Consider the following 72,089-nt stretch of genomic DNA (forward strand, 5'->3'; position numbering starts at 1 on the left):
GATGTTTCCCATGCACCCAAAGACTTATATGGGTTTGTGATCTGAATTTCGCTTTGTTTCCATACATTTCTTGGTGCTTCTTGAAGTATGTTTGGGGTCGTTGTTCTGCTGGAAGACCCATGACCAAGGACGCAAACGCAGTTTTCTGACACTGGGCACTACATTATGTCCCAAAATACTTTGGTAATCTTCAATTTTCATGATGCCTTGAACACAGTCAAGGCACCCAGTGCCAGAGGCAGCAAAACAACCACAAACACCTTTGAACCTCCAACATATTTGACTGTAGGTACTGTGATTTTTTCTTTGTAGACCTCATTCCATTTTTGGTAAACAATAGAATTATGTGATTTACCAAATAGCTGTATCTTGGTCTCACCTGTCCACAAGTTTTCCCAGAAGGCTTTTGGCTTGCTCACATACATTTTGACAAACTGCAGCCTAGCTTTTTTATGTCAGCAGTTGGGTACTCCTGAGTCTCTTGCTATAGCGATTAATTTAATTAAAATGTCAACAGATATTTTGCACTGACACTGATGCTCCCTGAGCCTACAGGACAGCTTGAATTTCTTTGAAACTTGATTATCCACCATCCGGACTATCCTGCCATGCAACCTTTCATCAATTTTTCTTTGACGTCCACATCCTGGAGGATTAGCTACAGCGTCACCGGTTGTAAACTTCTTGATTATGTTGCGCCTCATGGACAAAGGAACATCAACATCTCTGGAGATGGACTCGTTACTTTGAGATTTTTAATATTTTTAAACAGTTTTAGTTCTCAAGTCCTCAGACAGTTCACTTCTCATTGTGTTATTCATGCTTAGTGTGGCAGAAATCAAACATTGGGTGAATGTCTCTCCTTTTTATCTGGTTTCAGGTGTGAATTTAATATTGCCCACACCTGTTGCTTGCCACAGGTGAGTTTGAAGGATCATCACATGCTGGAAAAAAAGTTGTTTACCTGGTATTCACAGAATAAGAGAGGAAGAAGTTTAGGATCATATTGCAGGGACATTTTTCTGGTGAGTGCAAAGTGATTCTGAAATATGGAGACTGTCTTCAAGGATGGCTAGCATTGCCCATTTTATTAGTTGGTGCAGTTTGCTGTATCATGCATTGGTGTTAGATATGTGGACTGTATCACATAATGGGATTAGTTATATGGTTCAGTGAAGTCTATCAGGCTCTTGGATTAGATATACGGATTGTATCACGCTCTTTCATTAGATAAGTAGACTCTAACGTGCAGGGAGTAAATCCGAAACTGTATCACAGCCAATGGTTAGATATGAGGACTGATTCACACACTGTTAGGGCTAGCGGAACGCACCAAATAATAAGACAGATAGAGTATGGTGCATTCGCAGCCCAGGGTCCACCGTGCAGAGATGGAACCTGCTGCCAAGTAATGACGGACTATATGGCGGTGCAAAGTGAAAACACATGGGCTAACCTCACCCTGTGTGAAGGAAGCGAACCCTGTTATGTCACAGGGCCGTGGTACCGCACCAAGAGCGCAAGCAACGAGTCTCAGAACTCAATCCCAAGACACAGGATTTGAGTACATAGACCTCATGCGCTCGACACCGCTACTGAGGTGTCAGAGTGACAGCAATAGAAGCACGAGAGTGCATGCAGTGCCGCACTGGCGAACGCCACTAACCACCCAGGCTTGGGTCAGGAAAGCGCTGTGAAAGCACAAGGCGCCGCACTGGCGGTCACAGCAATAAGACGCTGTATTGTGTGTTTACGTGCTGATGGCTAAGTCGGGCGCTAGATAGCAAACATACACCTTCCGCGAACAGTCATCCAATAGGGAGGGTTATTTAAAGAGCGACTTTCACTCACAACACACACACATTTACAAATGTACACTAGTGCATGGCCGTGCGGTCATGCGCAGCTTATATAGTTGCAGCACGTTCAGGACCTTCCAATAAAGGACCAATGGAAAGCTGCTACCAAAGTTTTGCCCTTTCAGGACCTTCCTGGAGGACCAATGGGATGTGCTGCAGTACCTGAGCATGTGACCCTCGATCTCCAACGGGAGATCTTGCCCTGGGCATGCTCAGAAAGAGAATAGCAGGACTTAGCCCCAAAAGCATCTGCTCGCCGCTGCCCAACACTGACTTCAATGGCAGAAGCAGGAAAAGCAGCAGTAACTCTTTGTACAGAGTGAGACTGAGCAAGACGCTGGGACCGACGTCTCTGCTGAGCAGACTCCACTGCGGCTGGATAAGAATGGGAGACCGCAGCGGAGATGGCTCAAGATTCCCCTTGTGCAGAAGCGGGAACTCGACACCTAACACACACAGAGATTAAATACATGGACAGTATCTCTGGCCAGAATTAGATACATGAGATGTCTCATGTGCTGGGATCTGTATTTTTCAGATTATAAGCATTTTTTCATCCCAAAATTTGGCAGGAAATGGGGGAGCATCTTATAGTCCGGATGTACCTGCTGTGGCTGTTGATGGTGAGGTGGGGAAGTTGCAGCGGCTAAGCAGCAGTTCACAGGAAGAAGGAGCTAACAGCTGCGGCTAACCCTGTGCCCGCTGCTAAAGAGAAATGAATATTCACTGTTCCCCACTCCCATAGTCCTAACTACCTCTATGCACTGAAGCCTGCCCCCAAGAATGGGAGATACTATAGGATAAGGGTGCAGTGAAAATTAATTTCCCTTTAATAGTGGGCAGAATAGAAGCAGCCGTCAGCTTCTTGCAGCTGGAAGATCACGTGTGCCCGCTATTAAAGGGAATGAATATTTACTGCTCTCCACTCCCATGGGTGTGTAGAGAAGTGAATATTCATTCTCCTTAATAGCAGGCAGTGTTAGCCACAGCCGCCGGTTCCTGCGGCGGCTGTTAGATCATGCGTGTTCCACGAGGATTCCAGCAGCTGTCCTTGGCTTGGAAGCAGTGCATAACATTAATGTCATGCACTGCTTACAAACTGAAATCAGCTGCTGGAATCAGAACAGGATGCTGCGAGGGATTGCAGGGAAGGTAAGTAGTATGGTTTATGTTTTTTTTAAATGTTTTTCTGATGGGGACCATGCATAACAGGTTCATGTATACCAGAATGGGTATGAGGGTGCCATGCATACAAGGATAGGGATAAGGGTGCCGTGCATACATGGATATGGATGAGTGGGCAATAACCAGGATAGTGATGAGCAGGTCATACCAGGTTAGGGATGAGGGGACCATTCAAAGATATAACGATGGTGAAGAGGGGGCTATTTATGCCTAGATTGAGGACATATACAGCTCTGGCAAAAATTAAGAGACCACCACATCAAACCCTTGTCATGGCCAGCCCAATCTCCAGACCTGAACCCCATTGAAAACCTCTGGAATGTAATCAAGAGGATGATGAATAGTCACAAGCCAACAAACAAAGAAGAACTGCTGACATTACTGCTCCAAAAGGAGTGTGAAAGACTGGTGGAAAGCATGCCAAGGCGCATGAAAGCTGTGATTAACAATCATGGTTATTCCACAAAATACAGTATTGATTACTGAACTCTTCCTGCGTTCAAACATTAGTATTGTTGTTTCTAAATGATTATGAACTTGTTTTCTTTGCACTATTTGAGGTCTGAAAGAACTGTTTTTTTTTTTTGTTTTTTTTTTAACCATCTCTTCTTTTCAGGAAAAAAATAAAAATGTATTGCTTGAAAATTTGGAAACATGTTATCAGAAGTTTATAGAATGAAAGAACAATTTACGTTTTACTAAAAAATATACCTATAAAGAGAAAAATCAGACAAACTGAACATTTTGCAGTGGTCTCTTAATTTTTGCCAGAGCTGTATATATATAGCAGGATGGGGGATATTAGTACAGAATTGACCACATTTTGTACTTCAATTTGTTTTTATATTTTATAATTAGATCCATCATATGGTTGGTTGATTCTTATAGTTACCCTAAATTGGCTAGTCCCTGGTTACTCTTAGCTATCTATCTATCTATCTATCTATCTATCTATCTATCTATCTATCTATCTATCTATCTATCTATCTATCATCTATCTATCTATAATCTACTATCTGTCTATCTATCTATCTATCATCTATCTATTATCTATCATCTATTATGTATCATCTATTATCTATCTATCTATCTATCTATCTATCTATCTATCTATCTATCTATCTATCTATCTATCTATCTCGTTCAGGAAACAGTGGTCATTAATCCCAAAAGTATCTGTTAGTAAAATAAAAAACCAGTAACTAACACCGGAAAAAAAACAAAAACCATACCCCTAGGCTAAAAAAAGAACTGTAAAAACACCTAGAAAACAAACACCCCCTAAAATGGCCTTCTATTTCGCAAGGCTGCTATATTTGTACAATTTAAAAGCCTAGCTCAATAATTTAGTCATTTGTTTTTTTTAATAAAAAGCAATCGCCGCACAATAGTTCCTGTTCCTGTTAATAGTAAATAAGAAGCAGCACACGTCCCCCCAAAAAAGCAGAAAAGGTCTCGTAAAAAAAAAAATGAAATAAATACTTTTAATCAACACATGCTAAAATCATCTAAATGGAACTGGTCCAAAAAGTCCTAAACTAGAGAAAATATAGAAATTAAAAATAAGCAGTTCATCCACCCTCTTATTAAACTGCCAACAGAATAAAAGCTCCAAACTGATTTTACTCTCACCCTCTTCACGAAACAGAATGTCAAACATCCAAAATAAATTGGCCGCAGCGCATCGGGATTGGAATCGGACCCATCTATTCAATCATTTGTGATAAAAGTGAATACATAGCAAATGTAAATGCGTAGCAGGGTGCTTTTAATAAATATTGCATGAAGGCGCATATATCATAGAATACACATTTATTCTGATGTGAAAGTCAATAAAATGTCATGTTGATAAATCTAGTTTAGTAGCCGAAAGTCTCCCTAAGATGAAAAGAACGGGATGTTCCATATGTACGTGGCCCCGAGATATACGGAATACGATTATTTACTGTAGCCGGTCCTATTTAGGCTTCCGAATAGGATTATTACATGCTTACATTTCTGGAGTAAGGTGACATGATAGCTACTCTACAGGCCATTAGACTGGAAATAAGGTGTGATGGGTAGACGAGGATTGATGGCCCTTCATCAAATCATAGTCCCGGTAGAGTTATTTGTATCCCTTCCACTGCCCATCTATTAGATTGCGGCAACACAATATATAGAAACTTGCAGTGTCAGTAACTAATGCAGTTTGCTTGCAGAAAGTAAATGCCTTATAAATCTCGCTTCTGTCAATGTGATCGTTTGGATAAGCCGTTTACCCAGAAGAGTCAAGCTTGTCGCATGGACGTCAGTTCCTCTGTCTCTGTATTTATCAAATTTATAGCAAAGCCAATAATCACACGTAACACCGGCAGTTTTCAAGGTTTTTACCCTACATGGTAAAATACAGAGATAGCAAAACTCAGTTTTACAAAGTAAAAGAAGGTAAAGAACAGGTTTGATATTGGATTGATGAGGGTCTAAGCTCTGGACCTTGGTTCTCACAGTATTAGATGTTGGGGTACAGTTTGGGGACAACTAGTATAAAAACTGCCGCCGATTATATTATGTGGGAGCGATCCTTAGATCACACCATATGGTGATTATAAAAGATGGGGGGAATTAAATTGCAAAACAAACATTGGCCAATATCAGTTGACTAAAGGTACCTTCACACTAAACGACGCTGTAGCGATCCAGACAACGATCCGGATCGCTGCAGCGTCGCTGTTTGGTCGCTGGAGAGCTGTCACACAGACAGCTCTCCAGCGACCAACGATGCCGGTAACCAGGGTAAACATCGGGTTACTAAGCGCAGGGCCGCGCTTAGTAACCCGATGTTTATCCTGGTTACCATCCTAAAAGTAAAAAAAACAAACCCTTCATACTTACCTTCGGCTGTCTGTCCCCGGCGCTCTGCTTCTCTGTACTGGCTGTGAGCACAGCGGCCGGAAAGCAGAGCGGTGATGTCACCGCTCTGCTTTCCGGCCGCTGTGCTCACAGTGAGTGCAGGAAAGCACAGCGCCGAGGGACAGACAGCGGAAGGTAAGTATGAAGCGTTTGTTTTTTTTACTTTTAGGATGGTATCCAGGGTAAACATCGGGTTACTAAGCGCGGCCCTGCGCTTAGTAACCCGATGTTTACACTGGTTACCAGCGAAGACATCGCTGAATCGGTGTCACACACGCCGATTCAGCGATGTCAGCGGGAGAGCCAGCGACCAAAGAAAGTGCTGGCCCTCTAGCCCCGACCAACGACATCACAGCAGGATTCTGATCGCTGCTGCGTGTCAAACTAAATGATATCGCTAGCCAGGACGCTGCAACGTCACAGATCGCTAGCGATATCATTTAGTGTGAAGGTACCTTTAGGCTACTTTCACAATAGCGTCGGTACGGGGCCATCGCCATGCGTCGGCCCGACGTACCGATGCAAACTGCGAAAAAAAAGAACAACGTGGGCAATGGATGCAGTTTTACAACGCATCCGCTGCCCCATTGTAAGCTCCGGGGAGGAGGGGATGGAGTTCCGGCCGCGCATGCGCTGTCTGAAATGGCGGACTTGACGCACCAAAAAATGTTACATAGAACGTTTTTTTGTGCCGACGGTCCATCAAAGCACGACGCATCCGTCTCACGACGGATGCCACGTGTGGCGATACGTCGCAAGCAATGCGTCGCTAATGAAAGTTTATGGAGAAAAAACGCATCCTGTAGGCAACTTTGCAGGATGCGTTTTTACTCCAAAACGACGCATTGCGACGTATGTCAAAAATCGCTAGTGTGAAAGTAGCCTTACTGACAAAGGAATAGTACATCTGGCATAGTTAGGGATAGTTCACCCCAGCATAAGTGGCCATATTTTTCCTCATTGATGCTAAGTCGTCACACAGACCACTTAGGTCTGGAGTCTAAACCCATACCCACAGCATTACTTTAACCCCTTCATGACCCAGCCTATTTTGACCTTAATGACCTGGCCGTTTGTTGCAATTCTGACCAGTGTCCCTTTATGAGGTAATAACTCAGGAACGCTTCAACGGATCCTAGCGGTTCTGAGATTATTTTTTCATGACATATTGGGCTTCATGTTAGTGGTAAATTTAGGTCAATAAATTCTGCGTTTATTTGTGATAAAAACAGAAATTTGGCGAAAATTTAGAAAATTTTGAAAATTTTGAAAATTTTGCAATTTTCACAATTTGAATTTTTATTCTGTTAAACCAGAGAGTTATGTGACACAAAATAATTAATAAATAACATTTCCCACATGTATACTTTACATCAGCACAATTTTGGAAACAAATTTTTTTTTTGCTAGGAAGTTATAAGGGCTAAAATTTGACCAGCGATTTCTCATTTTTACAAGGAAATTTACAAAACCATTTTTTTAGGGACCACCTCACATTTGAAGTCGGTTTGAGGGGTCTATATAGCTGAAAATACCCAAAAGTGACACCATTCTAAAAACTGCACCCCTCAAGGTACTCAAAACCACATTCAAGAAGTTTATTAACCCTTCAGGTGCTACACAGCAGCAGAAGCAACATGGAAGGAAAAAATGAATATTTAACTTTTTAGTCACAAAAATGATCTTTTAGCAACAATTTTTTTATTGTCCCAATGGTAAAAAGAGAAACTTAACCGCAAATGTTGTTGTCCAATTTGTCCTGAGTACGCTGATTCCTCATATGTGGGGGTAAATCACTGTTTGGGCGCACGGCAGGGCTTGGAAAGGAAGGAGCGCCATTTGACTTTTTGAATTAAAAATTGGCTCCACTCTTTAGCGGACACCATGTCACGTTTGGAGAGCCCCTGTGTGCCTAAAAATTGGAGCCCCCCCACAAGTGACCCCATTTTGGAAATTAGACGCCCCAAGGAACTTATCTAGATGCCCAGTGAGCACTTTAAACCTTCAGGTGTTTCACAAATTTATCCGTAAAAATGAAAAAGTACTTTTTTTCACAAAAAATTTCTTTTCGCCTCAATTTTTTCATTTTCACATGGGCAATAGGATAAAATGGATCCTAAAATGTGTTGGGCAATTTCTCCCGAGTACACCGATACCTCATATGTGGGGGTAAACCACTGTTTGGGCACACGGCAGGGCTCGGAAGGGATGGCGCACCATTTGACTTTTTGAATGGAAAATTAGCTCCAATTGTTAGCGGACACCATGTCACGTTTGGAGAGCCCCTGTGTGCCTAAACATTGGACCTCCCCCACAAGTGACCCCATTTTGGAAACTAGACCCCCCAAGGAACTTATCTAGATGCATATTGAGCACTTTAAACCCCCCAGGTCCTTCACAGAAGTTTATAACGCAGAGCCATGAAAATGAAAAATAATTTTTCTTTCCTCAAAAATGATCTTTTAGCCTGGAATTTCCTATTTTTTTTGCCAAGGGTAATAGGAGAAATTGGACACCAAATGTTGTTGTCCAGTTTGTCCTGAGTACGCTAATACCCCATATGTGGGGGTAAACCACTGTTTGGGCGCACGGCAGGGCTCAGAAGGGAAGGCACGCCATTTGGCTTTTTAAATGGAAAATTAGCTCCAATCATTAGCGGACACCATGTCACGTTTGGAGAGCCCCTGTGTGCCTAAAAATTGGAGCTCCCCCACAAGTGACCCCATTTTGGAAATTAGACGCCCCAAGGAACTTATCTAGATGCCTAGTGAGCACTTTAAACCCTCAGGTGTTTCACAAATTTATCCGTAAAAATGAAAAAGTACTTTTTTTTTCACAAAAAATTTATTTTTTCCTCAAGTTTTTCATTTTCACATGGGCAATAGGATAAAATGGATCCTAAAATTTGTTGGGCAATTTCTCCCGATTACGGTGATACCTCATATGTGGGAGTAAACCACTGTTTGGGCACACAGCAGGGCTCGGAAGGGAAGGCGCACCATTTGACTTTTTGAATGGAAAATTAGCTCCAATTGTTAGCGGACACCATGTCGCGTTTGGAGAGCCCCTGTGTCAGGAATCCCTGACCGCTGCCACCAATTTGTCAGGAAACCCTGACCGCTGCCACCAATTTGTCACGATTCACATCGTGACCCTCACTCCTACGTCACGGATCGGGGTGACTTTAGGCCAACAGACGGCTATCAAATGTGCAGGGGGGCTTATCTTAGTTATCCCTCCACTCCACAATGTGATGAAAAAAACACACACAAGGCTATTGACCTCTTAGTTTACAGCAGGGGCTTATTCTAGGTATCCCACTGCTCTTCAATATACCACGAACTGCAGGGATTTATGTATATCCCGCTTACAGTTCCACTTAAAACTTGCAGCTCTCTGGCGCCCCCCTTACTCTCAGGTCAGATGTGGTACTGCACCCGGGGTAATTAGTCATCAGACAGGCTGCCTGCTATGTACTGGCTATTGGGCATGCTGCAGCGACGCGAATAACTACTCCCACTCAGGCAGGAACAATAATTATCAACGTCGCAGTCGCTACAACTTAACCCAAAAGTCTGCACACGGTATCACTGCCACCAGCTTCGATTAAATGGGTCCGAAGCTAACCCAACACAACAGTAGCGTATTTCCCTTCAGAAGACTTAGGGTATGTTTAGAGCATGGAGAATGAACTAATATTAAATATTATATCCCATAAAAATTAGGCAGTGCTTTATCAAAAATATTTTATAAAGATGTTACAAATGAGACAATTGCAAATATGTACCAGGGTAATTATAAAATAAACAGGGATTAAATGAGAAAAGATAACACTCACATGTTCTCAGTTCATTGCATGGCAGGCAACCATACGTCCCAGCTCATTGGACGTGCGCAGGGCTTTCCAGAAGAAGAAGCAAGCAAGCAAGGAAGAGCTGGGGATCTGGCAGAGATTTAAAAAACCTGCAGCCTGTGACATCATAGAAAGGCTGGCTTATCCAGACCCTCCTCTCTCTGCATTTTGAGTACTGCAACCTTAAATTTATTGACTTTCTATAACTTCGCTACCAAACATGTCATAGTCATAACAAACCCAGCATTCATCTCGGATTAACGTGGGCATTCTAATGAGATCAAATATGTCCTATCTGGGATACATATTTACAGAGAAATCCCTACTTCTTTACCAGACGGAGTTAGAAGCCCGTGTTTCGAGGGATGGGTAGGTCCTCCGAGTGAGATTAAGAATATATATTTTCTTGTTCGTAACGTAAACGGTCGGCCTAATATCTTACAAAAACCAAACAAAGAACTTTCATGGATCCTAGAAGTTTCTAGTTCACTTATAGCTGGACAAGAGCTTACACTGCAGGAAATGCCGGTCATAAATACCTTGGCTCTCCTAAAACCCCCACACTCTCTGAGAAGGAAAGCTAAACTCTGAAGTAATGGGAAGGGGGGGTTTTGAGCCCAGGGTCTGCCATGCGTTTTTGGAACCATGGTCAGAAGTGCCAAAAATCCCTCAGCTATGGTGCTAACAGGCAGAGAAACTACTACTTATTTTATACAGTTTCGTCACACCCTGTGTGCCTAAACATTGGACCTCCCCCACAAGTGACCCCATTTTGGAAACTAGACCCCCCAAGGAACTTATCTAGATGCATATTGAGCACTTTAAACCCCCAGGTGCTTCACAGAAGTTTATAACGCAGAGCCATGAAAATGAAAAATAATTTTTCTTTCCTCAAAAATGATTTTTTTAGCCTGGAATTTCCTATTTTGCCAAGGGTAATAGGAGAAATTGGACACCAAATGTTGTTGTCCAGTTTGTCCTGAGTACGCTGATACCCCATATGTGGGGGTAAACCATTGTTTGGGTGCACTGCAGGGCTCGGAAGGGAAGGCACGCCATTTGGCTTTTTAAATGGAAAATTAGCTCCAATCATTAGCGGACACCATGTCACGTTGGGAGAGCCCCTGTGTGCCTAAACATTGGAGATCCCCCACAAATGACCCCATTTTGGAAACTAGACCCCCAAAGGAACTTATCTAGATGTGTGGTGAGCACTTTGAACCCGCAAGTGCTTCACAGAAGTTTATAACGCAAAGCCGTGAAAATAATAAATACGTTTTCTTTCCTCAAAAATAATTATTTAGCCCAGAATTTTTTAATTTTCCCAAGGGTAACAGGAGAAATTTGACCCAAATATTTGTTGTCCAGTTTCTCCTGAGTACGGTGATACCCCATATGTGGGGGTAAACTACTGTTTGGGCACATGCCAGGGCTCGGAAGTGAAGTAGTGACGTTTTGAAATGCAGACTTTGATGGAATGCTCTGCGGGCGTCACGTTGAATTTGCAGAGACCCTGATGTGGATAAACAGTAGAAACCCCCCACAAGTGACCCCATTTTAGAATCTAGACCCAGAAAGGAACTTATCTAGATATGTGGTGAGCACTTTGAACCCCCAAGTGCTTCACAGAAGTTTATAACGCAGAGCCGTGAAAATAATAAATACGTTTTCTTTCCTCAAAAATAATTTTTTAACCCAGAATTTTTTATTTTACCAAGGGTTACAGGAGAAATTGGACCCCAAAGATTGTTGTCCAGTTTCTCCTGAGTACGCTGATGCCCCATGTGTGGGGGTAAACCACTGTTTGGGCACATGTCGGGGCTCAGAAGGGAAGTAGTGACTTTTGAAATGCAGACTTTGATGGAATGGTCTGCGGCCATCACGTTGCGTTTGCAGTGGCCCTGGTGTGCCTAAACAGTAGAAACCCCCCACAACTGACACTATTTTAGAAACTAGACCCCCCAAGGAACTTATCTAGATATGGGATGAGCACTTTGAACCCCCAAGTGCTTCACAGACGTTTACAACGCAGAGCCGTGAAAATAAAAAATCATTTTTCTTTCCTCAAAAATGATGTTTTAGCAAGCATTTTTTTATTTTCACAAGGGTAACAGGAGAAATTGGACCCCAGTAATTGTTGCACAGTTTGTCCTGGGTATGCTGGTACCCCATATGTGGGGGTAAACCACTGTTTGGGCGCACGTCGGGGCTCGGAAGTGAGGGAGCACCATTTGACTTTTTGAATACAAGATTAGCTGGAATCAATGGTGGCGCCAGTTTGCGTTTGGTGACCCCTGATGTGCCTAAACAGTGGAAACCCCTCAATTCTACCTCCAACACTAACCCCAACACACCGCTAACCCTAATGCCAACTGTAGCCATAACCCTAATCACAACCCTAACCACAACCCTAATTCCAACCCTAACCCTAAGGCTATGTGCCCACGTTGCGTATTCGTGTGAGATTTGTCAGCACCATTTTTGAAAAATCCGCGGGTAAAAGGCACTGCATTTTACCTGCGGATTTACCGCAGATTTCCAGTGTTTTTTGTGCGGATTTCACCTGCGGATTCCTATTGAGGAACAGGTGTAAAACGCTGCGGAATCCGCACAAAGAATTGACATGCTGCGGAAAATACAACGCAGCGTTTCCACGCGGTATTTTCCGCACCATGTGCACAGCGGATTTGGTTTTCCATAGGTTTACATGGAACTGTAAACCTGATGGAACACTGCTGCGAATCCGCAGCGGCCAATCCGCTGCGGATCCGCACCCAAATCCGCACCGTATGCACATAGCCTAATTCTAAAGGTATGTGCACACTCTGCGGAAAACGCTGCGGATCCACAGCAGTTTCCAATGAGTTTACAGTTTAATGTAAACCTATGGGAAACAAAAATCGCTGTACACATGCTGCAGAAAAACTGCACGGAAACGCAGAGGTTTACATTCCGCAGCATGTCACTTCTTTCTGCGGATTCCGCAGCGGTTTTACAACTGCTCCAATAGAAAATTGCAGTTGTAAAACCGCAGTGAAATGCGCAGAAAAACCGCGGTAAATCCGCCATAAATCCGCAGCGGTTTAGCACTGCGGATTTATCAAATCCGCAGCGTAAAAATCCGCAGAGGATCAAAATGCGTGTGCACATACCGAAACCCTAACCCTAACTCTAACCCTAATTCTAACCTTAGTGGAAAAAAAAATTCTTTATTTTATTATTGTCCCTACCTATGGGGGTGACAAAGGGGGATGTCATTTACTATTTTTTTTATTTTGATCACTGTGATTTTTCACAGTGATCAAAATGCACATTGGAACGAATCTGCCGGCCGGCAGATTCGGCGGGCGCACTGCGCATGCGCCTGCCATTTTGGAAGGTGGCAGCGCCCATGGAGAAGACGGTTGGACCCCGGGAGGCTCGATAAGTATGATGGGGTGGGGGGTAGCATGAGGGGGTGGATCGGAGCAAGGGGGGTGGATTGGAGCACGGGGGTGGATCGGAGCACGGGGGGGTGGATCGGAGTGCAGGGGGTGGGATTGGAGCACGGGGGGAGCGGACAAGAGCACGGGGGAACGGACAGGAGGACGGAAGGGAAGAAGAGCAGTGTACAGGACAGATCGGTGGCTAGGGGGGGCGATCGGTGGGGTGGGGGGGTACACCAGTGTTTCCAGCCATGGCTGGATTGTAATATTTCACCAGTTTTAATAGGTGAAATATTACAAATCGCTCTGATTGGCAGTTTCACTTTCAACAGCCAATCAGAGCGATCGTAGCCACGGGGGGGGGGGGGGGGGGGGGGTGAAGCCACCCCCCTGGGCTGAAGTACCACTCCCCCTGTGCCTGCAGATCAGGTGAAATTGGAGTTAACCCTTTCACCCGATCTGCAGGGACGCGATCTTTCCATGACGCCACATAGGCGTCATGGGTCGGATTGGCACCGACTTTCATGACGCCTACGTGGTGTCAAAGGTCGGGAAGGGGTTAATAAAAACTTTGAATTGTCCCTCATGAAAGTGTATTATTAAAAAGTGGATCATAAAATATTAATGAAAAAGGTATTATGAACTCTTTCATAATAATTTAGTCTCTGCAGGACAGTTTTTGAAAAGCAAATTTATGTTAATATTCCACAGACTAGACAGAAGCCAAATTTTAAAAATCCAAGTTCCTGTGAACTGCATCTTCATCATTGTAATATATTTTATTTTAATTCTATTGAAGATCAGCAAAAAAAAAATCTAAAATCTTTTGTAAAAATTGTACAAATAATTCTTTGATTATTTAAATGAAATCATTACTCTGCTAAAGCTTTGCGATTTCACGCCCGTGGCATATATTTCAAAGTGGGAATTAATACTCAAGAATGCATTAAGGCTGTTCATTATATAATTAACTCTTGCCTACAGAACTTAACATATGTGAATTATTTCTAGGATCTCCGCGAAAGTATAATGGTTTTGTCACGCGGATTTACAACACAGAATTATGACTTTTTTTTTATAGTTTTAAATTGATTTAATGAGCATTGCAATATTTTTACACAAATACAGAGACTTCAAGGACGATAACAAGGACTATAACATTGTACCAGCGCGATATTTTTTCACAGACGATCACTTGATTTTCCAATTCAAATGTGAGTCTGATGGGACCCTGTGCAAAATTTGACCCTGAGCTCCCACTTGCATGTTGGTCAGATGTATGGCCCCTTGTAGTGTAAAGTAGTGTACTGTTCTAGATCAAATAAAGACATCTGTGTTCTTGTGTTGCTTTAAGGCTACTTTCACCTTAGCGTCATTTGGCCTCCGTTGCAATGCGTCGTTTTGGAGAAAAAATGCATCCTGCAAAGTTGCCCGCAAGATGCGTTTTTTTCCCCATAGACTTTCATTAGCGACGCATTGCGATGGTTTGCCACACGTCGTGCGACGGATGCGTCGTGTTTTGGCGGACCGTCGGCACAAAAAAAAGCGACATGTAACTTTTTTTGTGCATCGTGTCCGCCATTTCCGACCATGTATGCGCGGCCGGAACTCCACCCCCTCCTCCCCGGACCTTACAATGGGGCAGCGGATGCATTGAGAAACTACATCCGCTGCCCCCGTTGTGCTTTTACTTCACAGCATGCGTCAGTACGTCGGCCCGACGCACTGCGACAGGCCCGTACCGACGCTAGTGTGAAAGTAGCCTAAGATTGTCCCCATACAATCATTTTTCTCCAGGCACACACGGCCGCATCATGTCCTATCCTGCTCCCACCTTCTAATGTTCTGTCTGCTACTCCTCATTGCTGGTGACATATCCCCAAATGCCGGCCCTCCCCAACTCATCCTCATACTCCTTTCTAACCCCCTTCCACGATCCTTTGCACGTTTTCCCAACCATGACAACCTCATACCCATTCAACCAGCCCCCACTCCCCCGCTCCCCCTACCTGGAGCACTATGGAACGCACGCTCCATCTGCAACAAACTGACATTTATCCATGACCTCTTCATCACCAACAAACTCTCCTTCCTCGGCCTCACTGAAACCTGGCTCACCCCCTCTGACTCGGCCTCTCCTGCTGCGCTCTCCTATGGCGGATTCCACCTCTCTCACACCCCTCACCCAAGCAACAAACGTGGTGGAGTAGTTGGCTTGCTCCTGTCCGACACCTGCTCCTTCACTACAATCCTGCTACCACCCTCCGCTACTCTTCCCTCGCTTGAGGTGCACTCTGTCCGCATCTATTCCCCCTCCAACCTCCAGCTGGCTGTCATCTACCACCCCCCAGAACTAGCCATCTCCACCTTTCTCGACCACTTCACCACCTGGCTACTTCATTTCCTCTCTGTCGACATCCCCACTATCATCATGGGTGATTTCAATATCCCCATTGACACTTCCACCTCAGCTGTCTCTAAATTTCTTTCACTGACTGCCTCCTTCGGCCTCACCCAATAGTCCTCTGAGGCCACTCACAAAGGTGGCCACACGCTGGACCTCATCTTCACCCGCCTCTGCTCCCATACTAATCTCATTAACACACCCCTCCCTCTGTCTGAACACAACCTACTGACATTCTCTTCCCTCTCCTCTCCTAATGTGCAACCCCCACTCCACAAACTCCCTCGCAGAAATCTCAAACATCTCAAGTTACAATCACTCTCGGTGTCCCTTCTCCCTCTCACAGACATAGCTTCCCTTCATGACACAGATGCTGCTGCCACTTTTTATAACACCACAATAACAGCAACACTCAATTCAGCTGCCCCGCTCATGCATAGTAAAACTCGTACAATCAACAGGCAGCCCTGGCTGACCAGCCTGACCAAAGAATTGAGACGGGCTTCCAGGATTGCCGAGCGGAGATGGAAGCAATCCCGCTCTGCTGACCACGTCACTGCATACAAGCAGTCCCTCGCCAGCTTCTAGTCTGTGCTCACTGCCGCAAAACAAACTTACTTCTCATCTCTCATATCCTCCCTGTTTCACAACCCTAAACAGCTTTTCAACACTTTCAATTCTCTACTCCGTCCCCCAGCACCTCCCCCCTCTCATTTCTGCTGAAGGCTTCGCCTCTTTCTTTAAACAGAAGATTGATACGATCAGAGAAAGCTTTGGCCCACAGCGCCCACTGCCCCTCTTAGCTGCTCAACCCTGCTCCTCCAAAACCAGCTTCTCCACCATGACAGAAGATCAGCTCTCCACCCTCCTGTCAAGATCACACCTCACCACCTGCACGCTTGACCCGCTCCCGTCCCACCTCATCACTAACCTTTCCACGATCTTCATCCCAACCCTAACGCACCTCTTCAACCTCTCACTCACAACAGGTGTCTTCCCCTCATCCTTCAAGCATGCCAAGATCACACCCATCCTCAAAAAGCCCTCCCTCGACCCATCCTCTGTGTCTAGCTATCGCCCAATATCTCTTCTCCCTTATGCCTCCAAATTGCTGGAGCAACACGTCCATCTTGAACTGTCCTCCCACCTCTCCTCCTGCTCCCTCTTTGATCGGTTACAATCAGGCTTCCGTTCCCATCACTCAACTGAAACTGCCCTAACTAAATGACCTACTAACTGCCAGGAGCAAGCGACACTACTCTGTCCTCCTTCTCCTGGACCTGTCTTCTGCCTTTGACACTGTGGACCACTCCCTTTTGCTACAAATCCTCTCATCTCTTGGCATCACAGACTTGGCCCTTTCCTGGATCTCGTCATATCTGACAGACTGAACATTCAGTGTCTCCCTCCCCCACACCACCTCCTCACTTCGCCCCTTGTCAGTCGGTGTTCCTCAAGGCTCTGTTCTAGGACCCCTACTCTTCTCCATCTACACTTTCGGCCTGGGACAGCTCATAGAATCCCATGGTATGCAGTACCATCTCTACGCTGACGACACGCAGATTTACCTCTCCGGACCTGACCTCACCTCCTTACTTACCAAAATCCCGCACTGTCTGTCTGCTATTTCAGCCTTCTTTTCTGCTCGCTTTCTACAACTGAACATGGACAAAACAGAATTCATCATCTTTCCCCCATCTCACTCTACCCCTCCACCAGACCTATCCATTAATGTCAATGGCTGCTCACTGTCCCCAGTCCCAAACGCCCGATGCCTCGGGGTGATCCTCTGCCCTCTCTTTCAAGCCACATATCCAAGCCCTTGCCTCCTCCTGCCGTCTCAAACTCAAAAATATTTCCCGGATCCGTGCTTTCCTTGACCACGACACCGCTAAAACACTAGTGCATGCCCTTATCATCTCCCGCCTCGACTACTGCAACCTCCTACTCTCTGGACTCCCCTCTAGCACTCTGGCTCCACTCCAATCCATCCTACACTCTGCTGCCCAACTAATCTACCTGTCTCCCCGCTATTCCCCAGCCTCTCCCCTATGTCAAGCCCTTCACTGACTTCTTATCGCCCAGAGACTCCAGTTCAAAACCCTCACAATGACATACAAAGCCATCCACAACCTGTCTCCTCCATACATCTGTGACATGGTCTCCTGGTACCTACCTACACCCAACTTCCGATCCCCTCAAGACCACCTTCTCTACTCCCCTCTCATCTCTTCTTCCCACAACCGCATCCAAGACTTCTCCCGTGCTTCCCCCATACTCTGGAACTGTCTACCCCAACACATCAGACTCTCGCCTACCATAGAAGCCTTCAAAAAGAACCTGAAGACTCACCTCTTCCGACAAGCCTACAGCCTGCAGTGATCCTGAAGTTACTGGACCACCGCACAACCTGCCCTACCCTCTCCTAGTGTTTTATCGCCCATCCCCTGCAGACTGTGAGCCCTCGCAGGCAGGGTCCTCCCTCCTTATGTACCCGTGTGCCTTATTTGCTCATGTTTAATGTACTTGTCTATATTTGCCCTGTATTCACTTGTAAAGCGCCATGGACATGTTGCTCCAGCAATTTGGAGGCATAAGGGAGAAGAGATATTGGGCGATAGCTACACACAGAGGATGGGTCGAGGGAGGGCTTTTTGAGGATGGGTGTGGTCTTGGCATGCTTGAAGGATGAGGGGAAGACACCTGTTGTGAGTGAGAGGTTATAAATGGCGCTATAAAAATGTATAATAATAATAATAATAATACTGTAATAATGATCCCTATCCTGGGCCCCTGCTAGTATTAGTGTCCTTTAACCTGGGCCCCTTATATTAATAATGTACTCTATCCTGGACCTCTTTCTCTAATAATGTCCCTCATGCTGGTATAATGTCCTCTTTCCTGGACCACCTCCAGTGATAATTTCCCCCATCCTGGCATAATTTTCCCAGTCCTGGGCCCCTTCTAGCAATAATGTCTCCAATCCTGAGCCCCTTCTAGTAATATGTCTCCAATCCTGAGACTCTTTGTGAAATAATGTCCCCCACCCTAGGCCCCTTCCTGGCACAATGTCCCCTAGGCTCTTTCCATGAATAATGTCTGCCACCTGGTATAATGCCCCCATCATGGGCTTCTTCCAGTTATAAGTTTCCCTATCCTGGACCAGTCCGGGTAAAATGTCCTCTGTTCTCTCACTCTTCTTCAGCACAATGGAAAAAAAAAGAAACTACTACTTCTTACCTTACCCCACTCCCAGAATGTGTGGTATCCTCTTCTATGGCCGGAACAAAGTGTAATTTTCATTCAGCAAAGGTCCAATTGCAATCTTCACACCTAGATGAGCAATTTATGATCATGTATCTTTTTACTCACTTACATAGCACAATTAATTCTGCAGCGCTTTACAGACATTATACATCACTGTCACCATTGGGGCTCACAATGTAAATTCTCTAAAATATGTTTTATAGTCTTCTAAAATTCAATTCTGGCAGATTTATTCAGTTTTGATTCGCTTTCAACGCATTTAGTGCAAATCGAATTTTCCAGAAATGAGATTGAAAATAATAAATTCTTATACTCACCTTCCCTTGGCCTTCCCCAAACCTGTCTTATTACAGCTGCTTCCTGCTCGATATTGCAGTATAATCAAAATACCAGACAACCACATTGTGACTATACCATGCGTAAAATTACGCTAAGCAAAACCTCACAAAGAGGGAAAATGTTAACCCACTCCATAAATACATAGAAAAATTGGAGGAAAGTTGAGTGTTAGGTGTTAAAACGAGTACTTTATTATAAATTTGTCAAGTGCATAAATACAATACAAAAAATATAAGGAGAAAAGGATGATGTGCAAGATCACAGGCACCCTCCACCCCCCCAGTAATATACAAAGTCTCTAAGATATAGGAAGCGAGCTCTCAATAAGGTGCAGACGTATCATGACCAAGTGGTCTATGCACACATATACATTTCCAGAGCAGCACTTACCAGCAAAAGATCAATGGGGTAGATGGTACCAGATTGCATCCAAGAGAGCCCCAACGCACGTTTTGCCTGTTGGTATTTAGCTTTTTCAAGGGGATAACTCTATGTCCGGACAAGGACCTTTATATCCCATTCGTAATCATTTAGGGCCGGTCACATGTTGTGACCTGGCCATTCACATCAGCATATGCGGCGCATGCGCACTGTGAACTGCAGGTCCTGCATCGGCTGCCGGCGTCAGGCACGACCACGCATGCGCGGGGACACAAGTCTCTGCGCATGCGCGGAGGGCTGTGAAGAAGCGGCGACAGGGGGAGGAGACTCCGCAGAGACAGCGTGCATGTGCACAGCCGAGTAGATATTGAGAGGACACATCCACATAAGGATTAGCTCTGTATTCACAGCAGTAAATAATTGTCCAACATGGTAGTGATCCGCAAACCGCTGTTAATCTTTGAAAGGTGTTTTGTGACTGGAAATCTTCATGCTGAAGTAGACCATTCATATTGAGTGTTGAGTATCACTAATATACTAGGTTCGATAGAATGAGCATAAAATGTAGCTGGAAGCATATGTGAGTACATATGGGCATATTTCGGTCCGTGCCATGAAATTTAGCAAATTTACTAAAAACTGTAAAGATAATAAAGAGCAAAAAAGGGGAATTAAAATAACAAACATTGAAAACAACATTAGGATCCAAACCGTGATCATGGGGGGTGCACGATTGTACAGAAATAGGGAAGATTTTATGAACCTCAGGAAATAGTCTATTAAAGGGAACTTGTCACCCAAAAAATCGATAGTGAGGTAAGCTCACCATCATCGGGGGCTTATCTACAGCATTCTGTAATGCTGTAGATAAGCCGCCGATGTTACCTGAAAGAGGAGAAAAAGAGGTTAGATTATACTCACCCAGGGCCGGTCCTGCTCCGATCGGTGTCTCAGGTTCAGAACAGCGCCTCCCATCTTCATTCCATGATGTCCTCTTCTGGTCTTCACGCCGCGGCTCCGGCGCAGGCGTACTTTGTCTGCCTTGTTGAGGGCAGAGCAAAGTACTGCAAAGGTCAGAGAGGCCCGGCGCCTGCGCACTGCAGTACTTTGGAGCTGTCCAGGTCAGAGGTCCCCAAGAAGAAAAGGTCCGCATCTAGACCATGGGTATGGTCAATGCACGTGTATAGGTTTTGGATATCGGCGGTAACCAGTAACACATGTTGATCCACCGAGACGCCTTCGACCCTCGTAAGGACGTCCGTAGTATCACACACATAACATGGTACATTTTCTACTAAAGGTTTTAAAAATTAATAATTTGCATATAGGGTCAGATAGATCTTCAATGCCAGACACTATAAGACACCCAGGAGGGTCGACGGCGTCCTTGTGGATCTTAGGCAAGAGGTAAAAATGTTGGAGTCTTGGGGGACCTGACCATCAACCCCTCCAACATCCTTTTATCAATAATGCCCTCCTCGTGGGCCCTTATGAGAATCAGTTGTAACTGAGATGAAAAGGAGGTCACTGGATTATACAACAGTTTTGTATAGGTATTAACACCCTGGGGGCCAAAAGAGGGCTTTTTAAGGATAGGTGTGATTTAGGCATGTTTAACCCCTTTCTGACCTCGGACGGGATAGTACGTCCGAGGTCAGATACCCCGCTTTGATGCAGGGCTCCGGCAGTGAGCCCACATCAAAGCCGGGACATGTCAGCTGTTTTGAACAGCTGACATGCGCCCGCAATATCGGCGGGTGAAATCGCGATTCACCCGCCGCTATTAACTAGTTAAATGCCGCTGTCAAACGCGGCATTTAACCGGCGCTTCTGGCCATCCGGCCGGAAATGAGCGCATCGTTGACCCCCGTCACATGATCCGGGGTCAGCGATGCTTATGCATAGTAACCATAGAGATCCTTGAGACCTCTATGGTTACTGATCCTGGTTAGCTGTGAGCGCCAGCCTGTGGTCGGCACTCATAGCACACCTGCAATTCAGCTACATAGCAGCGATTTGATGATCGCTGCTATGTAGCAGAGGCGATCGCGTTGTGCCTGCTTCTAGCCTCCCATGGAGGCTATTAAAGCATGGCAAAAGTAAAAAAAAGTAAAAAAAAAATGTGATAAAAAAATTTATATAAAAGTTTAAATCACCCCCCTTTCGCCCCATTCAAAATAAATCAATAAAAAAAAATCAAACCTACACATCTTTGGTACCGCCACGTTCAGAATCGCCTGGTCTATCAATAAAAAAAGGATTAACCTGATCGCTAAATGGCGTAGAGAGAAAAAAATTCGAAAAGCCAGAATTATGTTTTTTTTGGTCGCTGCGACATTGCATTAAAATGCAATAACGGGCGATCAAAAGAACTTATCTGCACCAAAATGGTATCATTAAAAATGTCAGCTCGGCACGCAAAAAATTAGCCCTAAACTGACTCCAGATCATGAAAAATGGAGACGCTACGGGTATCGGAAAATGGCGCATTTTTCTTAATTTTTAGCAAAGTTTGGAATTTTTTTTCACCACTCGTACTGACCTGGAGAATCATAATGTCAGGTCAGTTTTAGCATTTAGTGAACCTAGCAAAAAAGCCAAACAAAAAACAAGTGTGGGATTGCACTTTTTTTGCAATTTCACCGCAATTGGAATTTTTTTCCCGTTTTCTAGTACACGACATGCTAAAACCAATGATGTCGTTCAAAGTACAACTTGTTTTGCAAAAAATAAGCCCTCACATGCCCATATTGATGGAAAAATAAAAAAGTTATGGCTCTGGGAAGGTGGGGAGCGAAAAACGAACACGGAAAACGGAAAATCCCAAGGTTATGAAGGGGTTAAAGCTCGAGGGGAAAACACTAGTTGTTAGTGATAGGTTGACGAGATGTGTTAGGGTTGAAATGAAGACTGTGGTGAGGTTTGGAATGAATTGGGATGGGATTTGGTCAAATGCACAAGTGGTGAAATGTGATCTTGAGATTAGAGTGGAGAGTCAATCTTCTGTAATGGTGGAGAAGTTGGAGGTGGAGGGCTGGGTAGTTGGGAGGAAGGGCTCTGGGGGTTGTCGACCAAAACTGTCTCTGATGTTATCAATCTTCTGCTCGAAAAATGAGGCAAAGTCTTCTGCCAACATGAGTGGAGAGGGAGGAGGTGCTGGGGTACGGAGGAGAGAATTGAAAGTGTTGAATAACTGTTTAGGGTTGTGAGACAGGGAGGATATGAGAGATGAGAAGTAGGTTTGTTTTGCTGTAAAGAGTGTGGCCTTGAAAGTAGTGAGGGACTGTTTGAATGTGATGAAGTGCTCATTAGAGTGGGATCTTTACCATCTCCACTCAGCAACCCTGGTAGCCCTTCTCAGTTCTTTGGTCTGGCAATGGCTGTCTGTTGATTTTGCTAGCTTTGGTATGTGTGAGAGGGGCGACTAATTCCAGAGATACAGTTGTTGTAGTGGTATATAGAGCGGCAGCGGCATCCAAATTGTGTAGGGAACTTATGCATGTAAGAGGGAGAAGGGATTCAGACAGTGAGTTTAGATTGAGGTGTTTAAGATTTCCGCGAAGGTGTGCAAGTTTGTTGGGTTGGGATTGTGGACAAGGAGTAGAGAGGGAAGAGAATGTGAGTAGGTTGTGGTCAGAAAGAGGGAGAGGTGAGTTACAGAGGTTAGATAGGGAGCAGAAGGAGCAGAGGCGGGTGAAGATGAGGTCCAATGTGTGGCCATCTTTGTGAGTGGCTGCAGAAGACCATTGAGTGAGGCCGAAGGAGGAAGTTTAGTGGCAGCTGAGAGGGAAGTGTCAATGGGGATATTGAAGTCACCAATGATGATAGTGGGGATGTCCGTGGAAAGGAAATGAAGTAGCCAAGTGGTGAAGTGGTCACGGAAGGTGGTGGCTGGCCTGGGGTGGTAAATGACAGCCAATTGGAGGTTGGAGGGGGAATAGATGTGAACAGAGTGCACCTCAAAGGAAGGGAGGGTAACAGAGGGTGGCAGTGGGATTGGGGTGAATGAGCAGTTATCTGACAGGAGAAAACAAACTCCTCCACCATGCTTGCTGCTGGGGCCGGGGGTGTGGGAAAAGTGGAATCCACCATATGAGAGTGCAGCAGGAGAGGCTATGTCAGAGGGGGTGAGGCAGGTTTCGTTGATGGCGAGGAAGGAAAGTTTATGAGAAATGAAAAGATCATGGATGTAGGAAAGTTTGTTGCAGACAGAGCAAGCGTTCTATAATGCTCCTACTAGTGGGACTAGAGAAGCAGGGACTGGGGAAATGGGTATAAGGTTAGAGAGGTTACAGAAAGTTGTGATATTTTATATTCTCTCCCCATCTTTGTGGGGATTTCTTCCTAGTTTCTCTCCAGCATCGTTCGCTGGAGAGAAGATATGAAAAATCTTTTTTTTGTGTGTGTTTAAAAAAAGATCCCTGTCCCCAACTACCTCCCACCCCCTGTGTGCCCCCCCGCTGTTAATCAAATACTTACCCAGCTCCCTCGCTGCTTTCTGTCCTCACCACAGCTTCTCCTGTATAAGCGGTCACGTGGTGCCGCCTATTACAGTGATGAATATGCGTCTCCACCTCCCATAGGGGTGGAGCCGCATATTAATCACTGTAATGGGCGGCACCACGTGACCGCTCATACAGGAGAAGCTGCGGCGAGGACAGGAAGCAGCGAGGGAGCCGGGTATGTATTTGATTAAGAGCAGGGGGAGGGGGCGCACAGGGGGTGGGAGGGGTTGGGGACAGGGATCTTTTTTTAAATAAAAAAAAAGATTTTTCATATCTTCTCTCCAGCGAACGATGCTGGAGAGAAGATATGAATGGCGGCTTCAGCACCACGCTGCGGGGGACAGCGCTTACAGTAGCGCTGTCTCCTGCACTGCACACGGACTGCACACGGACAACATCCGTGTGCGGTACGTGTTTTACATGGACCCATTGACTTTAATGGGTCCGTGTAATATGTGCTCTCCCACGAACACTGACATGTCTCCGTGTTTTCCAAACGGACGCACGGTCCGTGAAAACTCGCTGACATGTGCAGAGACACATTGATTTTAATGTGTCTACGTGAGTCAGTGTCTCCGGTACGTGAGGAAACTGTCACCTCACGTACCGGAGCCACTGACATATGAAACCGGCCTTCCACGCCGCAACCCTATTATCTCAGCATTGCGCGGTGAATTGATATCTCGTATATACTAATAGGACATTATGATTATGAGGATAGTGATGAGGATAGTGATGATAATGTCTGTAATGTGCTGTGTTAATTAATGATGCAATATAAGTGAGCAAATAAATAAACTTGAACAATAAATTAAATTTGTTTCAATTTGGGGTCTATACTTGTCTACCCGACTTTGTTTCTTCCATACAAATTTCAAGAACCTCAGATCAGGATGGATATAGTATTTAGAGCTTAAGTATTTGAAGATCCTTGCTCAAATTGGAGTTACATTGACAAATAGTATATATAGTTGTGTGAAAAAGTGTTTGCCCCCCTCCCTTGTTTGCTATTCTTTTGTATGTTTGTCACACTTATATGTTTCAGATCACCAAAGAAATGTAAATATTAGAGAAAGATAACGTAAGTAATCACTAAATGCAGTTTATAAATGTAGGTATTTATTATTAAGGGAAAAAGAAATCCAAACCTACAGGGTCCTGCGTGAAAAAGTGTATACGTATTAGTTACTTACCTTTAAAATGCCAAAGTCTATCATGGCATAGACAGAATTTGACCTGAAGCATCATGGTGGGATAAGCATAAGGATAGATGCCACCATTGTCACTTTGTGCATGAATGAAATCCCGCAAGAGCTGTACCGCTCTCAGCAAACTAGATCCACCACCGCATCTGAGCAATGATTGTGAGAACTTCACCAGAGCTATAGGTCAACCTTACAAAACGACCATACTTGTCTGAGTTGTGACAATGGATAGTAAAAAAAAAGGACCATGTTTTAACTTCTTAAGGGAAATTATATAATAAATGATATAAAATGGATTTAGAATTTAAGGTGGAAGCTTTCCATGATAAATTGTAGCATGATGAACATAACAGCAGTTGCCACACTAGATACTGATTGCGTTATTTACATTTCTCAAAGATCCTTCGGTGACTTTTTGGCAGTCATATAAAAGGTGAAAATCAACAATACGATGCTCATTATGCCTGGAAAACGTTATGTGGATTTTCTATCCGGTAACAGGTGCGCTGGTTTTCTTTGTAGTGCATATTTGGAGGATTAGCGATGAAATTGGCAGCGCTTTAGACAGTTTACAAAAAAATGTTTATCTTCATGCAGTATATTATGGAGAAAACAACCGGTGCATCATATTTACTGGTCGCTTTAGGAATAAGCAAGAATTATGTTTCTGGTACCTCTATTGAAATTTACTCCGCCATTCTAAAAATCCCATAACATTTCTCAGACTTTGGTCGATGTCTTCAAATTATCAAAATAATAAATCAACTTTTCCAGCACAGTGTGGCCACTAATAAGTGACACCACCTTACTGTACCGGCCTGTTCCACATCATATATTTTGATGACATGTTTTAACAGATTACCAATTTCTATATTTCATAAATTTAATAATAAATTTTAGTTAAGCACGCAGTTAAAAAAAATCAAGAATATGTAACAAAGCTCTGTATTTGTGTGGTGTGCACGGACATAAAATTTAATTGTAAAATAGTTTGTGTAATTGTTTGTGGCACACATACTTTGGGAGGTAGGCAGTTAAGAGTCTGGATTTTGGTCGATTTTCTTTTTTTTTCCCGTTTAATCTTTCCTTTACAAAAAACGATTGCAGAACAAATGCAAAAAAACTCAGTACAGTTGCTTGTGACCTGCATGCACACTGTCTCTGACTGATACTAATTTCTGGGTTTTATTTTGTAAAATATGTTGTGTTGTCTTGCTTCTGCCTTCTAGTAAATTAAGAATGTATCATTGTAATTCAAGTTAAGCAGTATAAATGCCAGTTACACCATATCACTGATCAATCACACTGAGTTTGGCACTGCTGCTTGCCCCTTTCATCTATCAAGGAAATATATGTGTTATTCCTAGACTGTTATTTTCATATTCTCTTGAACCAAAAGAAAAAGGGTAGGAAAACCCAAGGAGTATATTAGCCATGAATAAAATCTATAAAAATCTTTATTTCAATTTATTAAAATGCACCATGGAATAAACGGCGCTATAAAAATGTATAATAATAATTAAAAATGTAACCATGATGTAACAAAAAAATGCATGCCAACAGAGGCTGTCTAACAATGCTGCAGGGATCAAAAACAGAGTATAATATCATACAATACTAGATTGCTGTACAGAGTGTGCTTCTTTGGTGAAGACAAAGTACTGTAGGTAAGCTACTCCTAGAGATAGTCGAAAAGCACATTAAAGGTTAAATAAGTAAATAACACTTACAAGTAAATCAGTAAAGTTGATCCATGCTACCGCCTTGCTATTCTCATATTCTCTACTCCATATTTTGGAGCATTCGTCCAATGATGTAGAGCTTTCTTCTCCTCTTATCTCTACTACTAAGCTGTGAGCAATGACATCCTCTTACTATCCTAAATCACCTTAAAATTGCTGCTGCATTCCCTGTCTCAGCTTTTTTTCAGGCTATGATAGTTCATTTTATTGGTTGAACTATTCTCTGTGATTTGATAGCTGCAATTAATTAAAGGGACACTTATGAAGCGCCAGATGCATTTGTGTGAGCCTTCTGTGGCTGATGCAATCTTTTGCAATGTGTAAAAATTTGCCATGCAATATTTTGGGCACTTCAAATAATTGGGCAGCACGGTGGCTCAGCCTTGAAGAGCTGGGGTCCTGGGTTCAAATCCAACCAAGGACAACATCTGCAAGGAGTTTGTATGTTCTCCCTGTGTTAGTGTGGGTTTCCTCCGAGAACTCTGATTTACTCCCACACTCCAAAGACATACTAATAGGGGATTTAGATTGTAAGCCCCATTGGGGACAGTGATGATTATGTGTGTAAAACGCTGCGGAATAAGATAGTGCTATATAAGTAAAGGATAATAAATATTAATAATAAATAATTTAACAGTATCATACAATTATTAGGTTCTGTAGAAGGACGTAGATCTGGGGATTTATTATGATGGAATATAGGCTGAACTGGATGGACAAATGTCTTTTTTCGGCCTTACTAACTATGTTAACAGCAAATTGTTCAAAATTGCCAGAAACTTCAAATTTCATAAAATTTGACATACATATAATTTGTATAAATTTAGTTCACTTTTCTCCAGTTTCAACAGGAGCCAGAGACTTAGAAAAGGCTAGAGGCCTGTTATACCTGAGGGGCAGCCTAATAAATGGCCTATCTGTTTACTACTTCTTACAACAAAACTTTGCAGAGTAGATCAAACTATTATTTTGTGGAGTTCAAAAATGGGATTCAAAAAAGTTACCTCAATAAAGTTTTTTTTTAAGTGTTTAATGAAAAAATAGTTGTGTATTTGTTTTATATTGAACAAAATGTTACAAAAATTGATATTGAACCACATATTAAAATTAACACATTTCAACCACATGGTGGGCAACATAAAAAAAGAAACACAAAGATTAAATTCCAAAAATAGGCTTAGTAATAAAACGTGGGGGAAGATGATGAGTTTCAACTACCGGTATTTACAATTGCTCTTATATGTGGCAAAACTAAAGGACCAAGTATTCAGCTTCTCAGTAGGGTTGAGCAAAATGGGTCAGCCATTTTCAGAAGTCGCCGACTTTTGGCAAAGTCGGGTTTCATGAAACCCGACCCGACCCTTATGTGGGGTCGGCCATGAAGTCGGCGATCTTCTGAATCTGGTATCGGAATTCCGATCCCGAGTTCCGATATGTTTGCAATATCGGAAATCGGTATCAGAATCCATATTTAAGTGTAAAATAAAGAATTAAAATAAAAATTATCGCTATACTTACCCTCTGACGCGCCCTGGTACTAACCGGCAGCCTTTCTTCCTTCGAATCAGCGCTTGCAGGACCTTGCGGTGACGTCGCGGCTTGTGATTGGTCGCGCGAGCGGTCACATGGGCGGTCGCGCGACCAATCACAAGCCGCGACGTCACCGCGACGTCACCGCAAGGTCCTGCAAGCGCTGATTCTAAGGAAGGAAGGTTCCCGGTTAGTACCAGGGCGCGTCCGAGGGTGAGTATAGCGATATTTTTAATTTTAATTCTTTATTTTACACTTAAATATGGATCGCAGGGCCTGAAGGAGAGTTTCCTCTCCTTCAGACCCTGGGAACCATTGGAAACCCAATGCACTGCATTGGGTTTCGAGTTTCGGCCGACCCAGACACCAACTTTTTTATAGGATCGGCCGATTTCACTCGACCTGACTTTTGAAAAAGTCAGGTTTCGTGAAACCCGACCCGATCCTATAAAAGTAAAAGTCGCTCAACCCTACTTCTCAGCAGTCCCTCCAATAGTTCACATGAAAAAAAAATTGTAATATATCTTTTCAGATAAATCCACTTTTACTCCTCCAAAACTGATTCATTGATTACAGATATTTACATTATTGACAAAGGAGATGGCAGTTGCTACTGATAAGATTCTATGAAGAAAAGAGGATGTGAGGGGGATGAGCTAGTGGCAGAGCTCCTCCCTTCTTCTACCCCCCTCTTCAGTTTCATAACTATGGTGGTTACAGAGGGTGTGATCACGACCAGGCCCGTTCGAGGCCCATTAATGCTAGCGCCAATTTCACCTGGATCTGCGTCCTCGGGCATACATTCAGCTGAAATGTATTGCGTTGCAGAGACCCGCCGCCTCGCTGCTCTGCCATTTACACTGCAGTGATAGAAAACACGAGCAAAATGTCATAAAATCAGAAAAAAATCAGTAACATTTGGTAAAAGTGAGGGAAAATATTTGCGTTGCCCCTAAAGTGTTTTCAGCACTTTTGCAACGTTAATGGTGGTGTGTCATGAGCATTTGGCACGTGTTTGATGAGAGGAGGCAGTTTTCAGAGCTCAGAGGCGCGGCAGGCTTGTAAACAGTAATTTTTATTCTGACTTTATGTGTGCACATTGCAGCTAGCCAATCAGGGCGCAGGAAAGATCAACAAAGTCCTGACACAACGGCTTGTGTGATTGGCTGCTGAAATCACATGTCCCTGATCATATAACATGCGGACATCTTGTTTTAGTGCCATTTGGGCACTGTAACAGCGCAGAGAGGCGCTCCTGATGCTGTCACTGTTAGCAGCTAGATTTTAGGAAGTTAGCAAGGCAGTAGTTTCTTACTTAGATAGTTTAGCAAGATAGTGTCCTGTGTGGCTGGGAAATTGACCTTCCAGCAGTATTTTTTTTTTGCCATTACTGAGGTTCACAGACAAAGACAGCAGGGCACATGTCATACAAGTGTGTTGTGCACAGCTTCTACTGTGCTACATGTCTGAGTATGCCATTAGAAATCTTATTTTTTTGCTAGCTAAGTGTGGAACAGCAGGCCACAGGTCACATGTGGTGACTTTGTTCTGTGATTTGAGCTGTTGTGCATGAAGAAATAGTTTTGGGGGGCAGTTGCTACCATGATTCACCATGCCATATCTCACATTGTTACTTAGAGGCAGTTAAATTCTACAGTGTGCATAACTCATTCACATAAAAAAAATATATTTTTTCTGTTGCAAAATGTGATACAGCCCACCATATCCCTCATTGTCATTTTGTGCCGGTAATAAGAAGCCTCATGCACATTTTGAAGAAAAAAATTCTGTTGGTAAACGTGATGCAGCCCGCCATTTCCCAAGTTGTAATTTTTTGGTGATGAAACTAAGCTGTCTGAAGACTTCTTGCATGTAAAAACAAATCAATTTATGTTGCTAAATGTGGTACAGCCCCCCCATATCCCACATTGTAATTTTGTGCTGGTGAATTTGTTGTGTGTGCAGATCTGTTGCACATAAAAAAATCAACATTTTTGGGGTTATACAAATGTGATGCACTAGGGTAAATATGATCTCACTTTCAAATTGTTTGTAGCATCTAGTCTATGATATAGAGGGCTCACCCACAGTCCCCAAAAAAAGTCTTCTGTTACTAACATCATACAGTAGGGGGCATCTCACTTTCATATTGTTTGTAGCATCTAGTCTATGTTATAGAGGCCTCATCCACAGTCCCAAAGCAAATTCTTCTGTTACTAACGTCATACAGTAGGGGACATCTCACTTTCAAATTGTTTGTAACATCTACTCTATGATATAGAGGGCTCACCTACAGTCCCCCAAAAAATTCTTCTGTTACTAACGTAATACATTGATTATGCAAAAAGTCCAAAAATATTATTGTAGGTAGGGTTGAGCGAAACGGGTCGGCCACTTTCAGAAGTGCAGGGCACGTCCGAGGGTGCGTATATACCTAATAGGAATATACTCACCCTCATGGAACGCGCCCTGCTTCTTTCCGGCAGCCTTCCTTCCTAAGATTCAGCGCTTGCAGGACCTTGCGTGACGTCGCGGTGACGTCGCGGCTTCTGATTGGTCGCGCGAGCGGTCACATGGGCGGACACGCGACCAATCACAAGCCGAGACGTCACCGCGACATCACCGCAAGGTCCTGCAAGCGCTGATTCGAAGGAAGGTTCCCGGTTAGTACCAGGGCGCGTCAGAGGGTGAGTATAGCGATATTTTTTATTTTAATTCTTTATTTTACACTTAAATATGGATCCCAGGGTCTGAAGGAGAGTTTCCGCTCCTTCAGACCCTGGGAACCATTGGAAACCCAATGCACTGCATTGGGTTTCGAGTTTCGGCCGACCCCGAACCCAACTTTTTTATAGGATCGGCCGATTTCACTCGACCCGACTTTTGAAAAAGTCGGGTTTCGTGAAACCCGATCCTATAAAAGTAAAGGTCGCTCAACCCTAATTGTAGGCACTTCATCATCTATATATATCAAAGTTAGAACCAAGAAATGGGTCGAGTACCTAACATACCTCTTTTATATCACTACCATCACCTTATTCCCACGTTTTTAGATATCCATATCAGATTTATCTACTTAAATCTTCCATATAAAAATAATCCTTTAGTATTCATATCTAACCTAGCCGAAGTGACTTCCAGTATTGGAGCTACTACAGCCTCTTCATATCCAGGTAAAATGAAATGGCACTAACCACTTTATTATTGTTAACACCACCGAGTCTCTTTGGTAAAATACATGACTAATATATGGGCTAGGTCTGAATTCTCTTGATACACTCACAATGGTGCAAAACACAAGCCTCAAATGGTAGTGCCTATCCTAGTACCTATTTTTGAATACCACTCTTTGAGACATCTACTGTCCAGTTTATTATAAATATAAAGGAACAGCACCCTAATATTGATTTACCTGTTATATAGTAATTGCATAATTTATCCTGGATATATTACCTGTTTTATGTAAATAATTTGTCGCTCCTTAAGGAATTGGAATCTTAATGTAACATTACATTTACCAAATTATGCTAATTCCATCCTATGTACTTTGAAGGTCACCTCCATGCGTCCCCTATTGTGACATGAGCTGCTGCAGAAAGCACGGAATCGGTATGCTCAGTTCCGCCGTTCGCAAACCTCTCATCATCGACTTGCATAGATACAGAGGGCTTTGTCCATGCTAGTTAACATGTTGGTATGTGATGTGCCAACATGGTGGAATTCCCCACATTCCACATGTTGCAGCGACTGTGGGAGCAGCAACGAGCCCTGATTCAGTATGTCATGTTGTATAGCCTGGGCCAACGCAGTAGGGACGTGGCGCATTTCATGCTTACAGATTGGGCACAGATTAGGGACCTCTGCACCCTTCTGCACAGTTTTGAAAAGGCTACTTAGATAGCGCTGACCATGCCATCATCAGCATCACTATTCTGGTCATCTATATGCTGTAGCAAACTTTGAATAGCCTGCCGGAGGAGGTGGTGGTCACAGAGGAAGAGGAGGAGGATAACATTGTCTATAAGATCCCGACTATCATCTCAAAGGTGGATGCCAGGGGAGGGTGGATTCCTGTGATCAATGGGGGCTGGTGATAACAGACAAACTGTTAGTGAATGTGCAAGATTCAAGGAATAAATGGAGGAGGAGGAGGAGGTGATGGGTGAGGAACTGTCAGGAGATGAAGAGGATAATCCTCCCCTTTCTGGTGTATGTGGTTGGCTGGAGGAGACAGAGGAAGCAAGTATCAGTGTTACTCAGCGACCAATATACTATGGAATTGGACCTCAATGGAAGAGCCCGACAAATGACTGCCTTCTTGTTACACTATCTGCAACATGATCCCCATATAGTTATGATCCAAAAGAGTGCTGACTACTGGATTGCCACTGTTACATCAACATTATAAGAACAAAAATTGCCAGATGCTTCCTGCCCTGGAAAGGGACCCGCGAATGCTGGAGTATAGAAACACTGATTTACACAACCTTTAGAGAGGATTTCCAAATGACAGCAGTGAGACACACAGTTTGCATCACAGGTCTAGACTTCCCACCTCTGGCACATCAATTCATCAACAATCAACATTAGCAGCAGCAGCTGCAGTAATATAACTACTTGAAAGAAACAATTTCTGTGAGTCCTTTGATACTTTTTTAAACCACGTGAAGGGGAGGATGGTGCAGGAGTATCTAGAACTGAATATCAATACCATCAAGGAGGGTTTGAAACCTTTCACATCTTGGTCTTCGAAAATGAATGAGTGGCCTGAGCTCGCCTCACACGCCTTGGAGGTTTTATCATACCCGGCAGCCAACGATCTCTCAGAACATGCCTTCAGCGCTGCTGGTGGTATCCTGACAGATAAGCACCGTCGGCTGTCCTCTGAAAGCGTAGACCACCTAACTTTCATCAAGATGAACAATGTCATGGATCTCCAAGGACTTATGCACCCTAATCGCTGACTGTACTGAATAGGCGATGTTGCATTTTTTAGTGTGTTGCATTAATCTTGTGTAACTGCCCTCTGTGATATCTTTAGAGTGGCTTCTGTGCCTGCTGTTGCGGATGTTAACACAAATTTGTGGAAATGTGAACAGTCATGGTTGGTCTCCATCTGCTGGGTTGGCTGTAGTGGAAGACGTGTCGGTCCCTATGATACTATTTCTATTCTTGTGAAATTGATGCCGTGTTAGTGATATCAGGCCCTAATTTTTGGAAATGTGAACACTCCTGGTTGGGTGTTCATGTGATGGGTTGGCTGTAGTGGAAGACCTGTTGGTACCTATCATATTATTTCTACTCTTGTAAAATTGATCCTACTTTAGAGGTGTCTGCCAATAATTTTTGGAAATGTGAACACTCCTGGTTGGGTGTCCATCTGCTGGGTTGGATGTAGTGAAAGACCTGTCGGTCCCTATTATACTATTTGTAGTGTGGTTAAATTGATGCTACTTTGGTGGTGTCTGCCAATAATTTTCGTAAATGTGAACAGTCCTGGTTGGGTGTCCATCTGCTGGGTTGGTTGTAGTGGAAGACCTGTCTGTCTGTCCTTATTATACTATTTCTACTGTGGTGAAATTGATGCCACTTTGGTGGTGTCTGCCACTAATTTTTGAAAATGTTTAGACTCCTGGTTGGATCTCCTTTATTCATGTTACCTGTAGCAGTAGGCCTCTGAGACCGTCAGGCCTCCACTTCCTTTGAATCAACTATCCGTGTTGCTACTATCATTAGATTTTTCTGACAATAGTAGTATATGAAACTGATATTTGTGCCACCTGAGTGTGGCTGAGCATAAAAGCAGGTTGAGATTGTGCATGTGATATCAGGGGTCCCAGCACAGCAGGCCTATACTGATCTCTCACCCACCTCATCTTACTTTGACATTCAATTGAATGCTGTAAATGCTGGCTCAGACCCCGATACATTGCTGATTGCTGCTATGCCATGCTATAATTCGTACTGTGTGTGAATTGAGGCCACTTTCCTGAGGTTTCCCCCTAATTTGATGTGTTTGGCAGCTTTGGGGGCCATTTGAATGTGTTGTGTATGCATTTGTTTTTGCCTCCCATTGACTATAATTGCATTCAGCTGTGTTCAGCGAATATTAGATGAATAAATTGGCGAATATTGCAAATTCGGAGATCAGAATCTGAACCGAGCATTGAAGTATTCAATCATCTCTAGTCATAAATGGTTGTGCATCCAATTGGAAGAGTGTTTTAAGTGGGGTACCACAAGGCTCTGTCCTGGCCCAAGTGTTCTTCATGAGTCCAAGCTATCAATCACATAAAGGGGATCAAAATGGTGCAGATATATTCTCTTAACCCCTTAACGACCGCTGATATGCCTTTTAACGGCGTTAGTTAAGGGTACTTAATCCACAGCGCCGTTAATTAACGGCGCTGTGGAAAAAGTGTATAGCGCCCTCCATAGTCAGAATTTCTCTGGGGTCTCGATTGTTGGGTAGCCGAGACCCCAGAGAACATGATTTTGGTCTTTGTTTACAACCCCATGGATGTGATCGCCGTTATTAACCGTATATCATTGACCACAAAAAAAAGTGCGATTTGCCATTTAATTTCTCTGTCCTCTGATGTGATCGCACATCAGAGGACAGAGAAATAGGGTCCACGATCCCCCTTCTGAGCTTTGCCGTGCACCCAAACGGTGGTTTACTCCCACATATGGGGCATCAGTGTACTCAGAACAATATGGACAACAATGTTTGATGTCCAATTTCTCCTGTTATCCTTGGGAAAATTAAAAATTGCGGGCTTAAAAAATCATTTTTGTGAAAAAAATGATTTTTTATTTCACGGATCTGTGTTCTAAACTTTAGTGAAACACTTGGGGGTTCAAAGTTCACACAACACATCTAGATAAGTTCCTTAGGGGGTCTAGTTTCCAAAATGAGGTTACTTATTGGGGGTTTCCACTGTTTAGGCACACCAAGGGCTCTGCAAACACAGCATGACGCCCGCAAACCATTCCAAGTCTGCATTCCAAAACATCACTACTTCCCTTCTGAGCCCCGACGTGTGCCCAAACAGTAGTTTTCTCCCACATATAGGATACCAGCATACTCAGGACAAAATGTAAAACAACTTTTTGAGTCCAATTTCTCTTGTTACTGTTGGAAAAATAAAAAATTGTGGTCTAAAAAAATCATTTTTGTGGGAAAAAAATGATTTTTTTATTTTCACGGCTCTGCTTTATAAACTTTAGTGAAACATCTGGGGGTTCAATTTTCACACAACACATCTGGGCGGGTCTAGTTTCCAAAATGATGTCACTTGTGGGGAGTTTCCAATGTTTGGGCACATCAGGGGCTCTCCAAATGCGACATGACGTCCGATCTCAATTCCAGCCAATTCTGCTTTGAAAAAGTCAAACGGCACTCCTTCTCTTCCGAGCTCTGCCGTGCGCCCAAACAGTGGTTTACCCCCAAATATGGAGCATCGGTGTGCTCAGGACAAATTCCACAACAACTTTTGTGGTTTAATTTCTCCTGATAGCCTTGTTAAAATAAAAATTTGGGGGCGAAAAATAATTTTTGTGGAAAAAATATGATTTTTATTTTCACGGCTCTACATTATAAACTTCTGTGAAGCACATGGGGATTGAAAGTGCTCACCACACCTCTAGATAAGTTCCTTAAGGGGTCTAGTTTCCAAAGTGGTGTCACTTGTGGGCGCTTTCCACTGTTTAGGCACATCAGGGGCTCTCCAAAGGCGACATGGCGTCCGATCTCAATTCCTGCCAAATCTGCATTGAAATAGTCACTCCTTCCCTTCCAAGCTCTTCTTTTTGCCCAAACAGTAGTTTACCCAACATATGGTTTATCGGCGTATTCAGGAGAAATTGCACAACAAATTTTGTGGTTCATTTTCTCTTTTCACACTTGTGAAAAAAAAAAATAATTATTTCTAAAGTAAAATGTTTGTAAAAAAATGTTAAATTTTATTTTTTTCCTTCCACATTGCTTCAGTTCCAGTGAAGCACGTAAAGGGTTAAAAACTCTTCTTGAATGTGATTTTGAGTACCTCGAGGGGTTCAGTTTTTCAAATGTTGTCCCTTTTGGGTATTTTCTGTCATGTACACCACTCAAAGTGACTTTAAATGTGAGGTGGTCCCTAAAAAAATTGTTTTGTAAATTTTGTTCTAAAAATGAGAAATCGCTGGTCAACTTTTAACCCTTATAACTTCCTAACAAAAAAATTGTGTTTCCAAAATTGCGCTGATGTAAAGTAGACATGTGGGAAATGTTATTTATTAACTATTTTGCATGACAAAGCTGTCTGATTAAAGGGCATCAAAATTAAAAGTTTGAAAATTGCAAAATTTAAAAAATTTTTGCCATATGTCCGTCCATTGTTTTCATAAATAAACACAAGAAATATCGAATAAATTGTAGGACTATCAAGAAATAAAATATGTCTCAGAATCAGTGGGATCCGTTAAAGCGTTTCAGAATTATAACCTCAGAAAGTGACAGTGGTCAGAATTGTAAACATTGGCCTGCACATTAAGCTGCAAATTGGCTCTCTCACTAAGGGGTTAAAAATGATTTTTATTTATAATATGTGTAAAACTACCCAAACAAAAAAATATGGTACAAAAATTAAGTAAAACTAATCTCATAGAGACTAATTATAGCCAAGGGGATCTAACTGTACCTATTCCGATCCTAGTGTTGATCCTACTTACCACCGAAAGTTGGCACCCTAAGAGTTGAGAATGGCACCCCGCTCGACGGTGGCTCTCCCTTATATCCCTGGTGCTCTTCTGGATACAGCACAGTGATTAGAGATGAGGATAGAAAAAAGGAATGTAGATCACAGAAAGTATCTGTATCTAAATGATAGATTGGTAATATAAATGTTATGTCTTCTTCTCATTAGATAGCAGTTATATGTATTGGTATTCAGACTGCAGGCTTCACCGTTATGATATTCCACATTTTCCCTATTGATTGTATAGATAGAAAAAATAAAGGGTGGAAAAAAACAGTAGTAAAGTAGTATTACATATATACATATTCACGGGGCGGTACTTTCTAAATACCGCCTACAGGCGTGTCGCAATGAGGGGGGCGGGTAGAGTCACGTCACCGGGATGAAGAGCATATACGTGGAATTTGCGCGATGCGTCATGTGGTGAATGATGTACGTGCACTTATTACTCACGTGACGTGTCACGCGGCACTGGGCGTCACAACAGAGAAAGATAGTTTTAAGCCTTGTATAATTGCAGGGGTGGGTGAGTGTTATTTTGAACGTCATTACAGGAGTGAGTTCTATCAAGCCGATTGTCCGTCTACGGGGAGCCAAATATCAAGCTGTTCGCCAGGCTTTTTCTTATATAACTAGGTAACTTTGGCACATATATACATCGGGGCATCCTGTAGTTTTATGGCATAGATGAATAATGGAATGTCTCGCGAGACCGCTAAGTCTTCTGGGTAATTTCGCAATGCATCCTGGGAACGGAAGATGGCGGCAGCCACGTGCCCATCGCCACAGCGCCGTTGGATCCCAGGGGTGAGTATGTAACTATTTTTTATTTTAATTCTTTTTTTTAACAGGGATATGGTGTCCACACTGCTAAATACTGCTTGGGCTACATGGCTGCTACGTGGGCAGTACTATATACTACATGGCTGCTATATACTACGTGGGCAGTAATATATGCTACATGGCTGCTATATACTACGTGGGCAGTACTATATACTACATGGCTGCTATATACTTTGTGGGCAGTACTATATACTACATGGCTGCTATATACTACGTGGACAGTACTATATACTACATGGCTGCTATATACTACGTGGGCAGTACTATATACTACATGGCTGCTATATACTACGTGGGCAGTACTAAATACTACATGGCTGCTATATACTACGTGGGCAGCACTATATACTACATGGCTGCTATATACTACGTGGGCAGTACTATATACTACATGGCTGCTATATACTACGTGGGCAGTACTATATACTACATGGCTGCTATATACTACGTGGGCAGTAATATATGCTAGATGGCTGCTATATACTACGTGGGCAGTACTATATACTACATGGCTGCTATATACTATGTGGGCAGTACTATATACTACATGGCTGCTACATACTACGTGGACAGTACTATATACTACATGGCTGCTATATACTACGTGGGCAGTAATATATGCTACATGGCTGCTATTTACTACATGGGCAGTACTATATACTACATGGCTGCTATATACTACGTGGGCAGTACTAGATACTACATGGCTGCCATATACTGTGTGGACAGTACTATATACTACATGGCTGTTATATACTACATGGGCAGTACTATATACTACATGGCTGCTATATACTACGTGGGCAGTAGAGTTGAGCGACCTTGACCTTTTTAGAGTCGAGCCGGGTTTCGCGAAACCCGACTATCTCAAAAGTCGGGTCGAGTGAAATCGGCCGATTATGACGTAAAATCAGGATCGACCGAAACACGAAACCCAATGCAAGTCAATGGGGCAGCATAGTCGGCAGTGAGTGGGGCCAGGAAAACACCTAGAGTGCCCATTTTAATGTCAAAACCATCCATTCTTCTTAATGAAGCTTGTCAAGCATAATTAACCTTATAATAATTGGAAGGCATTTGAAATTGGGGGTCATTTGGCTAAAGTTGTGGTGGGTAGGGCTGGTTCAAGTAATTAGTGGGCCCAGGAAATCTGGACCACGTCACGGCAGTGGAGCAGGGAGAGGTAAGTATTTCAACTTTGCAAGTGCTGTGAACCTGAGCAAGCAGGGGGGGCCCACTCGTTGGCATTGGCACTGGCACAGGGCCCCTCAAAGTACAGCGGTGTGTTTGCACGGCGGGGGCGCCTCCCACCGGCAGCAACACTTTTGCGTACTATGAGAGGCCCTGTGCCAGTGACGTCGCCAACTAGTATTCCTCCCCCCACCTGATGAAGGAACCTGCACTTTCATCTGCACCTTCCTCTTTGTCCCCGTGTAAGGTGGTATGGTATGCGGGAAGAGCAACCTGACTTTCAGCAGGGTCACAATGTTGTTGTGTAGCGTGCACGGGGAATGTTGCGTTATGGGTCAATGTACCAGCAGACTCATCTATCACTGGCTGGGCAATGGGCAGGATGAGGAGGAAACACAGATATAGGCCCAAAGAATAAAGTTGGCTAAATGCAGTTCAAAATTGGTAACACAGCAATAACCAGGGGGCATTGCAGTGGAGGACAACTGGAATGAGAGGCTGACACAGAGAGTAGGCCCAAATCAGTAAGTAGTCGAAATGCAGTTCAAAATTGGCAACCGTAGTAAACAGGCGGCACAGCTTTGTTCAGTGGAGGAGAACAGCAAGGAGTGGCAGACACCGATAGTAGGCCCCAACCCAACTAGTAGGCCAAATGCAGTCTAACATTAACAACTACTTAACGAGCGCCTGAAAACGGAATTTCAGGACAGGAAACCAGGAGAACAGCAAGGAGCGGCAGACAATGTTAGTAGGCCCCAAACCAACTAGTACGCCAAATGCAGTTGTTCCATTTAACCACAATTTAACGAGAGCCTGAAGATAGAAGCTCAGGAAAGGCAACCTGGAGAACACCTTGGAGTGTAACACACCATCTCTCTCCACCCGATACCCATTTTGTAGGCCTAATGCAGTGTAGTTTTCTACAACTACTAAACGAGAGTCGGAAGACCGAAGCAATGGCAAGGAAACCTGGGGAACACCTTGGAGTGTAACACACCATCTCTCTCCACCCGATACCCATTTTGTAGGCCTAATGCAGTGTAGTTTTCTACAACTACTAAACGAGAATCGGAAGACCGAAGCAATGGCAAGGAAACCTGGGGAAAACCTTGGAGTGTAACACACCATCTCTCTCCACCCGATACCCATTTTGTAGGCCTAATGCAGTGTAGTTTTCTACAACTACTAAACGAGAGTCGGAAGACCGAAGCAATGGCAAGGAAACCTGGGGAACACCTTGGAGTGTAACACACCATCTCTCTCCACCCGATACCCATTTTGTAGGCCTAATGCAGTGTAGTTTTCTACAACTACTAAACGAGAGTCGGAAGACTGAAGCAATGGCTAGGAAACCTGGGGAACACCTTGGAGTATAACACACCATCTCTCTCCACCCGATACCCATTTTGTAGGCCTAATGCAGTGTAGTTTTCTACAACTACTAAACGAGAGTCGGAAGACCGAAGCAATGGCAAGGAAACCTGGGGAACACCTTGGAGTGTAACACACCATCTCTCTCCACCCGATACCCATTTTGTAGGCCTAATGCAGTGTAGTTTTCTACAACTACTAAACGAGAGTCGGAAGACCGAAGCAATGGCAAGGAAACCTGGGGAACACCTTGGAGTGTAACACACCATCTCTCTCCACCCGATACCCATTTTGTAGGCCTAATGCAGTGTAGTTTTCTACAACTACTAAACGAGAGTCGGAAGACCGAAGCAATGGCAAGGAAACCTGGGGAACACCTTGGAGTGTAACACACCATCTCTCTCCACCCGATACCCATTTTGTAGGCCTAATGCAGTGTAGTTTTCTACAACTACTAAACGAGAGTCGGAAGACCGAAGCAATGGCAAGGAAACCTGGGGAACACCTTGGAGTGTAACACACCATCTCTCTCCACCCCATACCCAATTTGTAGGCCTAATGCAGCCTACTTTCCGACAACTACTAAACGAGAGCATGAAGATCGAAGCTCAGGAAAGGCAACCTGGGGAACAGGCAACCTGGGGAACAGCCAAGAAGCAACGAAGAGTGGTGGTGGTGGGAGACTCACTACTGAGAGGCACAGAAGCAGCCATCTGCAGACCGGACATAACTGCAAGAGAAGTATGCTGCCTTCCAGGTGCGATGATTAAGGATGTGACCGATAGGATACCAAAGCTCTTCAACTCCAAGGACGTCCACCCATTTCTTCTGATACATGTTGGCACCAATGACACGGCAAGGAAGGACCTACCGACAATCTGCAAAGACTTTGAAGAGTTGGGGAAGAAAGTAAAGGAACTGGATGCACAGGTAGTTTTTTCTTCTATCCTTCCAGTAGACGGGCATGGCACCAGGAGATGGAACAGGATCCTTGATGCAAACAACTGGCTAAGACGATGGTGCAGACAACAAGGATTCGGATTCCTGGACCACGGTGTGAATTACTTGTACGATGGACTCCTCGCCAGAGACGGACTACACCTCAACAAACCTGGGAAACACACATTCGCCAGAAGACTCGCTACACTCATCAGGAGGGCGTTAAACTAGAAGAAGAGGGGACGGGAAGAAAAACATTAGACTTGAACAAAGAAGATCCAGGAAAACATACTCAGAAGGGAGGTAAGAACATTTCTAAAACAATCCACAGCGAGGAGATTGGAACAAAACAAAATCCTCTAAACTGCATGCTTGCAAATGCCAGAAGCCTGACAAACAAGATGGAAGAACTAGAAGCAGAAATATCTACAGGTAACTTTGACATAGTGGGAATAACCGAGACATGGTTAGATGAAAGCTATGACTGGGCAGTTAACTTACAGGGTTACAGTCTGTTTAGAAAGGATCGTAAAAATCGGAGAGGAGGAGGGGTTTGTCTCTATGTAAAGTCTTGTCTAAAGTCCACTTTAAGGGAGGATATTAGCGAAGGAAATGAGGATGTCGAGTCCATATGGGTCGAAATTCATGGAGGGAAAAATGGTAACAAAATTCTCATTGGGGTCTGTTACAAACCCCCAAATATAACAGAAACCATGGAAAGTCTACTTCTAAAGCAGATAGATGAAGCTGCAACCCATAATGAGGTCCTGGTTATGGGGGACTTTAACTACCCGGATATTAACTGGGAAACAGAAACCTGTGAAACCCATAAAGGCAACAGGTTTCTGCTAATAACCAAGAAAAATTATCTTTCACAATTGGTGCAGAATCCAACCAGAGGAGCAGCACTTTTAGACCTAATACTATCTAATAGACCTGACAGAATAACAAATCTGCAGGTGGTCGGGCATCTAGGAAATAGCGACCACAATATTGTACAGTTTCACCTGTCTTTCACTAGGGGGACTTGTCAGGGAGTCACAAAAACACTGAACTTTAGGAAGGCAAAGTTTGACCAGCTTAGAGATGCCCTTAATCTGGTAGACTGGGACAATATCCTCAGAACTAATAATACAGATAATAAATGGGAAATGTTTAAGAACATCCTAAATAGGCAGTGTAAGCGGTTTATACCTTGTGGGAATAAAAGGACTAGAAATAGGAAAAACCCAATGTGGCTAAACAAAGAAGTAAGACAGGCAATTAACAGTAAAAAGAAAGCATTTGCACTACTAAAGCAGGATGGCACCATTGAAGCTCTAAAAAACTATAGGGAGAAAAATACTTTATCTAAAAAACTAATTAAAGCTGCCAAAAAGGAAACAGAGAAGCACATTGCTAAGGAGAGTAAAACTAATCCCAAACTGTTCTTCAACTATATCAATAGTAAAAGAATAAAAACTGAAAATGTAGGCCCCTTAAAAAATAGTGAGGAAAGAATGGTTGTAGATGACGAGGAAAAAGCTAACATATTAAACACCTTCTTCTCCACGGTATTCACGGTGGAAAATGAAATGCTAGGTGAAATCCCAAGAAACAATGAAAACCCTATATTAAGGGTCACCAATCTAACCCAAGAAGAGGTGCGAAACCGGCTAAATAAGATTAAAATAGATAAATCTCCGGGTCCGGATGGCATACACCCACGAGTACTAAGAGAACTAAGTAATGTAATAGATAAACCATTATTTCTTATTTTTAGGGACTCTATAGCGACAGGGTCTGTTCCGCAGGATTGGCGCATAGCAAATGTGGTGCCAATATTCAAAAAGGGCTCTAAAAGTGAACCTGGAAATTATAGGCCAGTAAGTCTAACCTCTATTGTTGGTAAAATATTTGAAGGGTTTCTGAGGGATGTTATTCTGGATTATCTCAATGAGAATAACTGTTTAACTCCATATCAGCATGGGTTTATGAGAAATCGCTCCTGTCAAACCAATCTAATCAGTTTTTATGAAGAGGTAAGCTATAGGCTGGACAACGGTGAGTCATTGGACGTGGTATATCTCGATTTTTCCAAAGCGTTTGATACCGTGCCGCACAAGAGGTTGGTACACAAAATGAGAATGCTTGGTCTGGGGGAAAATGTGTGTAAATGGGTTAGTAACTGGCTTAGTGATAGAAAGCAGAGGGTGGTTATAAATGGTATAGTCTCTAACTGGGTCGCTGTGACCAGTGGGGTACCGCAGGGGTCAGTATTGGGACCTGTTCTCTTCAACATATTCATTAATGATCTGGTAGAAGGTTTACACAGTAAAATATCGATATTTGCAGATGATACAAAACTATGTAAAGCAGTTAATACAAGAGAAGATAGTATTCTGCTACAGATGGATCTGGATAAGTTGGAAACTTGGGCTGAAAGGTGGCAGATGAGGTTTAACAATGATAAATGTAAGGTTATACACATGGGAAGAAGGAATCAATGTCACCATTACACACTGAATGGGAAACCACTGGGTAAATCTGACAGGGAGAAGGACTTGGGGATCCTAGTTAATGATAAACTTACCTGGAGCAGCCAGTGCCAGGCAGCAGCTGCCAAGGCAAACAGGATCATGGGGTGCATTAAAAGAGGTCTGGATACACATGATGAGAGCATTATACTGCCTCTGTACAAATCCCTAGTTAGACCGCACATGGAGTACTGTGTCCAGTTTTGGGCACCGGTGCTCAGGAAGGATATAATGGAACTAGAGAGAGTACAAAGGAGGGCAACAAAATTAATAAAGGGGATGGGAGAACTACAATACCCAGATAGATTAGCGAAATTAGGATTATTTAGTCTAGAAAAAAGACGACTGAGGGGTGATCTAATAACCATGTATAAGTATATAAGGGGACAATACAAATATCTCGCTGAGGATCTGTTTATACCAAGGAAGGTGACGGGCACAAGGGGGCATTCTTTGCGTCTGGAGGAGAGAAGGTTTTTCCACCAACATAGAAGAGGATTCTTTACTGTTAGGGCAGTGAGAATCTGGAATTGCTTGCCTGAGGAGGTGGTGATGGCGAACTCAGTCGAGGGGTTCAAGAGAGGCCTGGATGTCTTCCTGGAGCAGAACAATATTGTATCATACAATTAGGTTCTGTAGAAGGACGTAGATCTGGGGATTTATTATGATGGAATATAGGCTGAACTGGATGGACAAATGTCTTTTTTCGGCCTTACTAACTATGTTACTATGTTACTATGTTACCTTGGAGTGTAACAAACCCTCTCTCTACACCATGGAAGGGCTGATTCTTAGGAAGGAAGGCTGTTGGAAAGAAGCAGGGCGCGTACGAGGGTGATTATATTCTTATTAGGTATATTCTCACCCTCGGACGCGCCCTGCTTCTTTATTTGTAATGAATGTTTATTTGCAATGTGGTTTTGACTTACTCTATTTTTTTGGTAAATAATGATTTTATTATTTTCATTGTTTTGCATCTTCTTGGCAATAATATAAAGAAGACGCGACAGGACAACACTCGGTGGATGCCATATCTGTGTTTTAAATTGAAAAAAACTTTCAGTTAACTACTTGCAGGAGAAAGTTATTGTAGCTGGTGGCCATTTTTAGTACTGTACCAGATTTTTGTTGTATGTGTTTGTTTTTAATGTTAAAATGTCTGCATTTGATATCTCTCCAGTATTTTCTTTTTTATAAGCAAAATACATATTTTTATATTTTCTGATGTTGGTTCAAGGGGTACACGGGCAGCAGTAGACAGGTCAGTGGAGGCCTAGTGGAAGGAGGGACCACAGACAGGCTTCGAAGCCCTAACATAATAAATTGGGCTGGCTGTAGGCAATTTAAAATTGGTTCCAGGGGAACACGGGCAGCAGTAGACAGGTCAGTGGTGGAGGCCTAGTGGAAGGAGGGACCGCAGACAGGCTTCGAAGCCCTAACATAATAAATTGGGCTGGCTGTAGGCAATTTAAAATTGGTTCCAGGGGAACACGGGCAGCAGTAGACAGGTCAGTGGAGGCCTAGTGGAAGGAGGGACCGCAGACAGGCTTCGAAGCCCTAACATAATAAATTGGGCTGGCTGTAGGCAATTTAAAATTGGTTCCAGGGGAACACGGGCAGCAGTAGACAGGTCAGTGGAGGCCTAGTGGAAGGAGGGACCGCAGTCAGGCTTCGAAGCCCTAACATAATAAATTGGGCTGGCTGTAGGCAATTTAAAATTGGTTCCAGGGGAACATGGGCGGCAGTAGCCAGGTCAGTGTAGTAGTAGTGGAAAGAACGGGCCGCAGACAGGCTTCGAAGGCCTAACATAACAAAAATTTGGCTGTAGGCAATTTAAAATTGGTTCCAGGGGAACATGGGCGGCAGTAGACAGGTCAGTGGAGGCCTAGTGGAAGGAGGGACCGCAGACAGGCTTCGAAGCCCTAACATAATAAATTGGGCTGGCTGTAGGCAATTTAAAATTGGTTCCAGGGGAACACGGGCGGCAGTAGACAGGTCAGTGGAGGCCTAGTGGAAGGAGGGACCGCAGACAGGCTTCGAAGCCCTAACATAATAAATTGGGCTGGCTGTAGGCAATTTAAAATTGGTTCCAGGGGAACACGGGCGTCAGTAGACAGGTCAGTGGAGGCCTAGTGGAAGGAGGGACCGCAGACAGGCTTCGAAGCCCTAACATAATAAATTGGGCTGGCTGTAGGCAATTTAAAATTGGTTCCAGGGGAACACGGGCAGCAGTAGACAGGTCAGTGGAGGCCTAGTGGAAGGAGGGACCGCAGACAGGCTTCGAAGCCCTAACATAATAAATTGGGCTGGCTGTAGGCAATTTAAAATTGGTTCCAGGGGAACACGGGCGGCAGTAGACAGGTCAGTGGAGGCCTAGTGGAAGAAGGGACCGCAAACAGGCTTCGAAGCCCTAACATAATAAATTGGGCTGGCTGTAGGCAATTAAAAATTGGTTCCAGGGGAACACGGGCAGCAGTAGACAGGTCAGTGGAGGCCTAGTGGAAGGAGTGACCGCAGACAGGCTTCGAAGCCCTAACATAATAAATTGGGTTGGCTGTAGGCAATTAAAAATTGGTTCCAGGGGAACACGGGCAGCAGTAGACAGGTCAGTGGAGGCCTAGTGGAAGGAGTGACCGCAGACAGGCTTCGAAGCCCTAACATAATAAATTGGGTTGGCTGTAGGCAATTAAAAATTGGTTCCAGGGGTACACGGGCAGCAGTAGACAGGTCAGTGGAGGCCTAGTGGAAGGAGGGACCGCAGACAGGCTTCGAAGGCCTAACATAAGAAAAATGTCAATACAATGGTATTGACAGTGCCAGGCATTGAAGCATGTCAGCGCATAGACTAAACATTGGTGGAGCTGTGAGAGAAAATTTTGCAAGTCGTAGAGCACTGTTTGACCTGGGGGGGGGACTGTCTTGTGGCCGGCGGTACAGGCCCAGGGCCCCTCATATTACAACGGTGTGTCTGACGTTGGGTGCGCACCACCACCGCCAGACACTTTATTGTACTATGAGGGACCTAGTGGCAGTGCCGTCGACCAAAAGCGGGCACACCCACCTCTTCAGACAAACAGTACTCTCACGGGTGCTGGCGCCAAGTGGCGATACCACGGCCCCGTGTGGGGACTTTGGCCATTTAGGGAGGTGTTAACATGTCGGATGCTGGACAATCAGGTGCTGCAAATTACGAGATTGGAAAAGTCGTTCAGAATAGTCCACAGGCAAGACCTTTACATAGGAAAGCTAGGTGTCAGCCGGGCAAGGTGGGGCAAAAGATTTCGAAATACAGTTGTGGTTCATTTTAATGAAGGTTAGATCATCTACATTTTGGGTAGCCAGACGAGTCCTTTTTTCTGTTAGTATTGAACCTGCAGCACTGAATACTCTTTCTGATAGGACACTAGCTGCCGGGCAAGCAAGCTCCTGCAATGCATATTCTGCCAATTCTGGCCAGGTGTCTAATTTTGATGCCCAGTAATCAAATGGGAATGACGGTTGAGGGAGAACGTCGATAAGGGATGAAAAATAGTTAGTAACCATACTGGACAAATGTTGTCTCCTGTCACTTTGAATTGATGCTGCAGTACCTGTCCTGTCTGCGGTCATAGCAAAATCACTCCACAACCTGGTCAGAAAACCCCTCTGGCCAACGCCACTTCTGATTTCTGCCCCTCTAACACCTCTGGTCTGCTGGCCCCTGCAGCTCGTGTTAGAACGATCACGGGCGCTGTGTGCAGGGAATGCCAGAAGCAAACGGTCAACAAGAGTTGATTGTTTGGTTGCTAATATTAGTTCCAAGTTCTCATGTGGCATTATATTTTGCAATTTGCCTTTATAGCGAGGATCAAGGAGGCAGGCCAACCAGTAATCGTCATCGTTCATCATTTTTGTTATGCGTGTGTCCCTTTTGAGGATACGTAAGGCATAATCCGCCATGTGGCCCAAAGTTCCAGTTCTCAAATCTGTGGTTGTGCTTGGTTGAGGGGCAGTTTCAGGCATATCCACGTCACTTGTGTCCCTCCAAAAACCAGAACCCGGCCTTGCCGCGCCAACAATTTCCACTGGCCCCGGAAAAGCTTCCTCATTAAAAATATAATCATCCCCATCATCCTCCTCGTCCTCCTCCTCCTGTTCGCCCACTACCTCGTCCTGTACACTGCCCTGGCCAGACAATGGCTGACTGTCATCAAGGCTTTCCTCTTCCTCAGCTGCAGACGCCTGATCCTTTATATGCGTCAAACTTTGCATCAGCAGACGCATTAGGGGGATGCTCATGCTTATTATGGCGTTGTCTGCACTAACCAGCCATGTGCATTCCTCAAAACACTGAAGGACTTGACACATGTCTTGAATCTTCGACCACTGCACACCTGATAACTCCATGTCTGCCATCCTACTGCCTGCCCGTGTGTGTGTATCCTCCCACAAAAACATAACAGCCCGCCTCTGTTCACACAGTACAGTACAGTGTGCAGTGTTGAGTTCCACCTTGTTGCAACGTCTATGATTAGGCGATGCTGGGGAAGGTTCAAAGAACGCTGATAGGTCTGCATACGGCTGGAGTGTACGGGCAAACGGCGGATATGTGAGCAAAGTCCACGCACTTTGAGGAGCAGGTCGGATAACCCCCGATAACTTTTCAGGAAGCACTGCACCACCAGGTTTAAGGTGTGAGCCAGGCAAGGAATGTGTTTCAGTTGGGAAAGGGAGATGGCAGCCATGAAATTCCTTCCGTTATCACTCACTACCTTGCCTGCCTCAAGATCTACAGTGCCCAGCCACGACTGCGTTTCTTTCTGCAAGAACTCGGACAGAACTTCAGCGGTGTGTCTGTTGTCGCCCAAACACTTCATAGCCAATACAGCCTGCTGACGTTTGCCAGTAGCTGCCCCATAATGGGAGACCTGGTGTGCAACAGTGGCAGCTGCGGATGGAGTGGTTGTGCGACTGCGGTCTGTGTATGAGGTCTCGCTTCTGCAGGAGGACGAGGAGGAGGAGGAGGGGGTGCGAATGGCTACAGCCAACTGTTTCCTAGACCGTGGGCTAGGCAGAACTGTCCCAAACTTGCTGTCCCCTGTGGACCCTGCATCCACCACATTTACCCAGTGTGCCATGATGGACACGTAACGTCCCTGGCCATGCCTACTGGTCCATGCATCTGTTGTCAGGTGCACCTTTGTGCTCACAGATTGCCTGAGTGCATGGACGATGCGCTCTTTAACATGCTGGTGGAGGGCTGGGATGGCTTTTCTGGAAAAAAAGTGTCGACTGGGTAGCTCGTAGCATGGTACAGCGTAGTCCATCAGGGCTTTGAAAGCTTCGCTTTCAACTAACCGGTAGGGCATCATCTCTAACGAGATTAGTCTAGCTATGTGGGCGTTCAAACCCTGTGTACGCGGATGCGAGGCTAAGTAATTCCTTTTTCTAACCATAGTCTCATGTAGGGTGAGCTGGACTGGAGAGCTGGAGATCGTGGAACTAGCGGGGGTGCCGGTGGATATGGCAGACTGAGAGACGGTGGGAGATGGTATTGTTGCCGCCGGTGCCCTAGATGCAGTGTTTCCTACTACGAAACTGGTGATTCCCTGACCCTGACTGCTTTGGCCTGGCAAAGAAACCTGCACAGATACTGCAGGTGGTGCAGAAAATGGTGGCCCTACACTGCCGGAAGGGATGTTGCGTTGATGACTAGCTTCATTGGCCGAGGGTGCTACAACCTTAAGGGACGTTTGGTAGTTAGTCCAAGCTTGGAAATGCATGGTGGTTAAATGTCTATGCATGCAACTTGTATTGAGACTTTTCAGATTCTGCCCTCTGCTTAAGGTAGTTGAACATTTTTGACAGATGACTTTGCGCTGATCAATTGGATGTTGTTTAAAAAAATGCCAGACTGCACTCTTTCTAGCATCGGATACTTTTCAGGCATTGCAGACTGAGCTTTAACCGGATGGCCACGCTGTCCTCCAACAGGTTTTGACTTTGCCACGCGTTTTGGGCAAGATACGGGCCCGGCAGATGGAACCTGTTGCCGATGTTGATGCCTGCTGCGGCCCCTCCTCCTCCGCTTCAGAACTGCTGCCGCCTGCACCCTGTTCCCCCAATGGCTGCCAATCGGGGTCAAGAACTGGGTCATCTATTACCTCTTCTTGTAGCTCGTGTGCAACTTCGTCTGTGTCACCATGTCGGTCGGTGGTATAGCGTTCGTGATGGGGCAACATAGTCTCATCAGGGTCTGATTCTTGATCAGCACCCTGCGAGGGCAATGTTGTGGTCTGAGTCAAAGGACCAGCATAGTAGTCTGGCTGTGGCTGTGCATCAGTGCACTCCATGTCAGATTCAACTTGTAATGGGCATGGACTGTTAACTGCTTCACTTTCTAAGCCAGGGACGGTATGTGTAAAGAGCTCCATGGAGTAACCCATTGTGTCGCCTGCTGCATTCTTATCTGTTGTTGTTTTTGCTGAAGAGGACAAGGAAGCGACTTGTCCCTGACCGTGAACATCCACTAACGACGCGCTGCTTTTACTTTTACCAGTTTCACGAGAGGAGGCAAAAGAGCTAGAGGCTGAGTCAGCAAGATAAGCCAAAACTTGCTCTTGCTGCTCCGGCTTTAAAAGCGGTTTTCCTACTCCCAGAAAAGGGAGCGTTCGAGGCCTTGTGTAGCCAGACGACGAACCTGGCTCCACAGCTCCAGACTTAGGTGCAATATTTTTTTTCCCACGACCACCTGATGCTCCACCACTACCACTACCCTCATTACCAGCTGACAATGAACGCCCCCGGCCACGACCTCTTCCACCAGACTTCCTCATTGTTTTAAAAACGTTACCAAACTAACGGTATTTGTTGCTGTCACACAACTTACACGGTGAGCTATAACTTCAGTATGATTTAGCTACCCCTTTACAGGTGGGTGAGACCACAACGAAAATCAGGCACAATGTTACACACTCTGTTGTTGGTGGCAACAAATGAGAGAGATGCCACACACGCAGGACTGTCACTGAAGCGCAAATGTAAATATTAATCTCCCACTGATTTGTTTTTTTTTTTTTAAAAGGGAGACTTTAGAAAAAATAAAAAATAAAAAAAAATGATTTTTTAAGGAAGAATTTATAAACCAAATAAAATGAAATGATTGTTTCATGGAGAATTTAGAAAACAAATAAAAAAAATAGGCTTTCTATGGCCCACTGAGTGAGAGAGGACGCACACAGGAGTCAGGAGTGGCACACAAGCCCAGAGGCCAATATTTATCTCCCACTGATTGATTTAGTGATTTTTTCAGGTAGATTTTGGAACCCAAATCAAGCAAAAAAATTAATAGGCTTTCTATGGCCCACAATTGGAGAGAGAGAGAGATGGCACACCTAGGAGTCAAGACTGGCACACAAGCAGAAAGGGCAATATTAATCTCCCACTGATTTGATTTTTTTTTTTTTTTCAGGGAGACTTTAGAAAAAAAAAATACAAAAAAATGAATTTTTCAGGAAGAATTTAGAAACAAAATAAAATAAAATGATTGTTTCAGGGAGAATTTAGAAAACAAATAAAAAAAAAATAGGCTTTGTAGGGCCCACTGAGTGAGAGAGGACGCACACAGGAGTCAGGAGTGGCACACAAGCCCAGAGGCCAATATTTATCTCCCACTGATTGATTTAGTGATTTTTTCAGGTAGATTTTGGAACCCAAATCAAGCAAAAAAATTAATAGGCTTTCTATGGCCCACAATTGGAGAGAGAGAGAGATGGCACACCCAGGAGTCAAGACTGGCACACAAGCAGAAAGGGCAATATTAATCTCCCACTGATTTGATTTTTTTTTTTTTTTTCAGGGAGACTTTAGAAAAAAAAAATACAAAAAAATGAATTTTTCAGGAAGAATTTAGAAACAAAATAAAATAAAATGATTGTTTCAGGGAGAATTTAGAAAACAAATTAAAAAAAATAGGCTTTGTAGGGCCCACTGAGTGAGAGATGACGCACACAGGAGTCAGGAGTGGCACACAAGCCCAGAGGCCAATATTTATCTCCCACTGATTGATTTAGTGATTTTTTCAGGTAGATTTTGGAACCCAAATCAAGCAAAAAAATTAATAGGCTTTTTATGGCCCACAATTGGAGAGAGAGAGAGATGGCACACCCAGGAGTCAAGACTGGCACACAAGCAGAAAGGGCAATATTAATCTCCCACTGATTTGATTTTTTTTTTTTTTCAGGGAGACTTTAGAAAAAAAAAATACAAAAAAAATGATTTTTTCAGGAATAATTTAGAAACCAAATAAAATAAAATGATTTTTTCAGGGAGAATTTAGAAAACAAATAAAACAAAAAATAGGCTTTCTAGGGCCCACTGAGTGAGAGATGACGCACACAGGAGTCAGGAGTGGCACACAAGCCCAGAGGCCAATATTTATCTCCCACTGATTGATTTATTGATTTTTTCAGGTAGAATTTAGAACCCAAATCAACCCAAAAAATAAATAGGCTTTCTATGGCCCACTATTTGTGAGAAAGATGGCACGCTCAGGACTGGCACACAAGCCCAGAGGCCAATATTAATCTCCCACTTTTTTTTTTTTTTCCAGGGAAAATTTATAAACCCAATAAAAAAAATAATAAATAGGCTTTCTATGGCCCACTATCTGAGAGAGAGAGATGGCACGCTTAGGACTGGCACACAAGCCCAAAGGCCAATATTAATCTCCCACTGATTGATTTATTGATTTTTTCAGGTAGAATTTAGAACCCAAATCAAGCAAAAAAATTAATAGGCTTTCTATGGCCCACTGAGTGAGAGATGACACAGACAGGGATGGCACTCTAGCAGAAATGCCAATCTTAACCCCTTCCCGACCTGTGACACAGCGTATGCGTCATGAAAGTCGGTGCCAATCCGACCTGTGACGCATATGCTGTGTCACAGAAAGATCGCGTCCCTGCAGATCGGGTGAAAGGGTTAACTCCCATTTCACCCGATCTGCAGGGACAGGGGGAGTGGTAGTTTAGCCTAGGGGGGGTGGCTTCACCCCCTCGTGGCTACGATCGCTCTGATTGGCTGTTGAAAGTGAAACTGCCAATCAGAGCGATTTGTAATATTTCACCTAAAAAAATGGTGAAATATTACAATCCAGCCATGGCCGATGCTGCAATATCATCGGCCATGGCTGGAAATACTAATGTGCCCCCACCCCACCCCACCGATCGCCCCCCCAGCCCCCCGATCTGTGGCCCGCTCCCCTCCGTCCTGTGCTCCGCTCCCCCGTCCTCCTGTCCGCTCCCCCCGTGCTCCAATCACACCCCCCCGTGCTCCAATCAAACCCCCCCGCACTCCGATCCCCCCCCGTGCTCCGAACCACCCCCCCCTGCACACCGATCCACCCCCCCTGCACACCGATCCACCCGCCCGCACACCGATCACTCTCCCCCATGCTCCGATCCCTCCCCCCCGTGCTCCGACGCCCCCCCGTGCCCTGATCTCCCCCCCCTGAGCCCTGATCTCCCCCCCTTATACTTACCGATCCTGGCGGGGTCCGTCCGTCTTCTTCCCCGAGCGCCGCCATGTTCCAAAATGGCGGGCGCATGCGCAGTGCGCCCGCCGAATCTGCCGGCCGGCAGATTCGTTCCAATGTGAATTTTGATCACTGTGATATAATCTATCACAGTGGTCAAAATAAAAAAACAGTAAATGACCCCCCCATTTGTCCCCCATAGATAGGGACAATAATAAAATAAAGAATTTTTTTTTTTTTCACTAAGGTTGGAGTTAGAACTAGGGTTAGGGGTAGGGTTAGGGTTAGGGGTAGGGGTAGGGTTAGGGTTAGGGGTAGGGGTAGGGTTAGGGGTAGGGGTAGGGTTAGGGGTAGGGGTAGGGTTAGGGGTAGGGTTAGGGTTAGGGTTAGGGTTTCGGTATGTGCACACGTATTCTGGTCCTCTGCGGATTTTTCCGCAGCGGATTTAATAAATCCGCAGTGCTAAACCGCTGCGGATTTATGGCAGATTTACCGCGGTTTTTCTGCGCATTTCACTGCGGTTTTACAACTGCGATTTTCTATTGGAGCAGTTGTAAAACCGCTGTGGAATCCGCAGAAAGAAGTGACATGCTGCGGAATGTAAACCGCTGCGTTTCCGTGCAGTTTTTCCGCAGCATGTGTACAGCGATTTTTGTTTCCCATAGGTTTACATTGAAATGTAAACTCATGGGAAACTGCTGCGGATCCGCAGCGTTTTCCGAAGCGTGTGCACATACCTTTAGAATTAGGCTATGTGCACACGGTGCGGATTTGGCTGCGGATCCGCAGCGGATTGGCCGCTGCGGATCCGCAGCAGTGTTCCATCAGGTTTACAGTACCATGTAAACCTATGGAAAACCAAATCCGCTGTGCCCATGGTGCGGAAAATACCGCACGGAAACGCTGCGTTGTATTTTCCGCAGCATGTCAATTCTTTGTGCGGATTCCGCAGCGTTTTACACCTATTCCTCAATAGGAATCCGCAGGTGAAATCCGCAGTAAATCCGCAGGTAAAACGCAGGGCCTTTTACCTGCGGATTTTTCAAAAATGGTGCGGAAAAATCTCACACGAATCCGCAACGTGGGTACATAGCCTTAGGGTTAGGGTTTGGTTGGAATTAGGGTTGTGGTTAGGGTTAGGGGTGTGTTGGGGTTAGGGTTGTGGTTAGGGGTGTGTTGCGGTTAGGGTTGTGGTTAGGGTTACGGCTACAGTTGGGATAAGGGTTAGGGGTGTGTTGGCGTTAGAATTGAGGGGTTTCCACTGTTTAGGCACATCAGGGGGTCTCCAAACGCAACATGGCGCCACCATTGATTCCAGCCAATCTTTTATTCAAAAAGTCAAATGGTGCTCCTTCCCTTCCGAGCCCCGACGTGTGCCCAAACAGTGGTTTACCCCCACATATGGGGTATCAGTGTACTCAGGACAAACTGGGCAACAATTACTGGGGTCCAATTTCTCCTGTTACCCTTGAGAAAATAAAAAATTGCTTGCTAAAACATCATTTTTGAGGAAAGTAAAATGATTTTTTATTTTCACGGCTCTGCGTTGTAAACGTCTGTGAAGCACTTGGGGGTTCAAAGTGCTCACCACATATCTAGATAAGTTCCTTGGGGGGTCTAGTTTCCAAAATGGGGTCACTTGTGGGGGGTTTCTACTGTTTAGGCACACCAGGGGCTCTGCAAACGCAACGTGACGCCCGCAGACCATTCCATCAAAGTCTGCATTTCAAAACGTCACTACTTGACTTCCGAGCCCCGACATGTGCCCAAACAGTGGTTTACCCCCACATATGGGGTATCAGCGTACTCAGGACAAACTGGGCAACAATTACTGGGGTCCAATTTCTCCTGTTACCCTTGAGAAAATAAAAAATTGCTTGCTAAAACATCATTTTTGAGGAAAGAAAAATGATTTTTTATTTTCACGGCTCTGCGTTGTAAACGTCTGTGAAGCACTTGGGGGTTCAAAGTGCTCACCACATATCTAGATAAGTTCCTTTGGGGGTCTAGTTTCCAAAATGGGGTCACTTGTGGGGGGTTTCTACTGTTTAGGCACACCAGGGGCTCTGCAAACGCAACGTGACGCCCGCAGACCATTCCATCAAAGTCTGCATTTCAAAAGTCACTACTTCCCTTCTGAGCCCCGACGTGTGCCCAAACAGTGGTTTACCCCCACATATGGGGTATCAGCGTACTCAGGAGAAACTGGACAACAACTTTTGGGGTCCAATTTCTCCTGTAACCCTTGGGAAAATAAAAAATTCTGGGCTAAAAAATTATTTTTGAGGAAAGAAAACGTATTTATTATTTTCACTGCTCTGTGTTATAAACTTCTGTGAAGCACTTGGGGGTTCAAAGTGCTCACCTCACATCTAGATAAGTTCCTTTCGGGGTCTAGTTTCTAAAATGGGGTCACTTGTGGGGGGTTTCTACTGTTTAGCCACATCAGGGGCTCTGCAAACGCAACGTAACGCCCGCAGAGCATTCCATCAAAGTCTGCATTTCAAAATGTCACTACTTGACTTCCGAGCCCCGACATGTGCCCAAACTGTGGTTTACCCCCACATATGGGGTATCAGCGTACTCAGGAGAAACTGTACAACAACTTTTGGGGTCAAATTTCTCCTGTTACCCTTGGGAAAATAATAAATTGCAGGCTAAAAAATCATTTTAGAGAAAATAAAATTTTTATTTTATTTTCATGGCTCTGCGATATAAACTTCTGTGAAGCACTTGGAAGTTCAAAGTCCTCACCACACATCTAGATTAGTTCCTTTGGGGGTCTAGTTTCCAAAATGGGGTCATATGTGGGGGATCTCCAATGTTTAGGCACACAGGGGCTCTCCAAACGTGACATGGTGTCCGCTAATGATTGGAGCTAATTTTCCATTTAAAAAGCCAATTGGCGTGCCTTCCCTTCCGAGCCCTGCCGTGCGCCCAAACAGTGGTTTACCCCCACATATGGGGTATCAGCGTACTCAGGACAAACTGGACAACAACATTTGCGGTCCAATTTCTCCTATTACCCTTGGCAAAATAGGAAATTCCAGGCTAAAAATCATTTTTGAGGAAAGAAAAATTATTTTTTATTTTCATGGCTCTGCATTATAAACTTCTGTGAAGCACCTGGGGGTTTAAAGTGCTCAATATGCATCTAGATAAGTTCCTTGGGGGGTCTAGTTTCCAAAATGGGGTCACTTGTGGGGGAGCTCCAATGCATAGGCACACAGGGGCTCTCTAAACGCGACATGGTGTCCGCTAACAATTGGAGCTAATTTTCCATTCAAAAAGTCAAATGGCGCGCCTTCCCTTCCGAGCCCTGCCGTGTGCCCAAACAGTGGTTTACCCCCACATATGAGGTATCGGCGTACTCGGGAGAAATTGCCCAACAAATTTTAGGATTCATTTTATCCTATTGCCCATGTGAAAATGAAAAACTGAGGCGAAAAGAATTTTTTTGTGAAAAAAAAAGTACTTTTTCATTTTTACAGATCAATTTGTGAAGCACCTGAGGGTTTAAAGTGCTCAATATGCATCTAGATAAGTTCCTTGGGGGGTCTAGTTTCCAAAATGGGGTCATTTGTGGGGGAGCTCCAATGTTTAGGCACACGGGGGCTCTCCAAACACGACATGGTGTCCGCTAACGATGGAGATAATTTTTCATTCAAAAAGTCAAATGGCGCTCCTTCCCTTCCAAACCTTACCATGTGCCCAAACAGTGGTTTACCCCCACATGTGAGGTATCGGTGTACTCATGAGAAATTGCCCAACAAATTTTAGGATCCATTTTATCCTGTTGCCCATGTGAAAATGAAAAAAATTGAGGCTAAAAGAATTTTTTTGTGAAAAAAAAGTACTTTTTCATTTTTACGGATCAATTTGTGAAGCCCCCGGGGGTTCAAAGTTCTCACTATGCATCTAGATAAGTTCCTTGGGGCGTCTAGTTTCCAAAATGGGGTCACGTGTGGGGGAGCTCCAATTTTTAGGCACACGGGGGCTCTCCAAACGTGACATGGTGTCCGCTAAAGAGTGGAGCCAATTTTTCATTCAAAAAGTCAAATGGCGCTCCTTCCCTTCCAAGCCCTGCCGTGCGCCCAAACAGTGGTTTACCCCCACATATGAGGTATCAGCGTACTCAGGACAAATTGGACAAAAACTTTCGTGGTTCAGTTTCTCCTTTTACCATTGGGAAAATAAAAAAAATGTTGCTAAAAGATAATTTTTGTGACTAAAAAGTTAAATGTTCATTTTTTCCTTCCATGTTGCTTCTGCTGCTGTGAAGCACCTGAAGGGTTAAAAAACTTCTTGAATGTGGTTTTGAGCACCTTGAGGGGTGCATTTTTTAGAATGGTGTCACTTTTGGGTATTTTCAGCCATATAGACCCCTCAAACTGACTTCAAATGTGAGGTGGTCCCTAAAAAAAATGGTTTTGTAAATTTCGTTGTAAAAATGAGAAATCGCTGGTCAAATTTTAACTCTTATAACTTCCTAGCAAAAAAAAATGTTGTTTCCAAAATTGTGCTGATGTAAAGTAAACATGTGGGAAATGTTATTTATTAACTATTTTGTGTCACATAACTCTCTGGTTTAACAGAATAAAAATTCAAAATGTGAAAATTGCGAAATTTTCAAAATTTTCGCCAAATTTCCGTTTTTATCACAAATAAACGCAGAATTTATTGACCTAAATTTACCACTAACATGAAGCCCAATATGTCACGAAAAAACAATCTCAGAACCGCTAGGATCCGTTGAAGCGTTCCTGAGTTATTACCTCATAAAAGGACACTGGTCAGAATTGCAAAAAACGGCCAGGTCATTAAGGTCAAAATAGGCTGGGTCATGAAGGGGTTAATCTCCCACAAAAAAAAAAAAAAAAAAAAAAAGGAACTGTCCATCAATTACTATCTCCCTGCAGTAATCTCAGCCAGGTATGGCAGGCAGCAATAAGGAGTGGACTGATGCACAAATTAAATAAAAAGTGTGGACAAACAAACAAACAAGCTGTGCAGAAAGGAAGGAACAAGAGGATTTGGGCTTTGAAAAAAGCAGTTGGTTTGCACAGCGGCGTACACACAGCAATGCAGCTATCAGGGAGCCTTCTAGGGCAGCCCAATGAGCTACAGCGCTGAGGAAAAAAAAAAAAAAGTAGCTTCCACTGTCCCTGCACACCAAAGGTGGTGTTGGGTTGTGGAAATCGCTACAGCACAAGCGGTTTGGTGGTTAATGGACCCTGCCTAACGCTATCCCTGCTTCTGACGAAGCGGCAGCAACCTCTCCCTAAGCTCAGATCAGCAGCAGTAACATGGCGGTCGGCGGGAACGCCCCTTTATAGCCCCTGTGACGCCGCGGACAGCAAGCCAATCACTGCAATGCCCTTCTCTAAGATGGTGGGGACCAGGACCTATGTCATCACGCTGCCCACACTCTGCATTTACCTTCATTGGCTGAAAAATGGCGCTTTTCGCGTCATTGAAACGCGACTTTGGCGCGAAAGTCGCGTACCGCATGGCCGACCCCGCACAGGGGTCGGATCGGGTTTCATGAAACCCGACTTTGCCAAAAGTCGGCGACTTTTGAAAATGAACGACCCGTTTCGCTCAACCCTAGTGGGCAGTACTAGATACTACATGGCTGCCATATACTGTGTGGACAGTACTGTATACTACATGGCTGTTATATACTACATTGGCAGTACTAGATACTACATGGCTGCCATATACTGTGTGGACAGTACTGTATACTACATGGCTGTTATATACTACGTGGGACTGGCCAATATACTATGTGTCTGTGCTGTATACTACATGGCTCTGTGCTGTATACTATATCGCTGTGCAATATACTATGTGGCTGGGCAATATACTATGTGGCTGGGCAATATAGTACGTGACTGGGCAATATAGTACGTGACTGGGCAATATACTACGTGACTGGTCAATATAGTACGTGACTGGGCAATATAGTACGTGACTGGGCAATATACTACATGGCTGGGCAATATACTATGTGGACATGTATATTTTATAATACCCGATGCGTTAGAATCGGGCCACCATCTAGTGTCTTCTATAATCATAATTATATGCTCATGTATGGGGGGGGGGAATTGATACAAAATAATGTAAGCCACAGTAACTCTAGGAAATGCAGCTATTAGAAACTGATATATCCTGTGCGCATTAAATACATAGTGTATTTCATGTATTAAATAAGACCCACAATTGGGTGATCACAATACTGTAGTGTGTATGTCATATTCATAAAATACACAGGTTATTTCCATAGTCACGCCTTAAGTAGAGGAGATGTCAAGAAGGATTAGAGAAAGCAGGTATAAGACACATGCTCGTTATGTTCTCTGGGGAACACCACCTGCATCCTAAAAAATCCATTTTGATTCTCTTCTTAGGATGGTTTTGTTCAGGTTGCTCCCCCTAGTTTTTGATTTTTTATCAATCATGCAGAACAATATGTCCTCCATGTGTTCTTTGTTTACTGAATTTATGTGCTGTGCAAGTGGTGTGTCTCGCTTGTTTCTTATGTCTACTTGGTGTTCCCCCATATGCTTTCTTAATTCTCTAGTGGTTTTGTCAATGTCAGTTTTTTGATTGATAATAGTGTTGAGCGAGTATACTTGTTGCTCGAGTTTGCCCGAGCACGCTCGGGTGGTCTCCGAGTATTTGTGAGTGCTCGGAAATTTAGTTTTTGTTGACACAGGCCCCACTACTCCTCCTTGGTCAGGCCTTATCTTGAATGCTGTGTCCAGTTCTAGTCATTAGAATTTTAAAAAGGCATTAAATACTGGAACAAGTTCAGAGAAGAGCTACCAGGATGGTGAGCGGACTGCAAACTGTGTCCTATGAAGAACGGTTAAAAGATCTGGGAATGTTTAGCTTGCAAAGAAAGAAAGCTAAAAAAAGAATTAATATCTGTCTAGAAATATCTGAAGGAATGTCACAATGTAGAGGGATCAGCTTTTTCTCACATGGAAACACGAGAAGCAATGGAATGAAACTAAAAGGCAGAAGATACAGTTTAGATATTAGAAAAAAAACTTTTTGACAGTGAGGGTGATTAATGAGTGGAACTGGCTGCCATGAGAGGTGGCGAATAGGGTTGAGCGACTTTTCTTTTTATAGGATCGGGTCGGGCTTCACGAAACTCAACTTTTTCAAAAGTCGGGTCCAGTGAAATCGGCCGATCCTATAGAAAAGTCGGGGTCGGGGTCGGCCGAAACTCAAAACCCAATGCAGTGCATTGGGTTTCTAATGGTTCCCAGGGTCTGAAGGAGCGGAAACTCTCCTTCAGGCCCTGGGATCCATATTTAAGTGTAAAATAAAGAATCAAAATAAAAAATATTGCTATACTTACCCTCGGACGCGCTCTGGTTCTCACCGGCAGCCTTCCTTCCTAAGAATGAGCGCCTGAGAAACCTTCGATGATGTCGCGGCTTGTGATTGGTTGCGTGAGCGGTCACATGGGCGTCACGCGACCAATCACAAGCCGCGACATCATCTAAGGTCCTTCAGGCGCTGATTCTTAGGACGGAAGGCTACGGGTTAGAACCAGGGTGCGTCCGAGGGTGGAATATACTCACCCTCGGACGTGCCCTCGGACGCTTCCTTCCTAAGAATTAGCGCCTGAAGGACCTTAGATGACGTTGCGGCTTGTGATTGGTCACGTGACGCCCATGTGACCGCTCACGCGACCAATCACAAGCCGCGACGTCATCGAAGGACCTTCAGGCACTGATTCTTAGGAAGGAAGGCTGCCGGTGAGAACCAGGGCGCGTCCGAGGGTGAGTATAGCAATATTTTTTATTTTGATTCTTTATTTTACACTTAAATATGAATTCCGATACCGATTCCCAATATCTTAAACATATCGGGAATTGGTATCGGAATTCCGATCCCAGATCAGAAGATCGCCGACCTCATGGCCGACCCCACACAGGGGTCGGGTTTCATGAAACCCGACTTTGCCAAAAGTCGGCGACTTCTGAATCTGGCTGATCCGTTTCGCTCAACCCTAGTGGCGAGTTTTCCTTACATTGACGTTTTCAAAGACTGGACAGACATCTGTCTGAGAGAGTTTAGTGAATCCTGCATTGAGCAGGGGTTTGGGCATGAAGACCCTAGTGGTCCCTTCCAACTCTAACATTCTATGATTCTATGTAGAGTGTTGTGAATTCTGCTCTTGGGTTCCCTCCAGTGGTTGTTGGTGGGAATGCAGTTGTCTCTAACTCGCAGTCCTGGCCAGGTGAATCGGATAATTACAATTCTGACTGGGATACTTAGGTGTGCAGGATCCTTTAGCCCTTGCCAGTTGTCAATGTTTCTTTGGAAGTGTTGGATCTCTGCCTGGCCTCTCCTGCTTATCTGCCAGTTCAGCAAAGATAAGTGTCTGTTTCTGTTCCTGTGGCACACATGCAGTGTGCTTATTTTCAGTACTGTTCGTTTGTTTTTCTTTTGTCCAGATTAGACTGTGTCTGTGTTTTTCTCAGTCTGGTTGGTTTCACTGGAGTTGCAGATATACGCTCCTACATCTTTAGTTAGATGTAGGAAGTTTTTTGTATATTCTGCTGTGGATTTTTTGAAGGGTTTTAATACTGCCCGCACAGAACTCTGTCCTATTCTGTCCTATCTAGCTAGAGTGGCCTCCTGTGCTAAATCCTGTTTTTTCTGCCTGTGTATGTTTTTTCCTCTCCGACTCACCGCCAATATTTGTGGGGGGCTGTCTATCCTTTGGGGATTTTCTCTGAGGCAAGATAGTATTCCGATTTCCATCTTTAGGGGTATTTAGTCCTCCGGCTGTGACAAGGTGTCTAGGATTGTTAGGTACCCTCCACGGCTACTTCTAGTTGCGGTGTTAAGTTCAGGATTGCGGTCAGCATAGTGGCCACTTTCTCCAGTGAAAGTTCTCATGCAGCTCCAAGGTCACCGGATCATAACAGTAGAGATGGGCAAACCTGAACAGTAAAGTTCGAACAAACTCCTACTGTTTGGGCACAGACACCGAACACTGACTTCACCAGGAAGTCCATGTTACTACTCGGGTTCAGCTGCCTAACATGGGGTGTTTGTCATGCTGTGAAGTGCATGACAGCATGGCATGCACGGCTTCTGATTGGCGGTAAAATCATCATCGCTGGTCAGACAGTTGCAGGTCCCGTAGCTGTGATCGGAGGAATAAAGTTTACCTCTGGTCACTGGTGCCAGCTGATGGGACTATTGCTCTCATCAGCTGATGCCTGCTGCCCCTAATAACAGTGAAAGCAGGAGCGGATGATGGGATTCTTTATAAGTCGGCTCCTGCACTGTAAATAAATATTAAAAAACAATTGAATGCACTACCTAGGTTAATACGATTAATCCCCAATCCTCACAGTTTTAAGCGTACCTTAAAAACTCATTTGTTCAGACTGGCCTACCGCCTCAATGCATTAAACTAACGATCCCGGTGTGGCCTATTTATAAAAAAAAAAAAAAACAATCAGGTTCCTCGCATTATGTTCTCATTCACTTTATGCAGTATTAGCCCTCTGTGTCTGTACTGCTACATACTTAGGCAGTTAACTGGTTCATGCAGCTTTACATGAACACCCGAGCCTTACACTATGGCCGGTCCGAATAACTAAAGCAATTGTTACCATCCACCTCTCGTGTCTCCCCTTTTCCTCATAGTTTGTAGCTTGCGAGCAGGGCCCTTATTCCTCCTGGTATCTGTTTTGAACTGTATTTCTGTTATGCTGTAATGTCTATTGTCTGTACAAGTCCCCTCTATAATTTGTAAAGCGCTGCGGAATATGTTGGCGCTATATAAATAAAAATTATTATTATTATTAAAAAAATTATTATAATTGACATGGATTCACCTGCATTTTTTAAAACCAGCTATGCAAAACTGACATCTGGTGGCTGCAGCCCTCAATTTTCAGCTTCAGCAAGGCTGCTTATCAAGAATAGAGGGGTCCCCATGCTGTAATTTTTAATTATTTAAATAAATCATTTTAGAAAACAGCGTTTGGTCCCCTCATTTTTTGACAACCAGCCTTGCTAAAGCAAACAGCAGAGGGCTGGTAGGCTGGTATTATTAGGCTTGAAAGGGGCCATGGATATTGACCCCCCAGCCTAAAAATAGCAGCCGGCAGCCACCCAAAAAAGGCACATCTATTAGATGAACTAATTCTGGCACTTTGCCCTGCTCTTCTCACTTGCCCTGTAGCAGTGGCAAGTGGGGTTTATATTTGTGAGGTCCATGTCATCTTTGTATTGTCATGTAACATCAAGCCCACGTCTTAGTAATGGAGGGGCGTCTATTAGACATCTATCCATTACTAAACTTATAGTTCTATGGTAAATAAATACACAGCCAGAATAAAGTATTTTATTTGAAATAAAACAAAACACACTTTTACTTTTTTCATTTAAAAATAACAAGCACAGTTATATTCACCTAACACCTACTTCCACTGAATCCCTTGTCTCCTGTAATAAAACAAAAATAAAAAACAATATCCTTCACCTGTCCATCATTCTGTTCCACACCATCTATGTCTGGGAGATAAACAGTTTTCTACCTGGACAGTGCCAAGACGCCACTGTCCAGGATGAGAACCACTGGTGAATGAGCTGCTGAGACGGAGCCTCAGTGACTAGCGGTGACATCTTCAAGGTTACTCGCCTCAACACCGTGAGACATTCTCTCACTGTTATTAGCGGCAGCAGGCATCGGCTGATGGGAGCAGTAGTCTATGCCACCGATCACAGATGTGGGCTCACGCTGTCTTTTGATAGTGTGGGAACTGCAGTTGTCTGACCGATGTTGATGATTTTACCACCTATGAGAAGCGGTGTTTGTTGCGCTGTCATACCCTTGACAGCATGGAAAACACTGAATGTTCGAGTCCCCACTCAAGTGAATGGGGTTCAGGTTCATATCTGGGTACTGTTCTGGTACCCGAACCCGAACTTTTGTAACTCTTCAGCAGAACCCGCCAGACAGAAAACATCCAGGTGTCCGCCCATCTCTAATTCTATGATAAGAGGCCAACATGCATGTCTTTATAGGATCTAGAACGCTACAAGGCCCATACATCTGATCAACATGCAGGTGAGGGTCCAGGTCCAAATGTTCCACCGGGGCCCACCGGACCCTAGGACTGCCTCTCCTGTTAACATTGAATCGTATTAGTAGCAACTATCATCTTTCTCAGTAATGTCACATTCTGTCTTAACTGACTAAAGATTTTACCTCCAAATTGAGCATTTTGAGAATGAAAGATCAGTCCAGAAATGAAAGAAGCAGATTTCTCTGATAAGATATATTGTTGCTTAATTTCATGTCAACTATTGATTTATAAAATAACAATTAAAAAGACTGTTACGCTTTAAGCGGTGCATGATTTCCACTGAAGTCAATGACCTGTCCACTGAACAAGCTAGATTCACATTCTTTTTAGCTGTGCTCTCTCTTGATTACTACAGTATATTTCTAATATTTTGAAAATAGTTAATCTGAACCAAACAACTCATAATATCACATTATTTATCTAGATATTTTTAACGCTAAGATTTTCACAGAGAGGAGCTGTTGAAGTTTTCCTCTATACTGTAGGTGTGATTTTCCTTGGCTACAGTCGAGATCAGCTAAATTTATCCTTGTTTAAACCTGCAAAACAACAGATGATCACTTCATCACAGCAAATTAGCAGTTGTCCCTATTACTAAACATCAAGATCAGCTTCAAAATAGGCATTGCCATATCTCCCAGAACTGAGCATATAAATTACTCTAATTCACTCCAAATCGAGTGTCTTCAGTGAAATGATCAGTGGAAATGTCCATCACTGGGACCTTGCTATAAGAAGTTGTCAAATCTTGTTAATAGTGATATAGATTTTAAAAGGAACTTGCCACTTGAATTTCCAACGCTTAACTGCTGTCTATAAACTTTATGAAAGGAATAGTGCAGGAAAACAAAACAAAGTCATATTCTGGCTCATACAATATGCTAGTTACTCCTGCTTTGCAGAGATGTGTCCAAAATCAGTTTGGGGAAAATTAATTTGCATTGGTCAGCAGATTATTATTATTATTTATTTATATAGCACCATTGATTCCATGGTGCTGTACATGAGAAGGGGTTACATACAAGTTACAGATATCACTTACAGTAAGCAAACTAACAATCACAGACTGATATAGAGGGGCGAGGACCCTGCCCTTGCGGGCTTACATTCTACAGGATGATGGGGAAGGAGACAATAGGTTGAGGGTTGCAGGAGCTCCGGTGTTGGTGAGGCGGTAGCTCCGGTGGTGGTGAGGAGGCAGCGGGGTCAGTGCAGGCTGTAGGCTTTCCTGAAGAGGTGGTTTTCAGGTTCCATCAGAAGAATCCAAATGTGGTTGATAGTCGGACGTGTTGGGGCAAAGAATTCCAGAGGATGGGGGATATTCGGGAGACGTCTTGGAGGCGGTTGGGTGAGGAGCGAATAAGTGTGGAGGAGAGAAGGAGGTCTTGGGAGGACCAGAGATTACGTGAGGGAAGATATCAGGAGATTAGTTCAGAGATATATGGAGGAGACAGGTTATGGATGGCTATGGATGGTCAGTATTAGTAATTTGAACTGGATACGCTGAGGGAATGTGAGCCAGTGAAGAGATTTGCAGAGGGCGAAAGTGTCGGGCAGCAGAGTTAAGGATAGACTGGAGAGGTGCAAGGAAGGCCACAGAAAAGGTTGTTTAAATTTAAGGAATTTTAGTAGATTGACGGATGAGGAAAGGATGGATTCTGGAGATATTTTTGAGCTGGAGGTGACAGGAGTTGGAAGGAGCTTTGGATGCCCGGTTTGAAGGACAGGGTAGAGTCAAGGGTTACTCTAAGCCAGCAGACTTCCGGTACGGGGGAAAGTGTGATGTCCTTTACTGCGATAGATAGGTTCGGTAAGGAAGATCTATGAGATGGAGGAAAGATGAGGAGTTCAGATTTGTCCACATTGAGTTTGAGGAAGCGAGAGGAGAAGAAGGAGGATATGGCTGATAGACACTCCGCGATTCTGGACAGAGAGGGAGGTGGCATCTGAGCCAGAAAGGTAGATCTGAGTGTCATCAGCATAAAGGTGGTAATGGAATCCATGAGACTTTATGAGTTGTCTCAGGCCGAGTGTATAGATTGAGAAGAGTAGGGGTCCTAGAACAGAGCCTTAGGGCACTCCAACATAGAGAGGTTGGGATGAGGAGGTAGTGAGGGAGTGGGAGATGCTGAATGTGCGGTTGGAAAGATATGAGGAGATCCAGGATAGGGCGAGGTCTTTGATGCCAAAGGAAGAGAGGATCTGTAGTAGGAGGCAGTGGTCAACTGTGTCGAAAGCAGAGTACAGTTCTAGGAGGAGGAGTACAGGGTATTGTCCCTTAGCTTTGGCTGTAAGTAGGTCGTTAGTGGTTTTGGTCAGGGCTGTCTCAGTTGAATGATGGAGGCAGAAACCATATTGTAGGTTGTCAAAGAGCAAGTTAGGTGTCAGGGGCACAGGTTTTATGTTGGAAAGATTGCGGTAGTTCATATTATATAAGGAGCGGTAGGAGGGGTAGTCATGGGAGATATGAGCTGTGGGGGTCCAGGGTTGGGAGATATGTCGCCACTAGGGTTGAGCGAAACGGGTCGTTCATTTTCAAAAGTCGCCGACTTTTGGCAAAGTCGGGTTTCATGAAACCCGATCCGACCCCTGTGCGGGGTCGGCCATGCGGTACGCGACTTTCGCGCCAAAGTCGCGTTTCAATGACGCGAAAAGCGCCATTTCTCAGCCAATGAAGGTAAACGCAGAGCGTGGGCAGCGTGATGACATAGGTCCTGGTCCCCACCATCTTAGAGAAGGGCATTGCAGTGATTGGCTTGCTGTCCGCGGCGTCACAGGGGCTATAAAGGGGCGTTCCCGCCGACCGCCATGTTACTGCTGCTGATCTGAGCTTAGGGAGAGGTTGCTGCCGCTTCGTCAGAAGCAGGGATAGCGTTAGGCAGGGTCCATTAACCACCAAACCGCTTGTGCTGTAGCGATTTCCACAACCCAACACCACCTTTGGTGTGCAGGGACAGTGGAAGCTACATTTTTTTTTTTTCCTCAGCGTTGTAGCTCATTGGGCTGCCCTAGAAGGCTCCCTGATAGCTGCATTGCTGTGTGTATGCCGCTGTGCAAACCAACTGCTTTTTTCAAAGCACAAATCCTCTTGTTCCTTCCTTTCTGCACAGCTTGTTTGTTTGTTTGTCCACACTTTTTATTTAATTTGTGCATCAGTCCACTCCTTATTGCTGCCTGCCATACCTGGCTGAGATTACTGCAGGGAGATAGTAATTGAAGGACAGTTCCTTTTTTTTTTTTTTTTTTTTTTTGTGGGAGATTAAGATTGGCATTTCTGCTAGAGTGCCATCCCTGTCTGTGTCATCTCTCACTCAGTGGGCCATAGAAAGCCTATTTATTTTTTTGCTTGATTTGGGTTCTAAAATCTACCTGAAAAAATCACTACATCAATCAGTGGGAGAAAAATATTGGCCTCAGGGCTTGTGTGCCACTCCTTACTCCTGTGTGTGCCATCTCTCACTCAGTGGGCCATAGAAAGCCTATTTATTTTTTTGCTTGATTTGGGTTCCAAAATCTACCTGAAAAAATCACATCATCAATCAGTGGGAGAAAAATATTGGCCTCAGGGCTTGTGTGCCACTCCTGACTCCTGTGTGTGCCATCTCTCACTCAGTGGGCCATAGAAAGCCTATTTATTTTTTTGCTTGATTTGGTTTCTAAATTCTACCTGAAAAAATCAATAAATCAATCAGTGGGAGATTAATATTGGCCTTTGGGCTTGTGTGCCAGTCCTAAGCGTGCCATCTCTCTCTCTCAGATAGTGGGCCATAGAAAGCCTATTTATTATTTTTTTTATTGGGTTTATAAATTTTCCCTGGAAAAAAAAAAAAAGTGGGAGATTAATATTGGCCTCTGGGCTTGTGTGCCAGTCCTGAGCGTGCCATCTCTCTCACAAATAGTGGGCCATAGAAAGCCTATTTATTTTTTTGGCTGATTTGGGTTCTAAATTCTACCTGAAAAAATAAATAAATCAATCAGTGGGAGATTAATATTGGCCTTTGGGCTTGTGTGCCAGTCCTAAGCGTGCCATCTCTCTCTCTCAGATAGTGGGCCATAGAAAGCCTATTTATTATTTTTTTTATTGGGTTTATAAATTTTCCCTGGAAAAAAAAAAAAAAAGTGGGAGATTAATATTGGCCTCTGGGCTTGTGTGGCAGTCCTGAGCGTGCCATCTCTCTCACAAATAGTGGGCCATAGAAAGCCTATTTATTTTTTTGGCTGATTTGGGTTCTAAATTCTACCTGAAAAAATCAATAAATCAATCAGTGGGAGATTAATATTGGCCTTTGGGCTTGTGTGCCAGTCCTAAGCGTGCCATCTCTCTCTCTCAGATAGTGGGCCATAGAAAGCCTATTTATTATTTTTTTTATTGGGTTTATAAATTTTCCCTGGAAAAAAAAAAAAAAAGTGGGAGATTAATATTGGCCTCTGGGCTTGTGTGCCAGTCCTGAGCGTGCCATCTCTCTCACAAATAGTGGGCCATAGAAAGCCTATTTATTTTTTTGCTTGATTTGGGTTCTAAATTCTACCTGAAAAAATCAATAAATCAATCAGTGGGAGATTAATATTGGCCTTTGGGCTTGTGTGCCAGTCCTAAGCGTGCCATCTCTCTCTCTCAGATAGTGGGCCATAGAAAGCCTATTTATTATTTTTTTTATTGGGTTTATAAATTTTCCCTGGAAAAAAAAAAAAAGTGGGAGATTAATATTGGCCTCTGGGCTTGTGTGCCAGTCCTGAGCGTGCCATCTCTCTCACAAATAGTGGGCCATAGAAAGCCTATTTATTTTTTTGGCTGATTTGGGTTCTAAATTCTACCTGAAAAAATCAATAAATCAATCAGTGGGAGATTAATATTGGCCTTTGGGCTTGTGTGCCAGTCCTAAGCGTGCCATCTCTCTCTCTCAGATAGTGGGCCATAGAAAGCCTATTTATTATTTTTTTTATTGGGTTTATAAATTTTCCCTGGAAAAAAAAAAAAAGTGGGAGATTAATATTGGCCTCTGGGCTTGTGTGCCAGTCCTGAGCGTGCCATCTCTCTCACAAATAGTGGGCCATAGAAAGCCTATTTATTTTTTGGGTTGATTTGGGTTCTAAATTCTACCTGAAAAAATCAATAAATCAATCAGTGGGAGATAAATATAGGCCTCTGGGCTTGTGTGCCACTCCTGACTCCTGTGTGCGTCATCTCTCACTCAGTGGGCCCTAGAAAGCCTATTTTTTGTTTTATTTGTTTTCTAAATTCTCCCTGAAAAAATCATTTTATTTTATTTGGTTTCTAAATTATTGTTGAAAAAATCATTTTTTTTGTATTTTTTTTTTCTAAAGTCTCCCTGAAAAAAAAAAAAAAATCAAATCAGTGGGAGATTAATATTGCCCTTTCTGCTTGTGTGCCAGTCTTGACTCCTGGGTGTGCCATCTCTCTCTCTCTCTCCAATTGTGGGCCATAGAAAGCCTATTAATTTTTTTGCTTGATTTGGGTTCTAAAATCTACCTGAAAAAATCACTACATCAATCAGTGGGAGAAAAATATTGGCCTCAGGGCTTGTGTGCCACTCCTTACTCCTGTGTGTGCCATCTCTCACTCAGTGGGCCATAGAAAGCCTATTTATTTTTTTGCTTGATTTGGGTTCCAAAATCTACCTGAAAAAATCACATCATCAATCAGTGGGAGAAAAATATTGGCCTCAGGGCTTGTGTGCCACTCCTGACTCCTGTGTGTGCCATCTCTCACTCAGTGGGCCATAGAAAGCCTATTTATTTTTTTGCTTGATTTGGTTTCTAAATTCTACCTGAAAAAATCAATAAATCAATCAATCAGTGGGAGATTAATATTGGCCTTTGGGCTTGTGTGCCAGTCCTAAGCGTGCCATCTCTCTCTCTCAGATAGTGGGCCATAGAAAGCCTATTTATTATTTTTTTTATTGGGTTTATAAATTTTCCCTGGAAAAAAAAAAAAAGTGGGAGATTAATATTGGCCTCTGGGCTTGTGTGCCAGTCCTGAGCGTGCCATCTCTCTCACAAATAGTGGGCCATAGAAAGCCTATTTATTTTTTTGGCTGATTTGGGTTCTAAATTCTACCTGAAAAAATCAATAAATCAATCAGTGGGAGATTAATATTGGCCTTTGGGCTTGTGTGCCAGTCCTAAGCGTGCCATCTCTCTCTCTCAGATAGTGGGCCATAGAAAGCCTATTTATTATTTTTTTTATTGGGTTTATAAATTTTCCCTGGAAAAAAAAAAAAAAAGTGGGAGATTAATATTGGCCTCTGGGCTTGTGTGCCAGTCCTGAGCGTGCCATCTCTCTCACAAATAGTGGGCCATAGAAAGCCTATTTATTTTTTTGGCTGATTTGGGTTCTAAATTCTACCTGAAAAAATCAATAAATCAATCAGTGGGAGATTAATATTGGCCTTTGGGCTTGTGTGCCAGTCCTAAGCGTGCCATCTCTCTCTCTCAGATAGTGGGCCATAGAAAGCCTATTTATTATTTTTTTTATTGGGTTTATAAATTTTCCCTGGAAAAAAAAAAAAAAAGTGGGAGATTAATATTGGCCTCTGGGCTTGTGTGCCAGTCCTGAGCGTGCCATCTCTCTCACAAATAGTGGGCCATAGAAAGCCTATTTATTTTTTTGCTTGATTTGGGTTCTAAATTCTACCTGAAAAAATCAATAAATCAATCAGTGGGAGATTAATATTGGCCTTTGGGCTTGTGTGACAGTCCTAAGCGTGCCATCTCTCTCTCTCAGATAGTGGGCCATAGAAAGCCTATTTATTATTTTTTTTATTGGGTTTATAAATTTTCCCTGGAAAAAAAAAAAAGTGGGAGATTAATATTGGCCTCTGGGCTTGTGTGCCAGTCCTGAGCGTGCCATCTCTCTCACAAATAGTGGGCCATAGAAAGCCTATTTATTTTTTTGGCTGATTTGGGTTCTAAATTCTACCTGAAAAAATCAATAAATCAATCAGTGGGAGATTAATATTGGCCTTTGGGCTTGTGTGCCAGTCCTAAGCGTGCCATCTCTCTCTCTCAGATAGTGGGCCATAGAAAGCCTATTTATTATTTTTTTTATTGGGTTTATAAATTTTCCCTGGAAAAAAAAAAAAAAGTGGGAGATTAATATTGGCCTCTGGGCTTGTGTGCCAGTCCTGAGCGTGCCATCTCTCTCACAAATAGTGGGCCATAGAAAGCCTATTTATTTTTTGGGTTGATTTGGGTTCTAAATTCTACCTGAAAAAATCAATAAATCAATCAGTGG

Source organism: Ranitomeya imitator, chromosome 6 (genome assembly GCF_032444005.1).
Source record: "Ranitomeya imitator isolate aRanImi1 chromosome 6, aRanImi1.pri, whole genome shotgun sequence".
Lineage (NCBI taxonomy): Eukaryota > Metazoa > Chordata > Amphibia > Anura > Dendrobatidae > Ranitomeya > Ranitomeya imitator.